The sequence below is a fragment of the Heptranchias perlo genome, unplaced genomic scaffold (genome assembly GCF_035084215.1).
Source record: "Heptranchias perlo isolate sHepPer1 unplaced genomic scaffold, sHepPer1.hap1 HAP1_SCAFFOLD_1102, whole genome shotgun sequence".
In the NCBI taxonomy this organism is placed as follows: Eukaryota; Metazoa; Chordata; class Chondrichthyes; order Hexanchiformes; family Hexanchidae; genus Heptranchias; species Heptranchias perlo.
In genome coordinates this window covers 1-58319 of record NW_027138323.1, presented here as the reverse complement: position 1 = coordinate 58319, position 58319 = coordinate 1, and the positions used below count along the sequence as shown (strand labels likewise).

Sequence of the window (58319 nt, the reverse complement as noted above, 5' to 3'; positions counted from 1 at the left end):
TCACTCCCCTTTGTGTGGAGAAATGCTTCCTGACATCACCCCTGAACGGCCGAGCTCCAATTTTGCAGGTTCTGCCCCCCCTCCCCTCCCCTCCCCTCCGATGCCAATCTATCCTTCCTGAGGTGCGGTCCCCAGAACTGAACCAGTTCTCCAGACGGACCTTCTGGAACTGGAGGATAACTTGCCTCCCCCCATCGTATTCCAGCCCCCTTCAGATCAAGGCCAACTTTCCATGAGCCTCAAGAATTATTTTCTTGCACCTTTCCCATTGGTTTTTTTTTAGTGATTTCTGTACGCGGGCCCCTGAATCTCCCCCACCCCTCCTCAGTTCCGAGCGTCCCACCATCAAGAGAAATGTTGAAAAGGGCTCGGGCTGTGCTACCGAGGCCCCCCCCGGGGGGGGTGGGGGGCACCTCTGGTCCCATCCTGCCAATGGGAGTATTTACCCGTGATCTCTGCTCTGTCTCCTGCCCCACAACTACATGCGTTCTCATTTCTGGTAATAATCTCTTGTGGAGTTTTGTCCAATGCCATCTGGAGATCGATCTGACGGCTCTCGCTTATATACCCCTCTCTCCCTCCCCCTCCGTACCCTTCCCTCTCTCCCTCCCCCTCTGTACCCTTCCCTCTCTCTCCATCCCCCTCTGTACCCTTCCTCTCTCTCCATCCCCTCTGTACCCTTCCCTCTCTCTCCCTCCCCCTCTGTACCCTTCCCTCTCTCTCCATCCCCCTCTGTACCCTTCCCTCTCTCTCCCTCCCCCTCCGTACCCTTCCCTCTCTCCCTCCCCCTCTGTACCCTTCCCTCTCTCTCCTCCCCTCCGTACCCTTCCCTCTCTCCCTCCCCCTCTGTACCCTTCCCTCTCTCTCCCGTCCCCCTCCGTACCCTTCCCTCTCTCTCCCTCCCCCTCTGTACCCTTCTCTCTCTCCCTCCCCCTCTGTACCTTCTCTCTCTCTCCCTCCCCCTCTGTACCCTTCTCTCTCTCTCCCTCCCCCTCTGTACCCTTCCCTCTCTCTCCCTCCCCCTCTGTACCCTTCTCTCTCTCTCCCTCCCCCTCCGTACCCTTCTCTCTCTCTCCCTCCCCCTCCGTACCCTTCCCTCTCTATCCCTCCCCCTCCGTACCTTCCCTCTCTCCCTCCCCCTCCGTACCCTTCCCTCTCTCCCTCCCCTCTGTACCCTTCCCTCTCTCTCCCTCCCCCTCTGTACCCTTCCCTCTCTCTCCCTCCCCCTCCGTACCCTTCCCTCTCTCTCCCTCCCCCTCTGTACACTTCCCTCTCTCTCCCTCCCCCTCTGTACCCTTCCCTCTCTCTCCCTCCCCCTCTGTACCCTTCTCTCTCTCTCCCTCCCCCTCTGTACCCTTCCCTCTCTCTCCCTCCCCCTCTGTACCCTTCCCTCTCTCTCCCTCCCCCTCCGTACCCTTCTCTCTCTCTCCCTCCCCCTCTGTACCCTTCTCTCTCTCTCCTCCCCCTCCGTACCCTTCCCTCTCTCTCCCTCCCCCTCCGTACCCTTCCTCTCTCTCCCTCCCCCTCCGTACCCTTCCCTCTCTCTCCCTCCCCCTCCCTACACCCTTCTCTCTCTCTCCCTCCCCCTCTGTACCCTTCCCTCTCTCTCCCTCCCCCTCCGTACCCTTCCCTCTCTCTCCCTCCCCCTCCCTACCCTCTCTCTCTCTCCCTCCCCCTCTGTACCCTTCCCTCTCTCTCCTCACCCCTCCGTACCCTTCCCTCTCTCTCCCTCCCCCTCTGTACCCTTCCCTCTCTCTCCCTCCCCCTCTGTACCCTTCCTCTCTCTCCCTCCCCCTCTGTACCCTTCTCTCTCTCTCCCTCCCCCTCTGTACCCTTCTCTCTCTCTCCCTCCCCCTCCGTACCCTTCCCTCTCTCTCCCTCCCCCTCCGTACCCTTCCCTCTCTCTCCCTCCCCCTCCGTACCCTTCCCTCTCTCTCCCTCCCCCTCGTACCCTCTCTCTCTCCCTCCCTCTGTACCCTTCCCTCTCTCTCCCTCCCCTCTGTACCCTTCCCTCTCTCTCCCTCCCCCTCCGTACCCTTCCCTCTCTCTCCCTCCCCCTCTGTACCCTTCCCCTCTCTCTCCCTCCCCCTCTGTACCCTTCCTCTCTCTCCCTCCCCCTCTGTACCCTTCCCTCTCTCTCCCTCCCCCTCCGTACCCTTCTCTCTCTCCCTCCCCCTCTGTACCCTTCCTCTCTCTCCCTCCCCTCTGTACCCTTCCTCTCTCTCCCTCCCCCTCTGTACCCTTCCCTCTCTCTCCCTCCCCCTCTGTACCTTCCCTCTCTCTCCCTCCCCCTCTGTACCCTTCTCTCTCTCTCCCTCCCCTCTGTACCCTTCCCTCTCTCTCCCTCCCCCTCCGTACCCTTCCCTCTCTCTCCTCCCCCTCCGTACCTTCCCTCTCTCTCCCTCCCCCTCCGTACCCTTCCCTCTCTCTCCCTCCCCCTCCCTACCCCTCTCTCTCTCTCCCTCCCCCTCCGTACCCTTCCCTCTCTCTCCCTCCCCCTCCGTACCCTTCTCTCTCTCTCCTCCCCCTCTGTACCCTTCCCTCTCTCTCCCTCTCCCCTCTGTACCCTTCCCTCTCTCTCCCTCCCCCTCTGTACCCTTCTCTCTCTCTCCCTCCCCCTCCGTACCCTTCCCTCTCTCTCCCTCCCCCTCCGTACCCTTCCTCTCTCTCCCTCCCCCTCCGTACCCTTCCCTCTCTCTCCCTCCCCCTCCGTACCCTTCCCTCTCTCTCCCTCCCCCTCCGCACCCTTCCCTCTCTCTCCCTCCCCCTCCGCACCCTTCCCTCTCTCTCCCTCCCCCTCCGTACCCTTCTCTCTCTCTCCCTCCCCCTCCGTACCCTTCTCTCTCTCTCCCTCCCCCTCTGTACCCTTCCTCTCTCTCCCTCCCCCTCTGTACCCTTCCCTCTCTCTCCCTCCCCCTCCGTACCCTTCCCTCTCTCTCTCCTCCCCCCTCCGTACCCCTTCCCTCTCTCTCCCTCCCCCTCCGTACCCTTCCCTCTCTCTCCTCCCCCTCCCTACACCCTTCTCTCTCTCTCCCTCCCCCTCTGTACCCTTCCCTCTCTCTCCCTCCCCCTCCGTACCCTTCCCTCTCTCTCCCTCCCCCTCCCTACCCCCTCTCTCTCTCTCCCTCCCCCTCTGTACCCTTCCCTCTCTCTCCCTCCCCCTCCGTACCCTTCCCTCTCTCTCCCTCCCCCTCCGTACCCTTCCCTCTCTCTCCCTCCCCCTCTGTACCCTTCCCTCTCTCTCCCTCCCCCTCTGTACCCTTCCCTCTCTCTCCCTCCCCCTCTGTACCCCTTCTCTCTCTCTCCCTCCCCCTCGGTACCCTTCTCTCTCTCTCCCTCCCCCTCCGTACCCTTCCCTCTCTCTCCCTCCCCTCCGTACCCTTCTCTCTCTCTCCTCCCCCTCCGTACCCTTCCCTCTCTCTCCCCTCCCCCTCCGTACCCTTCCCTCTCTCTCCCTCCCCCTCTGTACCCTCCCTCTCTCTCCCTCCCCCTCCTGTACCCTTCCCTCTCACTCCCTCCCCCTCTGTACCCTTCCTCTCTCTCCCTCCCCCTCTGTACCCTTCCCTCCCTCTCTCCCTCCCCCTCTGTACCCTTCTCTCTCTCTCCCTCCCCCTCCGTACCCTTCCCTCTCTCTCCCTCCCCCTCCGTACCCTTCTCCTCTCTCTCCCTCCCCCTCTGTACCCTTCTCTCTCTCTCCCTCCCCCTCTGTACCCTTCCCTCTCTCTCCTCCCCCTCCGTACCCTTCCCTCTCTCTCCCTCCCCCTCCGTACCCTTCTCTCTCTCTTGTACCCTTCTCTCTCTCTCCCTCCCCCTCCGTACCCTTCCCTCTCTCTCCCTCCCCCTCTGTACCCTTCCCTCTCTCTCCCTCCCCCTCCGTACCCTTCTCTCTCTCTCCCTCCCCCCTCTGTACCCTTCCCCTCTCTCCCTCCCCTCTGTACCCTTCCCTCTCTCTCCCTCCCCTCCGTACCCTTCTCTCTCTCTCCCTCCCCCTCTGTACCCTTCCCTCTCTCTCCCTCCCCCTCTGTACCCTTCCCTCTCTCTCCCTCCCCCTCTGTACCCTTCCTCTCTCTCTCCCTCCCCCTCCGTACCCTTCCCTCTCTCTCCCTCCCCCTCTGTACCCTTCCCTCTCTCTCCCTCCCCCTCCGTACCCTTCCCTCTCTCTCCCTCCCCCTCTGTACCCTTCTCTCTCTCTCCCTCCCCCTCCTGTACCCTTCCCTCTCTCTCCCTCCCCCTCTGTACCCTTCCCTCTCTCTCCCTCCCCTCCGTACCCTTCCCTCTCTCTCCCTCCCCCTCTGTACCCTTCTCCTCTCTCTCCCTCCCCCTCCGTACCCTTCCCTCTCTCTCCCTCCCCCTCCGTACCCTTCCCTCTCTCTCCCTCCCCCTCCGTACCCTTCTCTCTCTCTCCCTCCCCCTCCGTACCCTTCCTCTCTCTCTCCCTCCCCCTCCGTACCCTTCTCTCTCTCTCCCTCCCCCTCCGTACCCTTCCCTCTCTCTCCCTCCCCCTCCGTACCCTTCCCTCTCTCTCCCTCCCCCTCCGTACACCCTTCTCTCTCTCTCCCTCCCCCTCTGTACCCTTCCCTCTCTCTCCCTCCCCCTCCGTACCCTTCTCTCTCTCTCCCTCCCCCTCCGTACCCTTCCCTCTCTCTCCCTCCCCCTCCGTACCCTTCCCTCTCTCTCCCTCCCCCTCCCTACACCCTTCTCTCTCTCTCCCTCCCCCTCTGTACCCTTCCCTCTCTCTCCCTCCCCCTCCGTACCCTTCCCTCTCTCTCCCTCCCCCTCCCTACCCCCTCTCTCTCTCTCCCTCCCCCTCTGTACCCTTCCCTCTCTCTCCCTCCCCTCGTACCCTTCCCTCTCTCTCCCTCCCCCTCTGTACCCTTCCCTCTCTCTCCCTCCCCCTCTGTACCCTTCCCTCTCTCTCCCTCCCCCTCCGTACCCTTCCTCTCTCTCCCTCCCCCTCCGTACCCTTCTCTCTCTCTCCCTCCCCCTCCGTACCCTTCTCTCTCTCTCCCTCCCCCTCCGTACCCTTCCCTCTCTCTCCCTCCCCCTCCGTACCCTTCCCTCTCTCTCCCTCCCCCTCCGTACCCTTCCTCTCTCTCCCTCCCCCTCCGTACCCTTCTCTCTCTCTCCCTCCCCCTCTGTACCCTTCCCTCTCTCTCCCTCCCCCTCTGTACCCTTCCCTCTCTCTCCCTCCCCCTCCGTACCCTTCCCTCTCTCTCCCTCCCCCTCCGTACCCTTCCCCCTCTCTCTCCCTCCCCCTCTGTACCCTTCTCTCTCTCTCCCTCCCCCTCTGTACCCTTCCCTCTCTCTCCCTCCCCCTCCGTACCCTTCTCTCTCTCTCCCTCCCCCTCTGTACCCTTCCCTCTCTCTCCCTCCCCCTCCGTACCCTTCCCCCTCTCTCCCTCCCCCTCTGTACCCTTCTCTCTCTCTCCCTCCCCCTCCGTACACTTCTCTCTCTCTCCCTCCCCCTCCGTACCCTTCCCTCTCTCTCCCTCCCCCTCCGTACCCTTCTCTCTCTCTCCCTCCCCCTCCGTACCCTTCTCTCTCTCTCCCTCCCCCTCCGTACCCTTCCCTCTCTCTCCCTCCCCCTCTGTACCCTTCTCTCTCTCTCCCTCCCCCTCTGTACCCTTCCCTCTCTCTCTCCCTCCCCCTCTGTACCCTTCCTCTCTCTCCCTCCCCCTCCGTACCCTTCTCTCTCTCTCCCTCCCCCTCCGTACCCTTCCCTCTCTCTCCCTCCCCCTCTGTACCCTTCTCTCTCTCTCCCTCCCCCTCTGTACCCTTCTCTCTCTCTCCCTCCCCCTCCGTACCCTTCCCTCTCTCTCCCTCCCCCTCCGTACCCTTCCCTCTCTCTCCCTCCCCCTCCGCACCCTTCCCTCTCTCTCCCTCCCCCTCCGCACCCTTCCCTCTCTCTCCCTCCCCCTCCGTACCCTTCTCTCTCTCTCCCTCCCCCTCCGTACCCTTCTCTCTCTCTCCCTCCCCCTCCGTACCCTTCTCTCTCTCTCCCTCCCCCTCTGTACCCTTCCCTCTCTCTCCCTCCCCCTCTGTACCCTTCTCTCTCTCTCCCTCCCCCTCCGTACCCTTCCCTCTCTCTCCCTCCCCCTCCGTACCCTTCCCTCTCTCTCCCTCCCCCTCCGTACCCTTCTCTCTCTCTCCCTCCCCCTCCGTACCCTTCCCTCTCTCTCCCTCCCCCTCCGTACCCTTCCCTCTCTCTCCCTCCCCCTCTGTACCCTTCTCTCTCTCTCCCTCCCCCTCTGTACCCTTCCCTCTCTCTCCCTCCCCCTCCGTACCCTTCCCTCTCTCTCCCTCCCCCTCTGTACCCTTCTCTCTCTTTCCCTCCCCCTCCGTACCCTTCTCTCTCTCTCCCTCCCCCTCCGTACCCCTCTCTCTCTCTCCCTCCCCCTCTGTACCCTTCCCTCTCTCTCCCTCCCCCTCCGTACCCTTCCCTCTCTCTCCCTCCCCCTCTGTACCCTTCCCTCTCTCTCCCTCCCCCTCTGTACCCTTCCCTCTCTCTCCCTCCCCCTCCGTACCCTTCCCTCTCTCTCTCCCTCCCCCTCCGTACCCTTCCCTCTCTCTCCCTCCCCCTCTGTACCCTTCCCTCTCTCTCCCTCCCCCTCCGTACCCTTCCCTCTCTCTCCCCCTCCCCCTCCGTACCCTTCTCTCTCTCTCTCCCTCCCCCTCCGTACCCTTCTCTCTCTCTCCCTCCCCCTCTGTACCCTTCCCTCTCTCTCCCTCCCCCCTCTGTACCCTTCCCTCTCTCTCCCTCCCCCTCTGTACCCTTCCCTCCCTCTCTCCCTCCCCCTCTGTACCCTTCTCTCTCTCTCCCTCCCCCTCCGTACCCTTCCCTCTCTCTCCCTCCCCCTCCGTACCCTTCTCTCTCTCTCCCTCCCCCTCTGTACCCTTCTCTCTCTCTCCCTCCCCCTCTGTACCCTTCCCTCTCTCTCCCTCCCCCTCCGTACCCTTCCCTCTCTCTCCCTCCCCTCCGTACCCTTCTCTCTCTCTCCCTCCCCCTCCGTACCCTTCTCTCTCTCTCCCTCCCCCTCCGTACCCTTCCCTCTCTCTCCCTCCCCCTCCGTACCCTTCCCTCTCTCTCCCTCCCCCTCCGTACCCTTCCCTCTCTCTCCCTCCCCCTCCGTACCCTTCTCTCTCTCTCTCTCCCTCCCCCTCTGTACCCTTCCCCCTCTCTCCCTCCCCCTCTGTACCCTTCCCTCTGTCTCCCTCCCCCTCCGTACCCTTCTCTCTCTCTCCCTCCCCCTCTGTACCCTTCCCCCTCTCTCCCTCCCCCTCTGTACCCTTCCCTCTCTCTCCCTCCCCCTCTGTACCCTTCTCTCTCTCTCCCTCCCCCTCCGTACCCTTCCCTCTCTCTCCCTCCCCCTCTGTACCCTTCTCTCTCTCTCCCTCCCCCTCCGTACCCTTCCCTCTCTCTCCCTCCCCCTCTGTACCCTTCTCTCTCTCTCCCTCCCCCTCCGTACCCTTCTCTCTCTCTCCCTCCCCCTCTGTACCCTTCCCTCTCTCTCCCTCCCCCTCCGTACCCTTCCCTCTCTCTCCCTCCCCCTCTGTACCCTTCCCTCTCTCTCCCTCCCCCTCCGTACCCTTCCCTCTCTCTCCCTCCCCCTCTGTACCCTTCCCTCTCACTCCCTCCCACTCCGTACCCTTCTCTCTCTCTCCCTCCCCCTCCGTACCCTTCTCTCTCTCTCCCTCCCCCTCCGTACCCTTCTCTCTCTCTCCCTCCCCCTCCGTACCCTTCCCTCTCTCTCCCTCCCCCTCCGTACCCTTCCCTCTCTCTCCCTCCCCCTCCGTACCCTTCCCTCTCTCTCCCTCCCCCTCCGTACCCTTCCCTCTCTCTCCCTCCCCCTCCGTACCCTTCCCTCTCTCTCTCTCCCCCTCCCTACCCACTCTCTCTCCCCCTCCCTACCCACTCTCTCTCCCCCTCCCTACCCACTCTCTCTCCCCCTCCCTACCCACTCTCTCTCCCCCTCCCTACCCACTCTCTCTCCCCCCCTCCCTACCCCCCTCCCTCTCTCCCTCCACCTCCGTACCCCTCTCTCTCCCCCTCCCTACCCCTCTCTCTCTCCTTCCCCCTCTGTACCCCTCTCTCTCTCCCTCCCCCTCTGTACCCTTCTCTCTCTCTCCCTCCCCCTCTGTACCCTTCCCTCTCTCTCCCTCCCCCTCCGTACCCTTCCCTCTCTCTCCCTCCCCCTCCCTACCCCCTCTCTCTCTCTCCCTCCCCCTCTGTACCCCTCTCTCTCTCCCTCCCCCTCTGTACCCCTCTCTCTCTCTCTCTCTCCCCCTCCCTACCCACTCTATCTCCCCCTCCCTACCCACTCTCTCTCCCCCTCCCTACCCACTCTCTCTCCCCCTCCCTACCCACTCTATCTCCCCCTCCCTACCCACTCTCTCTCCCCCTCCCTACCCACTCTCTCTCCCCCTCCCTACCCACTCTCTCTCCCCCCCTCCCTACCCCCCCTCCCTCTCTCCCTCCACCTCCGTACCCCTCTCTCTCCCCCTCCCTACCCCTCTCTCTCTCCTTCCCCCTCTGTACCCCTCTCTCTCTCCCTCCCCCTCTGTACCCTTCTCTCTCTCTCCCTCCCCCTCTGTACCCTTCCCTCTCTCTCCCTCCCCCTCCGTACCCTTCCCTCTCTCTCCCTCCCCCTCCGTACCCTTCCCTCTCTCTCCCTCCCCCTCCCTACCCCCTCTCTCTCTCTCCCTCCCCCTCTGTACCCCTCTCTCTCTCCCTCCCCCTCTGTACCCCTCTCTCTCTCTCTCTCTCCCCCTCCCTACCCACTCTATCTCCCCCTCCCTACCCACTCTCTCTCCCCCTCCCTACCCACTCTCTCTCCCCCTCCCTACCCACTCTATCTCCCCCTCCCTACCCACTCTCTCTCCCCCTCCCTACCCACTCTCTCTCCCCCTCCCTACCCACTCTCTCTCCCCCCCTCCCTACCCCCCTCCCTCTCTCCCTCCACCTCCGTACCCCTCTCTCTCCCCCTCCCTACCCCTCTCTCTCTCCTTCCCCCTCTGTACCCCTCTCTCTCTCCCTCCCCCTCTGTACCCCTCTCTCTCTCTCTCTCTCCCCCTCCCTACCCACTCTCTCTCCCCCTCCCTACCCACTCTCTCTCCCCCTCTCTCTCTCCCCCTCCCTCCGTACCCCTCTCTCTCTCCTTCCCCCTCTGTACCCCTCTCTCTCTCCCTCCACCTCCGTACCCCTCTCTCTCCCCCTCCCCCTCCCTACCCCTCTCTCTCCCTCCCCCTCTGTACCCCTCTCTCTCTCTCCCCCTCCGTACCCCTCTCTCTCCCCTACCCCTCTCTCTCTCCCTCCCCCTCTGTACCCCTCTCTCTCTCTCTCCCCCTCCGTACCCCTCTCTCTCTCTCCCCCTCCGTACCCCCTCTCTCTCTCCCCCTCCGCTCCCCACAGATTGCTAGTCAGTGCCTCTCAGGATGGGAAGCTGATCGTATGGGACACCTACTCGACGAATAAGGTAAGAGGAGCACTGGCCATCACCCAGAGTGTCCGGGGGGGGGGGTGGGGCATTGGAGCAGTGCTGGGGGGAGGGCTTCGACTGACGCCCAGTGTCCAACCCAGTCATTGGTTCCCCTCCATCGAGACCTGCCTGAAAACGATGCTGCCCTCTGACTCCTCTCCTCGATGAGCGAAGGAACTCACTCACCCCCCTCCCCTCCACCTCCTGTCAATCCCGCGACCCTCAGCTCCCGCCCTTTCTTGGCCTGAATACTCGCGGCACAAGACGAGATGAATGGGTTTGACCGGGTAACCATTACAGAGAGTGGAAAAGGAGGGGGCAGGGGTGTAGCCCGAAGAAGAAAAGAAGACATGGGGACAGGAGTGAGGAAGGATCGTGTCTCAGAGGTTCAGGGAATAGAATCAGTCTGGGTGGAGACAAGAAATAACAAGGGGGCAGAGAACACTGGGGGAGGGGAGTAGTTTACAGGCCCCCTGACAGCAGTTACACTGTTGGACAGAACATTAATCAAGAATTAAGAGCTTGTAACGAGGGTAATGCAGTAAGCGTGAGGGACTTTAATCTTTATGTCGACTGGGCACATCAAATCGGAAAAGGTCGTTTGGAGGACGAGTTTGTGAAACGTTCGCGAGCCGGTTTCATAGAGCAACACATCGTGGAACCAACTAGGGAACAGGCCATTTTAGATCTTGTCTGGTGTAAGGAGACAGGGTTAATTAGTGATCTCGTAGTAAGGGATCCCCTGGGGAAGAGCGATCATAATATGGTAGAATTTCACATCGAGTTCGAGAGCTGACGCACTGAAGTCCGAAACTAGCACCGTAAACGCAAACTCAAGACGGTTGTGGATCTTTGGAATTCTCGCAGCTGATGAAGCTTTGGTCCCTTCTGCAGGTCCACGCCATCCCGCTGAGATCCTCCTGGGTCATGACCTGCTGCTACGCCCCCTCGGGAAACTGCGTGGCCTGCGGGGGATTGGACAACATGTGTTCCATCTACAACCTGAAGACCCGAGAGGGCAACGTTAAAGTGAGCCGTGAGCTCGTGGGGCACAACGGTGAGGACCGAGTCCCACACCGAGGGCAGGAAAGATCCAGGCTCCGCTCCGGCCTCTGCTGCGATGGCTGGTCGAGCCCGGAGCAGGCGGTCGGGGCGGGGCGGGAAGGGGAGGAGGGGTTTGGGGGCTACAATTGCCCTCAGCTGCTGGAGAGTGTGTGTCAGTGCCCGTGTCCGTGTCCGTGTGTGTGTCTGTCAGTGTGTGAGTGTCCGTGTGTGTGTCAGTCAGTGTGTGAGTGTCCGTGTGTGTGTCTGTCAGTGTGTGAGTGTCCGTGTGTGTGTGTGTGAGTGTGAGTGTGACTGTGTGTCCCCGCGTGAGTGTGTCCGAGTGTGTCAGTGTCTGTCAGTGTGTGAGTGTCCGTGTGTGTGTCAGTCAGTGTGTGAGTGTCCGTGTGTGTGTCAGTCAGTGTGTGAGTGTCCGTGTGTGTGTGTGTCCGTGTGTGTGTCCGTGTGTGTGTCTGTCAGTGTGTGTCTGTGAGTGTCCGTGTCCGTCAGTGTGTGAGTGTCCGTCAGTGTGTGAGTGTCCGTCAGTGTGTGAGTGTCCGTCAGTGTGTGAGTGTCCGTCAGTGTGTGAGTGTCCGTCAGTGTGTGTGCGTCTGTCAGTGTGTGAGTGTCCGTGTGTGTGTCTGTCAGTGTGTGAGTGTCCGTGTGTGTGTCTGTCAGTGTGTGAGTGTCCGTGTGTGTGTCTGTCAGTGTGTGAGTGTCCGTGTGTGTGTCTGTCAGTGTGTGAGTGTCCGTGTGTGTGTCTGTCAGTGTGTGAGTGTCAGTCAGTGTGAGTGTGTCCGTGTGTGTGTCCGTCAGTGTGTGAGTGTCCGTGTGTGTGTCAGTCAGTGTGTGAGTGTCCGTGTGTGTGTCTGTCAGTGTGTGAGTGTCCGTGTGTGTGTCTGTCAGTGTGTGAGTGTCCGTGTGTGTGTGTGTGAGTGTGAGTGTGACTGTGTGTCCCCGCGTGAGTGTGTCCGAGTGTGTCAGTGTCTGTCAGTGTGTGAGTGTCCGTGTGTGTGTCAGTCAGTGTGTGAGTGTCCGTGTGTGTGTCAGTCAGTGTGTGAGTGTCCGTGTGTGTGTGTGTCCGTGTGTGTGTCCGTGTGTGTGTCTGTCAGTGTGTGTCTGTGAGTGTCCGTGTCCGTCAGTGTGTGAGTGTCCGTCAGTGTGTGAGTGTCCGTCAGTGTGTGAGTGTCCGTCAGTGTGTGAGTGTCCGTCAGTGTGTGAGTGTCCGTCAGTGTGTGAGTGTCCGTCAGTGTGTGAGTGTCCGTCAGTGTGTGAGTGTCCGTCAGTGTGTGAGTGTCCGTCAGTGTGTGTGCGTCTGTCAGTGTGTGAGTGTCCGTGTGTGTGTCTGTCAGTGTGTGAGTGTCCGTGTGTGTGTCTGTCAGTGTGTGAGTGTCCGTGTGTGTGTCTGTCAGTGTGTGAGTGTCCGTGTGTGTGTCTGTCAGTGTGTGAGTGTCCGTGTGTGTGTCTGTCAGTGTGTGAGTGTCAGTCAGTGTGAGTGTGTCCGTGTGTGTGTCTGTCAGTGTGAGTGTGTCCGTGTGTGTGTCTGTCAGTGTGTGAGTGTCCGTGTGTGTGTCTGTCAGTGTGTGAGTGTCCGTGTGTGTGTCAGTCAGTGTGTGAGTGTCCGTGTGTGTGTCAGTCAGTGTGTGAGTGTCCGTGTGTGTGTCTGTCAGTGTGTGTGTCCGTGTGTGTGTCTGTCAGTGTGTGTCTGTGAGTGTCCGTGTCTGTCAGTGTGTGAGTGTCCGTCAGTGTGTGAGTGTCCGTCAGTGTGTGAGTGTCCGTCAGTGTGTGAGTGTCCGTCAGTGTGTGAGTGTCCGTCAGTGTGTGAGTGTCCGTCAGTGTGTGAGTGTCCGTCAGTGTGTGAGTGTCCGTGTGTGTGAGTGTCCGTGTGTGTGAGTGTCCGTGTGTGTGAGTGTCCGTCAGTGTGTGAGTGTCCGTGTCAGTCAGTGTGTGAGTGTCCGTCAGTGTGTGAGTGTCCGTGTGTGTGTCTGTCAGTGTGTGAGTGTCCGTGTGTGCGTCTGTCAGTGTGTGAGTGTCCGTGTGTGTGTCTGTCAGTGTGTGAGTGTCCGTGTGTGTGTCTGTCAGTGTGTGAGTGTCCGTGTGTGTGTCTGTCAGTGTGTGAGTGTCCGTGTGTGTGTCTGTCAGTGTGTGAGTGTCCGTGTGTGTGTCTGTCAGTGTGTGAGTGTCCGTCAGTGTGTGAGTGTCCGTCAGTGTGTGAGTGTCCGTGTGTGTGTCTGTCAGTGTGTGAGTGTCCGTCAGTGTGTGAGTGTCCGTCAGTGTGTGTCTGTCAGTGTGTGAGTGTCTGTGTGTGTGTCCGTCAGTGTGTGAGTGTCCGTGTGTGTGTCTGTCAGTGTGTGAGTGTCCGTGTGTGTGTCCGTCAGTGTGTGAGTGTCCGTGTGTGTGTCTGTCAGTGTGAGTGTCCGTGTGTGTGTCTGCCAGTCAGTGTGAGTGTCCGTGTGTGTGTCTGTCAGTGTGTGAGTGTCCGTGCGTGTGTCTGTCAGTGTGTGAGTGTCCGTGCGTGTGTCTGTCAGTGTGAGTGTCCGTGTGTGTGTCTGCCAGTCAGTGTGAGTGTCCGTGTGTGTGTCTGTCAGTCAGTGTGAGTGTCCGTGTGTGTGTCTGTCAGTGTGTGAGTGTCCGTGTGTGTGTGTCTGTCAGTCAGTGTGAGTGTCCGTGTGTGTGTCTGTCAGTGTGTGAGTGTCCGTGTGTGTGTCTGTCAGTGTGTGAGTGTCCGTGTGTGTGTCTGTCAGTGTGTGAGTGTCCGTGTGTGTGTCTGTCAGTGTGTGAGTGTCCGTGTGTGTGTCTGTCAGTGTGTGAGTGTCCGTGTGTGTTTGTCAGTGTGTGAGTGTCCGTGTGTGTGTCTGTCAGTGTGTGAGTGTCCGTGTGTGTGTCAGTCAGTGTGTGAGTGTCCGTGTGTGTGTCTGTCAGTGTGTCTGTCAGTGTGTGAGTGTCCGTGTGTGTGTCTGTCAGTGTGTGAGTGTCCGTGCGTGTGTCTGTCAGTGTGTGAGTGTCCGTGCGTGTGTCTGTCAGTGTGAGTGTCCGTGTGTGTGTCTGCCAGTCAGTGTGAGTGTCCGTGTGTGTGTGTCTGTCAGTCAGTGTGAGTGTCCGTGTGTGTGTCTGTCAGTGTGTGAGTATCCGTGTGTGTGTCTGTCAGTGTGTGAGTGTCCGTGTGTGTGTCTGTCAGTGTGTGAGTGTCCGTGTGTGTTTGTCAGTGTGTGAGTGTCCGTGTGTGTGTCTGTCAGTGTGTGAGTGTCCGTGTGTGTGTCAGTCAGTGTGTGAGTGTCCGTGTGTGTGTCTGTCAGTGTGTCTGTCAGTGTGTGAGTGTCCGTGTGTGTGTCTGTCAGTGTGTGAGTGTCCGTGTGTGTTTGTCAGTGTGTGAGTGTCCGTGTGTGTGTCTGTCAGTGTGTGAGTGTCCGTGTGTGTGTCAGTCAGTGTGTGAGTGTCCGTGTGTGTGTCTGTCAGTGTGTGAGTGTCCGTGCGTGTGTCTGTCAGTGTGTGAGTGTCCGTGCGTGTGTCTGTCAGTGTGAGTGTCCGTGTGTGTGTCTGCCAGTCAGTGTGAGTGTCCGTGTGTGTGTGTCTGTCAGTCAGTGTGAGTGTCCGTGTGTGTGTCTGTCAGTGTGTGAGTGTCCGTGTGTGTGTCTGTCAGTGTGTGAGTGTCCGTCAGTGTGTGTCTGTCAGTGTGTGAGTGTCTGTGTGTGTGTCTGTCAGTGTGTGAGTGTCCGTGTGTGTGTCTGTCAGTGTGTGAGTGTCCGTGTGTGTGTCCGTCAGTGTGTGAGTGTCCGTGTGTGTGTCTGTCAGTGTGTGAGTGTCCGTGCGTGTGTCTGTCAGTGTGTGAGTGTCCGTGTGTGTGTCTGTCAGTGTGTGAGTGTCCGTGCGTGTGTCTGTCAGTGTGTGAGTGTCCGTGCGTGTGTCTGTCAGTGTGTGAGTGTCCGTGCGTGTGTCTGTCAGTGTGAGTGTCCGTGTGTGTGTCTGTCAGTCAGTGTGAGTGTCCGTGTGTGTGTCTGTCAGTGTGTGAGTGTCCGTGTGTGTGTCTGTCAGTGTGTGAGTGTCCGTGTGTGTGTGTCTGTCAGTCAGTGTGAGTGTCCGTGTGTGTGTCTGTCAGTGTGTGAGTGTCCGTGTGTGTGTCTGTCAGTGTGTGAGTGTCCGTGTGTGTGTCTGTCAGTGTGTGAGTGTCCGTGTGTGTGTCAGTCAGTGTGTGAGTGTCCGTGTGTGTGTCAGTCAGTGTGTGAGTGTCCGTGTGTGTGTCTGTCAGTGTGTGAGTGTCCGTGTGTGTGTCTGTCAGTGTGTGAGTGTCAGTCAGTGTGAGTGTCCGTGTGTGTGTCTGTCAGTGTGTGAGTGTCCGTGTGTGTGTCTGTCAGTGTGTGAGTGTCCGTGTGTGTGTCTGTCAGTGTGTGAGTGTCCGTGTGTGTGTCTGTCAGTGTGTGAGTGTCCGTGTGTGTGTCAGTCAGTGTGAGTGTCCGTGTGTGTGTCTGTCAGTGTGTGAGTGTCCGTGTGTGTGTCAGTCAGTGTGTGAGTGTCCGTGTGTGTGTCTGTCAGTGTGTGAGTGTCCGTGTGTGTGTCTGTCAGTGTGTGAGTGTCAGTCAGTGTGAGTGTCCGTGTGTGTGTCTGTCAGTGTGTGAGTGTCCGTGTGTGTGTCTGTCAGTGTGTGAGTGTCCGTGTGTGTGTCTGTCAGTGTGTGAGTGTCCGTGTGTGTGTCAGTCAGTGTGTGAGTGTCCGTGTGTGTGTCAGTCAGTGTGTGAGTGTCCGTGTGTGTGTCTGTCAGTGTGTGAGTGTCCGTGTGTGTGTCTGTCAGTGTGTGAGTGTCCGTGTGTGTGTCTGTCAGTGTGTGAGTGTCCGTGTGTGTGTCTGTCAGTGTGTGAGTGTCCGTGTGTGTGTCTGTCAGTGTGTGAGTGTCAGTCAGTGTGAGTGTCCGTGTGTGTGTCTGTCAGTGTGTGAGTGTCCGTGTGTGTGTCAGTCAGTGTGAGTGTCCGTGTGTGTGTCTGTCAGTGTGTGAGTGTCCGTGTGTGTGTCTGTCAGTGTGTGAGTGTCCGTGTGTGTGTCTGTCAGTGTGTGAGTGTCCGTGTGTGAGTGTCCGTGTGTGTTTGTCAGTGTGTGAGTGTCCGTGTGTGTGTCTGTCAGTGTGTGAGTGTCCGTGTGTGTGTCAGTCAGTGTGTGAGTGTCCGTGTGTGTGTCTGTCAGTGTGTCTGTCAGTGTGTGAGTGTCCGTGTGTGTGTCTGTCAGTGTGTGAGTGTCCGTGCGTGTGTCTGTCAGTGTGTGAGTGTCCGTGCGTGTGTCTGTCAGTGTGAGTGTCCGTGTGTGTGTCTGCCAGTCAGTGTGAGTGTCCGTGTGTGTGTGTCTGTCAGTCAGTGTGAGTGTCCGTGTGTGTGTCTGTCAGTGTGTGTGTCCGTGTGTGTGTCAGTCAGTGTGTGTCAGTCAGTGTGTGAGTGTCCGTGTGTGAGTGTCCGTGTGTGAGTGTCCGTGTGTGAGTGTCCGTGTGTGAGTGTCCGTGTGTGAGTGTCCGTGTGTGAGTGTCCGTGTGTGAGTGTCCGTGTGTGTGTCCGTCAGTGTGTGAGTGTCCGTGTGTGAGTGTCCGTGTGTGAGTGTCCGTGTGTGAGTGTCCGTGTGTGTGAGTGTCCGTGTGTGTGAGTGTCCGTGTGTGTGAGTGTCCGTGTGTGTGAGTGTCCGTGTGTGTGAGTGTCCGTGTGTGAGTGTCCGTGTGTGAGTGTCCGTGTGTGTCTGTCAGTGTGCGAGTGTCCGTGTGTGTGTCTGTCAGTGTGCGAGTGTCCGTGTGTGTCTGTCAGTGTGCGAGTGTCCGTGTGTGTGTCTGTCCGTGTGTGAGTGTCCGTGTGTGAGTGTCCGTGTGTGAGTGTCCGTGTGTGAGTGTCCGTGTGTGAGTGTCCGTGTGTGAGTGTCCGTGTGTGAGTGTCCGTGTGTGAGTGTCCGTGTGTGAGTGTCCGTGTGTGAGTGTCCGTGTGTGAGTGTCCGTGTGTGTGAGTGTCCGTGTGTGTGAGTGTCCGTGTGTGTGAGTGTCCGTGTGTGTGAGTGTCCGTGTGTGTGTGTGTCCGTGTGTGTGAGTGTCCGTGTGTGTGTGTGTCCGTGTGTGAGTGTCCGTGTGTGAGTGTCCGTGTGTGAGTGTCCGTGTGTGTGTGTCCGTGTGTGTGTGTCAGTCAGTGTGTGAGTGTCCGTGTGTGTGTCAGTCAGTGTGTGTCAGTCAGTGTGTGAGTGTCCGTGTGTGTGTCAGTCAGTGTGTGAGTGTCCGTGTGTGTGTCAGTCAGTGTGTGAGTGTCCGTGTGTGTGTCAGTCAGTGTGTGAGTGTCCGTGTGTGAGTGTCCGTGTGTGTGTCCGTCAGTGTGTGTGTCCGTGTGTGTGTCAGTCAGTGTGTGAGTGTCCGTGTGTGTGTCCGTCAGTGTGTGTGTCCGTGTGTGTGTCAGTCAGTGTGTGAGTGTCCGTGTGTGTGTCAGTCAGTGTGTGAGTGTCCGTGTGTGTGTCAGTCAGTGTGTGAGTGTCCGTGTGTGAGTGTCCGTGTGTGAGTGTCAGTGTGTGAGTGTCCGTGTGTGAGTGTCCGTGTGTGAGTGTCCGTGTGTGAGTGTCCGTGTGTGAGTGTCCGTGTGTGAGTGTCCGTGTGTGAGTGTCCGTGTGTGAGTGTCCGTGTGTGAGTGTCCGTGTGTGAGTGTCCGTGTGTGAGTGTCCGTGTGTGAGTGTCCGTGTGTGAGTGTCCGTGTGTGAGTGTCCGTGTGTGAGTGTCCGTGTGTGAGTGTCCGTGTGTGAGTGTCAGTGTGTGAGTGTCAGTGTGTGAGTGTCCGTGTGTGTGTCCGTCAGTGTGTGAGTGTCCGTGTGTGAGTGTCCGTGTGTGAGTGTCAGTGTGTGAGTGTCCGTGTGTGAGTGTCCGTGTGTGAGTGTCAGTGTGTGAGTGTCCGTGTGTGTGTCCGTCAGTGTGTGAGTGTCCGTGTGTGTGTCCGTCAGTGTGTGAGTGTCCGTGTGTGTGTCAGTCAGTGTGTGAGTGTCCGTGTGTGTGTCAGTCAGTGTGTGAGTGTCCGTGTGTGTGTCAGTCAGTGTGTGAGTGTCCGTGTGTGAGTGTCCGTGTGTGAGTGTCCGTGTGTGAGTGTCCGTGTGTGAGTGTCCGTGTGTGAGTGTCAGTGTGTGAGTGTCAGTGTGTGAGTGTCAGTGTGTGAGTGTCAGTGTGTGAGTGTCAGTGTGTGAGTGTCCGTGTGTGTGTCCGTCAGTGTGTGAGTGTCCGTGTGTGAGTGTCCGTGTGTGAGTGTCCGTGTGTGAGTGTCAGTGTGTGAGTGTCCGTGTGTGAGTGTCAGTGTGTGAGTGTCCGTGTGTGTGTCCGTGTGTGAGTGTCCGTGTGTGAGTGTCCGTGTGTGTGTCCGTCAGTGTGTGAGTGTCCGTGTGTGAGTCCGTCAGTGTGTGAGTGTCCGTGTGTGAGTGTCCGTGTGTGTGTCAGTCAGTGTGTGAGTGTCCGTGTGTGTGTCCGTCAGTGTGTGTGTCCGTGTGTGTGTCAGTCAGTGTGTGAGTGTCCGTGTGTGTGTCAGTCAGTGTGTGAGTGTCCGTGTGTGTGTCAGTCAGTGTGTGAGTGTCCGTGTGTGAGTGTCCGTGTGTGAGTGTCAGTGTGTGAGTGTCAGTGTGTGAGTGTCCGTGTGTGAGTGTCCGTGTGTGAGTGTCCGTGTGTGAGTGTCCGTGTGTGAGTGTCCGTGTGTGAGTGTCCGTGTGTGAGTGTCCGTGTGTGAGTGTCCGTGTGTGAGTGTCCGTGTGTGAGTGTCCGTGTGTGAGTGTCCGTGTGTGAGTGTCCGTGTGTGAGTGTCCGTGTGTGAGTGTCCGTGTGTGTGTCCGTCAGTGTGTGAGTGTCCGTGTGTGAGTGTCCGTGTGTGAGTGTCCGTGTGTGAGTGTCCGTGTGTGAGTGTCCGTGTGTGTGTCAGTCAGTGTGTGAGTGTCCGTGTGTGTGTCAGTCAGTGTGTGAGTGTCCGTGTGTGTGTCAGTCAGTGTGTGAGTGTCCGTGTGAGTGTCCGTCAGTGTGTGAGTGTCAGTCAGTGTGAGTGTGTCCGTGTGTGTGTCTGTCAGTGTGAGTGTGTCCGTGTGTGTGTCCGTCCGTGTGTGAGTGTCCGTGTGTGTGTCCGTCAGTGTGTGAGTGTCCGTCTGTGTGTCCGTCAGTGTGTGAGTGTCCGTGTGTGAGTGTCCGTGTGTGAGTGTCCGTGTGTGAGTGTCCGTGTGTGAGTGTCCGTGTGTGAGTGTCCGTGTGTGAGTGTCCGTGTGTGAGTGTCCGTGTGTGAGTGTCCGTGTGTGAGTGTCCGTGTGTGAGTGTCCGTGTGTGAGTGTCCGTGTGTGAGTGTCCGTGTGTGAGTGTCCGTGTGTGAGTGTCCGTGTGTGAGTGTCCGTGTGTGAGTGTCCGTGTGTGAGTGTCCGTGTGTGAGTGTCCGTGTGTGAGTGTCCGTGTGTGAGTGTCCGTGTGTGAGTGTCCGTGTGTGAGTGTCCGTGTGTGAGTGTCCGAGTGTGAGTGTCCGAGTGTGAGTGTCCGAGTGTGAGTGTCCGTGTGTGAGTGTCCGTGTGTGAGTGTCCGTGTGTGAGTGTCCGTGTGTGAGTGTCCGTGTGTGAGTGTCCGTGTGTGAGTGTCCGTGTGTGAGTGTCCGTGTGTGAGTGTCCGTGTGTGAGTGTCCGTGTGTGAGTGTCCGTGTGTGAGTGTCCGTGTGTGAGTGTCCGTGTGTGTGTCAGTCAGTGTGTGAGTATCAGTGTGTGTGAGTGTCCGTGTGTGAGTGTCCGTGTGTGAGTGTCCGTGTGTGTGTCTGTCCGTGTGTGAGTGTCCGTGTGTGTGTCTGTCCGTGTGTGAGTGTCCGTGTGTGTGTCTGTCCGTGTGTGAGTGTCCGTGTGTGTGTCCGTCAGTGTGTGAGTGTCCGTGTGTGTGTCCGTCAGTGTGTGTGTCCGTGTGTGTGTCAGTGTGTGAGTGTCCGTGTGTGAGTGTCCGTGTGTGAGTGTCCGTGTGTGAGTGTCCGTGTGTGTGAGTGTCCGTGTGTGTGAGTGTCCGTGTGTGTGTCCGTCAGTGTGTGAGTGTCCGTGTGTGAGTGTCCGTGTGTGAGTGTCCGTGTGTGTGTCCGTCAGTGTGTGAGTGTCCGTGTGTGAGTGTCAGTGTGTGAGTGTCCGTGTGTGTGTCCGTCAGTGTGTGAGTGTCCGTGTGTGTGTCCGTCAGTGTGTGAGTGTCCGTGTGTGTGTCCGTGTGTGTGTCCGTCAGTGTGTGAGTGTCCGTGTGTGTGTCCGTCAGTGTGTGAGTGTCCGTGTGTGTGTCCGTCAGTGTGTGAGTGTCCGTGTGTGTGTCTGTCAGTGTGTGAGTGTCCGTCTGTGTGTCCGTCCGTGTGTGAGTGTCCGCGTGTGTGTCCGTCAGTGTGTGAGTGTCCGCGTGTGTGAGTGTCCGTGTGTGAGTGTCCGTGTGTGAGTGTCCGTGTGTGTGTCTGTCCGTGTGTGAGTGTCCGTCAGTGTGTGAGTGTCCGTGTGTGTGTCCGTCAGTGTGTGAGTGTCCGTGTGTGTGTCCGTCAGTGTGTGAGTGTCCGTGTGTGTGAGTGTCCGTGTGTGAGTGTCCGTGTGTGAGTGTCCGTGTGTGAGTGTCCGTGTGTGTGTCTGTCCGTGTGTGTGTCTGTCCGTGTGTGTGTCCGTCAGTGTGTGAGTGTCCGTGTGTGTGTCCGTCAGTGTGTGAGTGTCTGTGTGTGTGTCCGTCAGTGTGTGTGTCCGTGTGTGTGTCCGTCCGTGTGTGAGTGTCCGTGTGTGAGTGTCCGTGTGTGAGTGTCCGTGTGTGAGTGTCCGTGTGTGAGTGTCCGTGTGTGAGTGTCCGTGTGTGAGTGTCCGTGTGTGAGTGTCCGTGTGTGAGTGTCCGTGTGTGTGTCAGTCAGTGTGTGAGTGTCCGTGTGTGTGTCCGTCAGTGTGTGAGTGTCCGTGTGTGTGTCAGTCAGTGTGTGAGTGTCCGTGTGTGTGTCTGTCAGTGTGTGAGTGTCCGTCTGTGTGTCCGTCCGTGTGTGTGTCCGTGTGTGTGTCCGTCAGTGTGTGAGTGTCCGTGTGTGTGTCCGTGTGTGTGTCCGTCAGTGTGTGAGTGTCCGTGTGTGTGTCTGTCAGTGTGTGTGTGTCCGTGTGTGTGTCCGTCAGTGTGTGAGTGTCCGTGTGTGTGTCCGTGTGTGTGTCCGTCAGTGTGTGAGTGTCCGTGTGTGTGTCCGTCAGTGTGTGAGTGTCCGTGTGTGTGTCCGTCAGTGTGTGAGTGTCCGTGTGTGTGTCTGTCAGTGTGTGAGTGTCCGTCTGTGTGTCCGTCCGTGTGTGAGTGTCCGCGTGTGTGTCCGTCAGTGTGTGAGTGTCCGCGTGTGTGAGTGTCCGTGTGTGAGTGTCCGTGTGTGAGTGTCCGTGTGTGTGTCTGTCCGTGTGTGAGTGTCCGTCAGTGTGTGAGTGTCCGTGTGTGTGTCCGTCAGTGTGTGAGTGTCCGTGTGTGTGTCCGTCAGTGTGTGAGTGTCCGTGTGTGTGAGTGTCCGTGTGTGAGTGTCCGTGTGTGAGTGTCCGTGTGTGAGTGTCCGTGTGTGTGTCTGTCCGTGTGTGTGTCTGTCCGTGTGTGTGTCCGTCAGTGTGTGAGTGTCCGTGTGTGTGTCCGTCAGTGTGTGAGTGTCCGTGTGTGTGTCCGTCCGTGTGTGAGTGTCCGTGTGTGAGTGTCCGTGTGTGAGTGTCCGTGTGTGAGTGTCCGTGTGTGAGTGTCCGTGTGTGAGTGTCCGTGTGTGAGTGTCCGTGTGTGAGTGTCCGTGTGTGTGTCAGTCAGTGTGTGAGTGTCCGTGTGTGTGTCAGTCAGTGTGTGAGTGTCCGTGTGTGTGTCCGTCAGTGTGTGAGTGTCCGTGTGTGTGTCCGTCAGTGTGTGAGTGTCCGTGTGTGTGTCAGTCAGTGTGTGAGTGTCCGTGTGTGTGTCCGTCAGTGTGTGAGTGTCCGTGTGTGTGTCTGTCAGTGTGTGACTGTCCGTGTGTGTGTCTGTCAGTGTGTGAGTGTCCGTGTGTGTCTGTCAGTGTGTGAGTGTCCGTGTGTGTGTCAGTCAGTGTGTGAGTGTCCGTGTGTGTGAGTGTCCGAGTGTGAGTGTCCGAGTGTGAGTGTCCGTGTGTGAGTGTCCGTGTGTGAGTGTCCGTGTGTGAGTGTCCGTGTGTGAGTCAGTCAGTGTGTGAGTGTCCGTGTGTGAGTGTCCGTGTGTGAGTGTCCGTGTGTGAGTGTCCGTGTGTGAGTGTCCGTGTGTGAGTGTCCGTGTATGAGTGTCCGTGTGTGAGTGTCCGTGTGTGAGTGTCCGTGTGTGAGTGTCCGTGTGTGAGTGTCCGTGTGTGTGAGTGTCCGTGTGTGTGTCAGTCAGTGTGTGAGTATCAGTGTGTGTGAGTGTCCGTGTGTGAGTGTCCGTGTGTGTGTCTGTCCGTGTGTGAGTGTCCGTGTGTGTGTCCGTCAGTGTGTGAGTGTCCGTGTGTGTGTCCGTCAGTGTGTGTGTCCGTGTGTGTGTCAGTCAGTGTGTGAGTGTCCGTGTGTGAGTGTCCGTGTGTGAGTGTCCGTGTGTGAGTGTCCGTGTGTGTGAGTGTCCGTGTGTGTGAGTGTCCGTGTGTGTGTCAGTCAGTGTGTGAGTGTCCGTGTGTGTGAGTGTCCATGTGTGTGAGTGTCCGTGTGTGAGTGTCCGTGTGTGAGTGTCCGTGTGTGAGTGTCCGTGTGTGAGTGTCCGTGTGTGTGTCCGTCAGTGTGTGAGTGTCCGTGTGTGTCAGTCAGTGTGTGTGTCAGTCAGTGTGTGAGTGTTCGTGTGTGTGTCAGTCAGTGTGTGTGTCCGTGTGTGTGTCCGTCCGTGTGTGAGTGTCTGTGTGTGTGTCCGTCAGTGTGTGAGTGTCCGTGTGTGTGTCCGTCAGTGTGTGAGTGTCCGTCTGTGTGTCCGTCCGTGTGTGAGTGTCCGTGTGTGTGTCCGTCAGTGTGTGAGTGTCCGTCTGTGTGTCCGTCCGTGTGTGAGTGTCCGTGTGTGTGTCCGTCAGTGTGTGAGTGTCCGTCTGTGTGTCCGTCAGTGTGTGAGTGTCCGTGTGTGTCCGTCAGTGTGTGAGTGTCCGTGTGTGTGTCCGTCAGTGTGTGAGTGTCTGTGTGTGTGTCCGTCAGTGTGTGAGTGTCCGTGTGTGTGTCTGTCAGTGTGTGAGTGTCCGTCTGTGTGTCCGTCCGTGTGTGAGTGTCCGCGTGTGTGTCCGTCAGTGTGTGAGTGTCCGTGTGTGTGTGTCCGTGTGTGAGTGTCCGTGTGTGAGTGTCCGTGTGTGTGTCTGTCCGTGTGTGAGTGTCCGTGTGTGTGTCCGTCAGTGTGTGAGTGTCCGTGTGTGTGTCCGTCAGTGTGTGAGTGTCTGTGTGTGTGTCCGTCAGTGTGTGAGTGTCCGTGTGTGTGTCCGTCAGTGTGTGAGTGTCCGTGTGTGTGTCCGTCAGTGTGTGAGTGTCTGTGTGTGTGTCCGTCAGTGTGTGAGTGTCCGTGTGTGTGTCCGTCAGTGTGTGAGTGTCCGTGTGTGTGTCTGTCAGTGTGTGAGTGTCCGTGTGTGTGTCCGTCAGTGTGTGAGTGTCCGTCTGTGTGTCCGTCCGTGTGTGAGTGTCCGCGTGTGTGTCCGTCAGTGTGTGAGTGTCCGTGTGTGAGTGTCCGTGTGTGAGTGTCCGTGTGTGAGTGTCCGTGTGTGAGTGTCCGTGTGTGAGTGTCCGTGTGTGAGTGTCCGTGTGTGAGTGTCCGTGTGTGAGTGTCCGTGTGTGAGTGTCCGTCAGCGTGTGTGTCCGTCAGCGTGTGTGTCCGTCAGTGTGTGTGTCCGTGTGTGTGTCCGTCAGTGTGTGAGTGTCCGTGTGTGTGTCCGTCAGTGTGTGAGTGTCTGTGTGTGTGTCCGTCAGTGTGTGAGTGTCCGTGTGTGTGTCCGTCAGTGTGTGAGTGTCCGTCTGTGTGTCCGTCAGTGTGTGAGTGTCCGTGTGTGTGTCCGTCAGTGTGTGAGTGTCCGTCTGTGTGTCCGTCAGTGTGTGAGTGTCCGTGTGTGTGTCCGTCAGTGTGTGAGTGTCTGTGTGTGTGTCCGTCAGTGTGTGAGTGTCTGTGTGTGTGTCCGTCAGTGTGTGAGTGTCCGTGTGTGTGTCCGTCAGTGTGTGAGTGTCCGTCTGTGTGTCCGTCCGTGTGTGAGTGTCCGTGTGTGTGTCCGTCAGTGTGTGAGTGTCCGTCTGTGTGTCCGTCAGTGTGTGAGTGTCCGTCTGTGTGTCCGTCAGTGTGTGAGTGTCCGTGTGTGTGTCCGTCAGTGTGTGAGTGTCCGTCTGTGTGTCCGTCAGTGTGTGAGTGTCCGTGTGTGTGTCCGTCAGTGTGTGAGTGTCCGTGTGTGTGTCCGTCAGTGTGTGAGTGTCCGTGTGTGTGTCCGTCAGTGTGTGAGTGTCCGTCTGTGTGTCCGTCAGTGTGTGAGTGTCCGTCTGTGTGTCCGTCAGTGTGTGAGTGTCCGTGTGTGTGTCCGTCAGTGTGTGAGTGTCCGTGTGTGTGTCCGTCAGTGTGTGAGTGTCCGTGTGTGTGTCCGTCAGTGTGTGAGTGTCCGTCTGTGTGTCCGTCAGTGTGTGAGTGTCCGTCTGTGTGTCCGTCAGTGTGTGAGTGTCCGTGTGTGTGTCCGTCAGTGTGTGAGTGTCCGTGTGTGTGTCCGTCAGTGTGTGAGTGTCCGTCTGTGTGTCCGTCAGTGTGTGAGTGTCCGTGTGTGTGTCCGTCAGTGTGTGTGTCCGTGTGTGTGTCCGTCAGTGTGTGAGTGTCCGTGTGTGTGTCCGTCAGTGTGTGAGTGTCCGTGTGTGTGTCCGTCAGTGTGTGTGTCCGTGTGTGTGTCCGTCAGTGTGTGAGTGTCCGTGTGAGTGTCCGCGTGCGAGTGTCCGCGTGCGAGTGTCCGCGTGCGAGTGTCCGCGTGCGAGTGTCCGTCAGTGTATCTTGACCCCCTATCCCCGCCCCCACGAGTCGTGACCCTCCACCTCCAACGATACCCCATCACTCCGTTAACGAGGCACTTTCGCTGTTGCTAAGGACCCTCTCTTCCCGTTGCCTAGGTTACCTCTCCAGTTGCCGTTTCCTCAGCGACAGTGAGATCATCACCAGTTCCGGAGACACCACCTGGTGAGTATAGACCCCACCCATTGGAGCGAGAGGCCCCCACCCCTGCAAAAAAAATGGTAGGGTAGGGGGGGGGCCTCATTAATAATAATTCGCCCGGTCACGGCCTCCGGCACAGAGCAGGGAAAGGCCCAGGCTGCGTTATGGGCCTGCTCCCAGCTGGAGGGGGGGCGCTGGTGGGGGGGGGGGCGGGGGGGGAGGAGGGCGAGCGAGACCACCAACGCCTCTCTCCTCCCCCCGCCACGCAGCATCCTCTGGGACATCGAGACGGGCCAGGAGAACTGCTCCTTCCAGGGCCACAGCGGAGACGTGATGAGCCTGGCCGTCTCTCCCGACTTCTCCCTCTTCATCTCGGGCGCCTGCGATGCCACGGCCAAACTCTGGGACATCCGCCAGCGGGAGTGCCGACAGACGTTCCTGGGACACGATTCGGACATCAACGCAATCTGTGTGAGTATCAGGGACGGACCCCCTCCCCCCGAACCCCTCGATTAGATTCCAGTCTGTAACTCACTCCCGGGTATCTGTTATTCTATATATAAACCCCCCGAACCCCTCGATTAGATTCCAGTCTGTAACTCACTCCCGGGTATCTGTTATTCTATATATAAACCCCCTGAACCCCTCGATTAGATTCCAGTCTGTAACTCACTCCCGGGTATCTGTTATTCTATATATAAACCCCCCCGAACCCCTCGATTAGATTCCAGTCTGTAACTCACTCCCGGGTATCTGTTATTCTATATATAAACCCCCCGAACCCCTCGATTAGATTCCAGTCTGTAACACACTCCCGGGTATCTGTTATTCTATATATAAACCCCCCGAACCCCTCGATTCGATTCCAGTCTGTAACTCACTCCCGGGTATCTGTTATTCTATATATAAACCCCCCGAACCCCTCGATTAGATTCCAGTCTGTAACTCACTCCCGGGTATCTGTTATTCTATATATAAACCCCCCGAACCCCTCGATTAGATTCCAGTCTGTAACTCACTCCCGGGTATCTGTTATTCTATATATAAACCCTCCCGAACCCCTCGATTAGATTCCAGTCTGTAACTCACTCCCGGGTATCTGTTATTCTATATATAAACCCCCCGAACCCCTCGATTAGATTCCAGTCTGTAACTCACTCCCGGGTATCTGTTATTCTATATATAAACCCCACCGAACCCCTCGATTAGATTCCAGTCTGTAACTCACTCCCGGGTATCTGTTATTCTATATATAAACCCCCCCGAACCCCTCGATTAGATTCCAGTCTGTAACTCACTCCCCGGTATCTGTTATTCTATATATAAACCCCCCGAACCCCTCGATTAAATTCCAGCCTGTAACTCACTCCCGGGTATCTGTTATTCTATATATAAACCCCCCGAACCCCTCGATTAGATTCCAGTCTGTAACTCACTCCCGGGTATCTGTTATTCTATATATAAACCCCCCCGAACCCCTCGATTAGATTCCAGTCTGTAACTCACTCCCGGGTATCTGTTATTCTATATATAAACCCCCCCGAACCCCTCGATTAGATTCCAGTCTGGAACTCACTCCCGGGTACCTGTTATTCTATATATAAACCCCCCGAACCCCTCGATTAGATTCCAGTCTGTAACTCACTCCCGGGTATCTGTTATTCTATATATAAACCCCCCGAACCCCTCGATTAGATTCCAGTCTGTAACTCACTCCCGGGTATCTGTTATTCTATATATAAACCCCCCGAACCCCTCGATTAGATTCCAGTCTGTAACTCACTCCCGGGTATCTGTTATTCTATATATAAACCCCCCGAACCCCTCGATTAGATTCCAGTCTGTAACTCACTCCCGGGTATCTGTTATTCTATATATAAACCCCCGAACCCCTCGATTAGATTCCAGTCTGTAACTCACTCCCGGGTATCTGTTATTCTATATATAAACCCCCTGAACCCCTCGATTAGATTCCAGTCTGTAACTCACTCCCAGGTATCTGTTATTCTATATATAAACCCCCCGAACCCCTCGATTAGATTCCAGTCTGTAACTCACTCCCCGGGGGATCTGTTATTCTATATATAAACCCCCCGAACCCCTCGATTAGATTCCAGTCTGTAACTCACTCCCGGGTATCTGTTATTCTGTATATAAACCCCCCCGAACCCCTCGATTAGATTCCAGTCTGTAACTCACTCCCGGGTATCTGTTATTCTATATATAAACCCCCCCGAACCCCTCGATTAGATTCCAGTCTGGAACTCACTCCCGGGTACCTGTTATTCTATATATAAACCCCCCAAACCCCTCGATTAGATTCCAGTCTGTAACTCACTCCCGGGTATCTGTTATTCTATATATAAATCCCCCGAACCCCTCGATTAGATTCCAGTCTGTAACTCACTCCCGGGTATCTGTTATTCTATATATAAACCCCCCCGAACCCCTCGATTAGATTCCAGCCTGCAACTCACTCCCGGGTATCTGTTATTCTATATATAAACCCCCCGAACCCCTCGATTAGATTCCAGTCTGTAACTCACTCCCGGGTATCTGTTATTCTATATATAAACCCCCCGAACCCCTCGATTAGATTCCAGTCTGTAACTCACTCCCGGGTATCTGTTATTCTATATATAAACCCCCCGAACCCCTCGATTAGATTCCAGTCTGTAACTCACTCCCGGCTATCTGTTATTCTATATATAAACCCCCCGAACCCCTCGATTAGATTCCAGTCTGGAACTCACTCCCGGGTACCTGTTATTCTATATATAAACCCCCCGAACCCCTCGATTAGATTCCAGTCTGTAACTCACTCCCGGGTATCTGTTATTCTATATATAAACCCCCCGAACCCCTCGATTAGATTCCAGTCTGTAACTCACTCCCGGGTATCTGTCATTCTATATATAAACCCCCCCCCGAACCCCTCGATTAGATTCCAGTCTGTAACTCACTCCCGGGTATCTGTCATTCTATATATAAACCCCCCCCCGAACCCCTCAATTAGATTCCAGTCTGTAACTCACTCCCGGGTATCTGTCATTCTATATATAAACCCCCCGAACCCCTCGATTAGATTCCGGTCTATAACTCACTCCCGGATATGTTATTCTATATATAAACCCCCCCAAACCCCTCGATTAGATTCCAGTCTGTAACTCACTCCCAGGTATCTGTTATTCTTTTTATAAACCCCCCGAACCCCTCGATTAGATTCCAGTCTGTAACTCACTCCCGGGTATCTGTTATTCTATATATAAACCCCCCCGAACCCCTCGATTCGATTCCAGTCTGTAACTCACTCCCGGGTATCTGTTATTCTACATGTAAACCCCCCCCCCGAACCCCTCGATTAGATTCCGACCGCGAGGGAGCGGGGGGAGACCGTGAGGGGGCAGGCGTCCTTCTCCCAATGGCTCTGATGCTCCCTCCTTCACTGTGTGTTCTCCAGTTTTTTCCCAATGGAAATGCCATCTGCACTGCCTCGGACGACGCCACCTGCCGAATGTTCGACCTGCGGGCTGACCAGGAGCTGATCTGCTACTCCTGCGACAGTATCATCTGCGGGATCACCTCGGTCGCTTTCTCCAAGAGTGGGCGGCTCCTGCTCGCCGGCTACGACGACTTCAACTGCAACATCTGGGACAGCCTGAAAGGGCAGTGCTGCGGTGAGGCCCTGACTCCCTTCGGGGCGGGGGCGGGCGGGCGCGTGGAGTTCGGCCGGTATTTAACGGAGGACCGAGCGAGGCTGAGGCCCCGCACTGAGCAGGAAAGGCCCAGGCCCCGTCCCTGGGGGAGCTGATCCCACCAGACGTGGGACTGAGCTTCGCGGGGAGGGGGGACGAGCCCCAGACCCCGTTTTGCCCCACGGGAGATCTTACCCCTGCCTCCGACCTGAGAAACCTCTTGTTCTCAGTCTATCGGACAAACCGCGTCAGTGACGTGTCAGTATTGGGTTGTGTGCACTGGAACTTTATACAGGAACAGGAGGAGGCCATTCAGCCCCTCGAGCCTGTCCCGCCATTCAATTCGATCATCTCTGATCTGTATCTTAACTCCATCTACCCACCTTGGTTCTATATCCCTTAATCCCCTAACCCAACAAAAATCTCCCAATCTCAGTTTTGACTTTTTCAATTGACCCCCGGCCTCGACAGCTTTTTGGGGGAAGAGTTTTCCAGATTCCCACTCCCCTTTGTGTGGAGAAATGCTTCCTGACATCACCCCTGAACGGCCGAGCTCTGATTTTAAGGTTCTGCCTCCCCCCTTGTTCTGGACTCCACCGTCCCCCCACCAGAGGAAATAGTTTCTCTCCATCCACCCCATCTAATCCTTTAATCATCTCAAACCCCTCGATTAGATCACCCCTTAATTTTGTCCGAGATGGTGGCCGCCATTTTGTCCTTAACCTTCTACACTCGAGGGAATACAAGCCTCGTCTGTGCAGCCTGTCCTCGTAATTTAACCCTTTCAGCCCCGGTATCAGTCTGGTGAATCTGGGCTGCACCCCCTCCGAGGCCAATCTATCCGTCCTGAGGTGCCCAGAACTGAACGTGGTTCTCCAGTTGAGCTCTGACCGTTCCGAGTGTCTGCAACCTTGGCCGTCAGCTGAGAGTCTGACCGCACCTCAGCTCCGTCATCAAGACCGCCTCCTCCCACCTCGGTAACGTTGCCCGTCTCCGCCCCCCCTGCCTCAGCTCGTCTGCTCCTGCAAACCTCACCCGTGCCCTTTGTCACTTCCATCGTTCCAACGCTCTCCTGGCCGGCCTCCCATCTTCCACCCTCCCTAACCATCAACTGATCCGAAACTCCCCCGTATCCTAACTCGCACCAAGTCCCGTTCACCCATCGCCCCCCCACCCACCCACTGCGCTCACCGGTCCGGGAACGCCTCGAATTTAAAATTCTCATCCTCCTGTTCAAATCCCTCCATGGCCCTCGCTCTGCTCACTATCTCTGTAACCTCCTCCGGCCCCTACAACCCTCCGATATCTCTGTATGGCCCTCGCCCCCCCCTCCCTATCTCTGTAACCTCCTCCGGCCCCTACAACCCTCCGATATCTCTGCATGGCCCTCGCCCCCCCCTCCCTATCTCTGTAACCTCCTCCGGCCCCCTACAACCCTCCGATATCTCTGCATGGCCCTCGCCCCCCCCTCCCTATCTCTGCAACCTCCTCCAGCCCCCTACAACCCTCCGATATCTCTGCATGGCCCTCGCCCCCCCCTCCCTATCTCTGCAACCTCCTCCAGCCCCTACGACCCTCCGAGATATCTGCGCTCCTCCAATTCTGGCCTCTTGTGCGTTTTCCCCCCCCCCCAATTCCCATCGCTCCACCATTGGCGGCCGTGCCTTCAACTGCCTCGGCCCTGAGCTCTGGAATTCCCTCCCTAAACCTCTCCGGCTCTCTGCCTCTCTCTCTCCTCCTTTAAAAGACGCCCCTTAAAACCTCTCCCTTTGACCGAGCTTTTGGTCACCTGTCCCAATATCTCCTTCCGAGGCTCGGTGTCCGACCTGTGTCTGACTTGCGCTCCCGGGAAGCGCCTTGGGACGTTTTACTACGTTAAAAGGTGCTGTACGAACGCACGCTGTTGTAGACCGGTGCTCTGTACAACTGAAGCATCGCTTGTGTCCCGTGGTATCGGGCGATGGTGGGACCAGGACACTTGTTGATTTTGTTCCTCGTGCTTCCCTCCCTCCCTCTCAGGGACCCTCTCTGGGCACGACAATCGCGTGAGCTGCCTGGGAGTGCCGGATAACGGGATGGCTGTGGCCACGGGATCCTGGGACAGTTTCCTGAAGATCTGGAACTAGAACGTGGGCTGGGGGGAAAAAAAAAATCAATCAACGACGTTCATCGTCTCCGTAAATATTCCGAGGATGTTTTTAAAACCGGGTTTAAGGCACTGGATCACTGGCAGTTGTTCTAATAATAATAATAAACGCCTTCACCCACTCTGCCTGGGCTTCAGTTATTCTCAGACGCTCGTGCACAGCCTGAGCTTTGCATTAAATCGATCAATGAACCCTGCGCTCCTTTTCACTCTCTTACAGGCCAACTTTATTAACACTTTCAATATTGCAAAAACAGCCATAATATCAACACACAAAGGCAGGGTGGCTCTGATTATCATAGCTCAGACAAAGATAGAGAGAGACAGAGACAGAGACAAAGATAGAGAGAGAGAGAGACAAAGATAGAGAGAGACAGAGACAGAGACAAAGATAGAGAGAGAGAGACAAAGATAGAGAGAGACAGAGACAAAGATAGAGAGAGACAGAGACAAAGATAGAGAGAGACAGAGACAGAGACAAAGATAGAGAGAGACAGAGACAGAGACAGAGACAAAGATAGAGAGACAGAGACAAAGATAGAGAGAGACAGAGACAAAGATAGAGAGAGACAGAGACAAAGATAGAGAGAGACAGAGACAAAGATAGAGAGAGACAGAGACAAAGATAGAGAGAGACAGAGACAAAGATAGAGAGACAGAGACAGAGACAAAGATGGAGAGAGACAGAGACAAAGATAGAGAGAGACAGAGACAAAGATAGAGAGAGACAGAGACAAAGATAGAGAGAGACAGAGACAAAGATAGAGAGAGACAGAGACAAAGATAGAGAGAGACAGAGACAAAGATAGAGAGAGACAGAGACAAAGATAGAGAGACAGAGACAGAGACAAAGATGGAGAGACAGAGAAAGAGACAGAGACAAAGATAGAGAGACAGAGACAGAGACAGAGACAAAGATAGAGAGACAGAGACAAAGATAGAGACAGAGACAGAGACAGAGACAAAGATAGAGAGACAGAGACAGAGACAAAGATAGAGAGACAGAGACAAAGATAGAGAGACAGAGACAGAGCAAGAGAGAAAGAGACAGAGACAAAGAGAGAAAGAGACACGGACAAAGATAGAGAGAGAGAAAGAGACAGACAGAGACACAGAGTCAGAACACGTGAGAGACCGTGGACACAGGGCAGTGTACGCCCACCATTCCCCTACACACCCACCCCACCTTCCCATCCTTTATCACGCCCACAGACGGGCAGTGGGCGGGTACAGCTCACTGCCGACATTGTTGTCTGAGTGCAAGTGTGGGACGGACAGGAGTGGGAGTGAGTACTGGGGAGTGGGCGGGCTAGAGGGAATCGACTCACAGATATTGGGAGGGGGGGGAAAAAAGAGAGTAATAAAACCAGAGAGGGAGGAAGATGGGGGCTACAAACCAGGGGAAGGGGAGAGGACCACAAGGCCTGGATTCTCATTAACGGGGGAGATCAACGGGGGACGGGAGAGCTGCAATAATCGGGACTCTGATTAGTGTTTTACACCTCCTCCAGACAGGGACCCTCAGAAATAACGGGGTATCAGTGGTGCAAGATAATTACAAACTGTATATATCAGAGACTGGGGGGCGGGGGGTGATCACAGACTCTGTATATCAGAGACCGGACGAGGAGGGAGGGAGGTGATCACAGACTCTGTATATCAGAGACTGGTACGAGGAGGAGGAGGAGGGAGGGGGGTGATCACAGACTCTGTATATCAGAGACTGGTACGAGGAGGAGGAGGGAGGGGGGTGATCACAGACTCTGTATATCAGAGACTGGTACGAGGAGGAGGAGGGAGGGGGGTGATCACAGACTCTGTATATCAGAGACTGGTACGAGGAGGGGGAGGGAGGGGGGTGATCACAGACTCTGTATATCAGAGACCGGTACGAGGAGGAGGAGGGAGGGGGGTGATCACAGACTCTGTATATCAGAGACCGGTACGAGGAGGAGGAGGAGGGAGGGGGGTGATCACAGACTCTGTATATCAGAGACTGGTACGAGGAGGAGGAGGAGGGAGGGGGGTGATCACAGACTCTGTATATCAGAGACCGGTACGAGGAGGGGGAGGGAGGGGGGTGATCACAGACTCTGTATATCAGAGACTGGTACGAGGAGGAGGAGGGAGGGGGGTGATCACAGACTCTGTATATCAGAGACTGGTACGAGGAGGGGGAGGGAGGGGGGTGATCACAGACTCTGTATATCAGAGACCGGTACGAGGAGGGGGAGGGAGGGGGGTGATCACAGACTCTGTATATCAGAGACCGGTACGAGGAGGAGGAGGGAGGGGGGTGATCACAGACTCTGTATATCAGAGACTGGTACGAGGAGGAGGAGGAGGGAGGGAGGTGATCACAGACTCTGTATATCAGAGACCGGTACGAGGAGGAGGGAGGGGGGTGATCACAGACTCTGTATATCAGAGACCGGTACGAGGAGGAGGAGGGAGGGAGGTGATCACAGACTCTGTATATCAGAGACCGGTACGAGGAGGAGGAGGGAGGGAGGTGATCACAGACTCTGTATATCAGAGACTGGTACGAGGAGGAGGGAGGGGGGTGATCACAGACTCTGTATATCAGAGACCGGTACGAGGAGGAGGAGGGAGGGAGGTGATCACAGACTCTGTATATCAGAGACTGGTACGAGGAGGAGGAGGGAGGGGGGTGATCACAGACTCTGTATATCAGAGACCGGTACGAGGAGGAGGGGGAGGGAGGGGGGTGATCACAGACTCTGTATATCAGAGACTGGTACGAGGAGGAGGAGGGAGGGGGGTGATCACAGACTCTGTATATCAGAGACTGGTACGAGGAGGGGGAGGAGGGAGGGGGGTGATCACAGACTCTGTATATCAGAGACTGGTACGAGGAGGGGGAGGAGGGAGGGGGGTGATCACAGACTCTGTATATCAGAGACCGGTACGAGGAGGAGGAGGAGGAGGAGGAGGGAGGGGGGTGATCACAGACACACATGATCAGGGTGGGGACACAGTCAGTTCCCCAGTCAGCAATCGGTAACTCTCGTTCTCCTTATCCTGGACGCACTGTCTGCCTCTGCCCATTTTCAGCAGGTTCCGGGGGCTGGGGTCACTCAGGTTCTGCGACAGTCCCAGAGTCGTCTTAACCTGTGTGGGGGAAGGGGGGGAAAGGAGAGAAACAGAACCCAGGTAAAGAGCAGGAAGTGGATAGGGGGCTCCATTCATTACATTAAAAATTACAGCACAGAAACAGGCCATTCGGCCCCACAGGTCTATCCCGGTGTTTCTGCTCCACACGAGCCTCCTCCCTCCCCTACTCCCTCTCCCCCTCCCACCCTATCCTTCTATCCCTTTCTCCCTCATGTGTTTATCCAGCTTCCCCCCTTAAATCCATCTCCACTATTCCCCTCGACTACTCCTTGTGGGAGCGAGTTCCACATTCCCACCGCTCTCTGGGGAAAGAAGTTTCTCCTGAATTCCCCGATTGGATTTATTAGTGACTCTCTTATATTTATGGCCCCCCCCTAGTTCTGGTCTCTCCCCCACAAGTGGAAACATCTTCTCTACGTCTACCCTATCGAACCCTTTCATAATCTTAAAGACCTCCATCAGGTCACCCCTCAGTCTTCTCTTTTCTAGAGAAAAGAGCCCCAGTCTGTTCAGTCTTTCCTGATAGTTATAAACCTCTCAGTTCTGGTATCATCCTTGTGAATCTTTTTTTGCACCTTCTCTGGTGCCTCGATATCCTTTTTATAATATGGAGACCAGAACTGTGCACAGTGCTCCAAGTGTGGTCTAACCAAGGTATATAGAGACCAGAACTGTGCACAGTGCTCCAAGTGTGGTCTAACCAAGGTATGTGGAGACCAGAACTGTGCACGGTGCTCCGAGTGTGGTCTAACCAAGGTATACGGAGACCAGAACTGTGCACAGTACTCCGAGTGTGGTCTAACCAAGGTATACGGAGACCAGAACTGTGCACAGTACTCCGAGTGTGGTCTAACCAAGGTATATGGAGACCAGAACTGTGCACGGTGCTCCGAGTGTGGTCTAACCAAGGTATATGGAGACCAGAACTGTGCACAGTGCTCCAAGTGTGGTCTAACCAAGGTATATGGAGACCAGAACTGTGCACAGTGCTCCAAGTGTGGTCTAACCAAGGTATATGGAGACCAGAACTGTGCACAGTGCTCCAAGTGTGGTCTAACCAAGGTATATGGAGACCAGAACTGTGCACAGTGCTCCAAGTGTGGTCTAACCCAGGTATATGGAGACCAGAACTGTGCACAGTGCTCCAAGTGTGTTCTAACCAAGGTATATGGAGACAAGAACTGTGCACGGTGCTCCAAGTGTGGTCTAACCAAGGTATATGGAGACCAGAACTGTGCACAGTGCTCCAAGTGTGGTCTAACCAAGGTTCTATACAGGTTTATCATAACTCCTCTGCTTTCCAATTCTATCCCTCTAGGAATGAACCCCAGAGCTTGATTTGCCTTTTTTATGGCCGTATTAACCTGTGTTGCTACTTTCAGTGGTGTATATCTGCACCCCTTGATCCCTCTGCCCTATTTGGACTCTTATTATCCAAGCACTATGTGGCCTCCTCATTCCTCCTGCCAACATGTACCACCTCCCACTTATCTATATTGAAATTCATTTGCCAATTAAACCCCCATTCTGCAAGTTTATTAAAGTCTTCCTGTATTTTGTCGCTGTCCTCCTCGGGATTAACTGCATCCCCCTCCCTAACCCAGAGGTCACGCAGGGCAATAGTTCAGCCCCGATTCCTGTACACCGACTGGGATCAGCTATCTCAGTCCAGGCCGAGTTGTACCCGGGCCTCTCCTGTAACCAGTGTTATTGGGTACCTGTCTCCGGGCCAGGGTGGAGGTCGGAGAGTTATCGTCCCGCAGGACCTGTAGGGGTGAGCGCCCGTTCTCCAGCACCATCAGCGTCTTACCCGCCTGCTTCACCCGTTTACGTTTCATCACGCCGGGAGCTGCAGACAAGCGGGTGTTAGAGAGAGTGGAAAGGTCGGGTCAGCCCCCTCCCCCAAAATATATCCCCCAGCCCTTGTCAACAGCCCCCTCCGTCGCCCCCCCTCCCCCCCGGTCAACACCCCCCTCCCCCAGGCGATGCACCCCCTCTCCCCCAGTCAATACCCACCTCCATCGCCCCCCTCGCCCAGTCAACACCCCCCTCCGTCGCCCCCCCTCCCCCAGGTCAACACCCCCCTCCCCCAGGTGATGCACCCCCTCCCCCAGGTGATGCACCCCCTCCATCGCCCCCCTCCCCCAGTCAATACCCCCCTCCGTCGTCCCCCCTCCCCCCATCAATACCCCCCTCGAGTCAATACCTCCCTCCATCGTCCGCCCTCCGTCACCCCCCCTCCCCCAGTCAATACCCTCCTCCGTCGTCCCCCCTCCCCCAGTCAATACACCCCTCCGTCGTCCCCCCTCCCCCAGTCAATGCCCCCCTCCATCGCCCCCTCCCCCAGTCAATACCCCCCTCCCGCAGTCAATACCCCCCCCGTCACCCCCCCTCCCCCAGTCAATGCCCCCCTCCCCCAGTCAATGCCCCCCTCCCCCAGTCAATGCCCCCCCTCCATCACCCCCCTCCCCCAGTCAATGCCCCCCTCCCCCAGTCAATGCCCCCCCTCCCCCAGTCAATGCCCCCCCTCCATCAGTCAATGCCCCCCTCCCCCAGTCAATGCCCCCCTCCCCCAGTCAATGCCCCCCTCCCCCAGTCAATGCCCCCCTCCGTCACCCCCACCTCCCCCAGTCAATGCCCCCCCTCCATCGCCCCCCTCCCCCAGTCAATGCCCCCCTCCCCCAGTCAATACCCACCGCCGTCGTCCCCCTCCCCCGAGTCAATACCCCCCTCCGTCTTCCCCCCTCCCCCGGTCAATACCAGCCTCCCCCAGCCAATACCCCCCTCCGTCATCCCCCCTCCCCCAGCCAATACCCCCCTCCGTCGTCCCCCCTCCCCCAGCCAATACCCACCTCCGTCGTCCCCCCTCCCCCAGCCAATACCTCCCTCCATCCCCCCCCTCCCCCAGCCAATACCCCCCTCAGTCATCCCCCCTCCCCCAGCCAATACCCCCCTCCTTTATCCCCCCTCCCCCAGCCAATACCCCCCTCTGTCGTCCCCCCTCCCCCAGCCAATACCTCCCTCCCCCAGTCAATAACTTCCCTCCATCGCCCCCTCCCCCAGTCAATACCCCCCTTCGTCTTCCCCCCTCCCCCAGTCAATACCCCCCTCCGTCTTCCCCCCTCCCGCAGTCAATACAACCCTCCCACAGTCAATACCCCCCCCGTCACCCCCCCTCCCCCAGTCAATGCCCCCCTCCCCCAGTCAATGCCCCCCCTCCCCCAGTCAATGCCCCCCCTCCCCCAGTCAATGCCCCCCTCCGTCACCCCCCCCCTCCCCCAGTCAATGCCCCCCCTTCATCGCCCCCCTCCCCCAGTCAATGCCCCCCTCCCCCGAGTCAATACCCCCCTCCGTCTTCCCCCCTCCCCAGAGTCAATACCCCCCTCCCCCGGTCAATACCAGCCTCCCCCAGCCAATACCCCCCTCCGTCGTCCCCCCTCCCCCAGCCAATACCCCCCTCCGTCGTCCCCCCTCCCCCAGCCAATACCCCCCTCCGTCGTCCCCCCTCCCCCAGCCAATACCCCCCTCCGTCGTCCCCCCTCCCCCAGCCAATACCCCCCTCCGTCGTCCCCCCTCCCCCAGCCAATACCCCCCTCCGTCGTCCCCCCTCCCCCAGCCAATACCCCCCTCCGTCGTCCCCCCTCCCCCAGCCAATAACTTCCCTCTATCGCCCCCTCCCCCAGTCAATAACTTCCCTCCATCGCCCCCTCCCCCAGTCAATAACTTCCCTCCATCGCCCCCTCCCCCAGTCAATAACTTTCCTCCATCGCCCCCTCCCCCAGTCAATAACTTCCCTCCATCGCCCCCTCCCCCAGTCAATAACTTCCCTCCATCGCCCCCTCCCCCAGTCAATAACCTCCCTCCATCGCCCCCTCCCCCAGTCAATAACCTCCCTCCATCGCCCCCTCCCCCAGTCAATAACTTCCCTCCATCGCCCCCTCCCACAGACAATAACTTCCCTCCATCGCCCCCTCCCCCAGTCAATAACCTCCCTCCATCGCCCCCTCGCCCAGTCAATAACTTCCCTCCATCGCCCCCTCCCCCAGTCAATAACTTCCCTCCATCGCCCCCTCCCCCAGTCAATAACTTCCCTCCATCGCCCCCTCGCCCAGTCAATAACTTCCCTCCATCACCCCCTCCCCCAGACAATAACCTCCCTCCATCGCCCCCTCCCCCAGTCAATAACCTCCCTCCATCGCCCCCTCCCCCAGTCAATAACCTCCCTCCATCGCCCCCTCCCCCAGTCAATAACTTCCCTCCATCGCCCCCTCGCCCAGTCAATAACTTCGCTCCATCGCCCCCTCCCCCAGTCAATAACTTCCCTCCATCGCCCCCTCGCCCAGTCAATAACTTCCCTCCATCGCCCCCTCCCCCAGTCAATAACCTCCCTCCATCGCCCCCTCCCCCAGTCAATAACCTCCCTCCATCGCCCCCTCCCCCAGTCAATAACTTCCCTCCATCGCCCCCTCCCCCAGTCAATAACTTCCCTCCATCGCCCCCTCCCCCAGTCAATAACTTCCCTCCATCGCCCCCCTCCCCCAGTCAATAACCTCCCTCCATCGCCCCCTCCCCCAGTCAATAACCTCCCTCCATCGCCCCCTCCCCCAGTCAATAACCTCCCTCCATCGCCCCCTCCCCCAGTCAATAACCTCCCTCCATCGCCCCCTCGCCCAGTCAATAACCTCCCTCCATCGCCCCCTCCCCCAGTCAATAACCTCCCTCCATCGCCCCCTCCCCCAGTCAATAACCTCCCTCCATCGCCCCCTCCCCCAGTCAATAACCTCCCTCCATCGCCCCCTCCCCCAGTCAATAACCTCCCTCCATCGCCCCCTCGCCCAGTCAATAACCTCCCTCCATCGCCCCCTCCCCCAGTCAATAACCTCCCTCCATCGCCCCCTCCCCCAGTCAATAACTTCCCTCCATCGCCCCCTCCCCCAGTCAATAACTTCCCTCCATCACCCCCTCCCCCAGACAATAACCTCCCTCCATCGCCCCCTCCCCCAGTCAATAACCTCCCTCCATCGCCCCCTCCCCCAGTCAATAACCTCCCTCCATCGCCCCCTCCCCCAGTCAATAACTTCCGTCCATCGCCCCCTCCCCCAGTCAATAACCTCCCTCCATCGCCCCCTCCCCCAGTCAATAACCTCCCTCCATCGCCCCCTCCCCAGACAATAACTTCCCTCCATCGCCCCCTCCCCCAGTCAATAACTTCCCTCCATCGCCCCCTCCCCCAGTCAATAACCTCCCTCCATCGCCCCCTCCCCCAGTCAATAACTTCCCTCCATCGCCCCCTCCCCCAGTCAATAACTTCCCTCCATCGCCCCCTCCCCCAGTCAATAACTTCCCTCCATCACCCCCTCCCCCAGTCAATAACCTCCCTCCATCGTCCCCTCCCCCAGTCAATAACCTCCCTCCATCACCCCCTCCCCAGACAATAACCTCCCTCCATCGCCCCCTCCCCCAGTCAATAACCTCCCTCCATCGCCCCCTCCCCAGTCAATAACTTCCCTCCATCGCCCCCTCCCCCAGTCAATAACCTCCCTCCATCGCCCCCTCCCCCAGTCAATAACCTCCCTCCATCGCCCCCTCCCCCAGTCAATAACCTCCCTCCATCGCCCCCTCCCCCAGTCAATAACCTCCCTCCATCGCCCCCTCCCCCAGTCAATAACCTCCCTCCATCGCCCCCTCCCCCAGACAATAACTTCCCTCCATCGCCCCCTCCCCCAGTCAATAACTTCCCTCCATCGCCCCCTCCCCCAGTCAATAACTTCCCTCCATCGCCCCCTCCCCCAGTCAATAACTTCCCTCCATCGCCCCCTCCCCCAGTCAATAACCTCCCTCCATCGCCCCCTCCCCCAGTCAATAACCTCCCTCCATCGCCCCCTCCCCCAGTCAATAACTTCCCTCCATCACCCCCTCCCCCAGACAATAACTTCCCTCCATCGCCCCCTCCCCCAGTCAATAACTTCCCTCCATCACCCCCTCCCCCAGACAATAACCTCCCTCCATCGCCCCCTCCCCCAGTCAATAACTTCCCTCCATCGCCCCCTCCCCCAGTCAATAACCTCCCTCCATCGCCCCCTCCCCCAGTCAATAACCTCCCTCCATCGCCCCCTCCCCCAGTCAATAACTTCCCTCCATCGCCCCCCTCCCCCAGACAATAACCTCCCTCCATCACCCCCTCCCCCAGACAATAACCTCCCTCCATCGCCCCCTCCCCCAGTCAATAACCTCCCTCCATCGCCCCCTCCCCCAGTCAATAACCTCCCTCCATCGCCCCCTCCCCCAGTCAATAACTTCCCTCCATCGCCCCCTCCCCCAGTCAATAACTTCCCTCCATCACCCCCTCGCCCAGTCAATAACCTCCCTCCATCGCCCCCTCCCCCAGTCAATAACTTCCCTCCATCACCCCCTCCCCCAGTCAATAACTTCCCTCCATCGCCCCCTCCCCCAGTCAATAACCTCCCTCCATCGCCCCCTCCCCCAGTCAATAACCTCCCTCCATCGCCCCCTCCCCCAGTCAATAACTTCCCTCCATCGCCCCCTCCCCAGTCAATAACTTCCCTCCATCGCCCCCTCCCCCAGTCAAAAACTTCCCTCCATCGCCCCCTCCCCCAGTCAATAACCTCCCTCCATCGCCCCCTCCCCCAGTCAATAACTTCCCTCCATCACCCCCTCGCCCAGTCAATAACTTCCCTCCATCGCCCCCTCCCCCAGTCAATAACCTCCCTCCATCGCCCCCTCCCCCAGTCAATAACTTCCCTCCATCACCCCCTCGCCCAGTCAATAACTTCCCTCCATCGCCCCCTCCCCCAGACAATAACTTCCCTCCATCGCCCCCTCCCCCAGTCAATAACCTCCCTCCATCGCCCCCTCCCCCAGTCAATAACCTCCCTCCATCGCCCCCTCGCCCAGTCAATAACCTCCCTCCATCGCCCCCTCCCCCAGTCAATAACCTCCCTCCATCGCCCCCTCGCCCAGTCAATAACCTCCCTCCATCGCCCCCTCCCCCAGTCAATAACCTCCCTCCATCGCCCCCTCGCCCAGTCAATAACTTCCCTCCATCGCCCCCTCCCCCAGTCAATAACCTCCCTCCATCGCCCCCTCCCCCAGTCAATAACCTCCCTCCATCGTCCCCTCCCCCAGTCAATAACCTCCCTCCATCGCCCCCTCCCCCAGACAATAACCTCCCTCCATCGCCCCCTCGCCCAGTCAATAACTTCCCTCCATCGCCCCCTCCCCCAGTCAATAACCTCCCTCCATCGCCCCCTCGCCCAGTCAATAACCTCCCTCCATCGCCCCCTCCCCCAGTCAATAACCTCCCTCCATCGCCCCCTCCCCCAGACAATAACCTCCCTCCATCGCCCCCTCGCCCAGTCAATAACTTCCCTCCATCGCCCCCTCCCCCAGTCAATAACCTCCCTCCATCGCCCCCTCGCCCAGACAATAACCTCCCTCCATCACCCCCTCCCCCAGTCAATAACCTCCCTCCATCGCCCCCTCCCCCAGTCAATAACTTCCCTCCATCGCCCCCTCCCCCAGTCAATAACTTCCCTCCATCGCCCCCTCCCCCAGTCAATAACCTCCCTCCATCGCCCCCTCGCCCAGTCAATAACCTCCCTCCATCGCCCCCTCCCCCAGTCAATAACTTCCCTCCATCGCCCCCTCCCCCAGTCAATAACCTCCCTCCATCGCCCCCTCCCCCAGTCAATAACTTCCCTCCATCACCCCCTCGCCCAGTCAATAACCTCCCTCCATCGCCCCCTCCCCCAGTCAATAACCTCCCTCCATCGCCCCCTCCCCCAGTCAATAACCTCCCTCCATCGCCCCCTCCCCCAGTCAATAACCTCCCTCCATCACCCCCTCGCCCAGTCAATAACCTCCCTCCATCGCCCCCTCCCCCAGTCAATAACCTCCCTCCATCACCCCCTCGCCCAGTCAATAACCTCCCTCCATCGCCCCCTCCCCCAGTCAATAACCTCCCTCCATCGCCCCCTCGCCCAGTCAATAACCTCCCTCCATCACCCCCTCCCCCAGTCAATAACCTCCCTCCATCGCCCCCTCCCCCAGTCAATAACCTCCCTCCATCGTCCCCTCCCCCAGACAATAACCTCCCTCCATCGCCCCCTCCCCCAGTCAATAACCTCCCTCCATCACCCCCTCCCCCAGTCAATAACCTCCCTCCATCGCCCCCTCGCCCAGTCAATAACTTCCCTCCATCGCCCCCTCCCCCAGTCAATAACTTCCCTCCATCGCCCCCTCCCCCAGACAATAACCTCCCTCCATCGCCCCCTCCCCCAGTCAATAACCTCCCTCCATCACCCCCTCCCCCAGACAATAACCTCCCTCCATCGCCCCCTCCCCCAGTCAATAACCTCCCTCCATCGCCCCCTCCCCCAGACAATAACCTCCCTCCATCGCCCCCTCCCCCAGTCAATAACTTCCCTCCATCGCCCCCTCCCCCAGTCAATAACCTCCCTCCATCGCCCCCTCCCCCAGTCAATAACCTCCCTCCATCGCCCCCTCCCCCAGTCAATAACCTCCCTCCATCGCCCCCTCCCCCAGTCAATAACTTCCCTCCATCGCCCCCTCCCCCAGACAATAACTTCCCTCCATCGCCCCCTCCCCCAGTCAATAACCTCCCTCCATCGCCCCCTCCCCCAGTCAATAACCTCCCTCCATCGCCCCCTCCCCCAGTCAATAACTTCCCTCCATCGCCCCCTCCCCCAGTCAATAACCTCCCTCCATCGCCCCCTCCCCCAGTCAATAACCTCCCTCCATCGCCCCCTCCCCCAGTCAATAACCTCCCTCCATCGCCCCCTCCCCCAGTCAATAACTTCCCTCCATCGCCCCCTCCCCCAGTCAATAACTTCCCTCCATCGCCCCCTCCCCCAGTCAATAACCTCCCTCCATCGCCCCCTCCCCCAGTCAATAACTTCCCTCCATCGCCCCCTCCCCCAGTCAATAACCTCCCTCCATCGCCCCCTCCCCCAGTCAATAACCTCCCTCCATCACCCCCTCCCCCAGTCAATAACTTCCCTCCATCGCCCCCGTCCCCCAGTCAATAACTTCCCTCCATCGCCCCCTCCCCCAGTCAATAACCTCCCTCTATCGCCCCCTCCCCCAGTCAATAACCTCCCTCCATCACCCCCTCGCCCAGTCAATAACTTCCCTCCATCGCCCCCTCCCCCAGTCAATAACCTCCCTCCATCGCCCCCTCGCCCAGTCAATAACCTCCCTCCATCGCCCCCTCCCCCAGTCAATAACCTCCCTCCATCGCCCCCTCCCCCGGTCAATAACCTCCCTCCATCGCCCCCTCCCCCAGTCAATAACCTCCCTCCATCGCCCCCTCCCCCAGACAATAACTTCCCTCCATCGCCCCCTCCCCCAGTCAATAACCTCCCTCCATCGCCCCCTCCCCCAGTCAATAACCTCCCTCCATCACCCCCTCCCCCAGTCAATAACTTCCCTCCATCGCCCCCTCCCCCAGTCAATAACCTCCCTCCATCGCCCCCTCCCCCAGACAATAACCTCCCTCCATCGCCCCCTCCCCCAGTCAATAACCTCCCTCCATCACCCCCTCCCCCAGTCAATAACTTCCCTCCATCGCCCCCTCCCCCAGTCAATAACCTCCCTCCATCGCCCCCTCCCCCAGACAATAACCTCCCTCCATCGCCCCCTCCCCCAGTCAATAACCTCCCTCCATCGCCCCCTCCCCCAGTCAATAACCTCCCTCCATCGCCCCCTCCCCCAGTCAATAACCTCCCTCCATCGCCCCCTCCCCCAGTCAATAACCTCCCTCCATCGCCCCCTCCCCCAGTCAATAACTTCCCTCCATCGCCCCCTCCCCCAGTCAATAACCTCCCTCCATCGCCCCCTCCCCCAGTCAATAACCTCCCTCCATCGCCCCCTCCCCCAGTCAATAACTTCCCTCCATCGCCCCCTCCCCCAGTCAATAACCTCCCTCCATCGCCCCCTCCCCCAGTCAATAACCTCCCTCCATCGCCCCCTCCCCCAGTCAATAACTTCCCTCCATCGCCCCCTCCCCCAGTCAATAACCTCCCTCCATCGCCCCCTCACCCAGTCAATAACTTCCCTCCATCGCCCCCTCCCCCAGTCAATAACTTCCCTCCATCGCCCCCTCCCCCAGTCAATAACTTCCCTCCATCGCCCCCTCCCCCAGTCAATAACTTCCCTCCATCGCCCCCTCCCCCAGTCAATAACCTCCCTCCATCGCCCCCTCCCCCAGTCAATAACTTCCCTCCATCGCCCCCTCCCCCAGTCAATAACCTCCCTCCATCGCCCCCTCCCCCAGTCAATAACCTCCCTCCATCGCCCCCTCCCCCAGTCAATAACTTCCCTCCATCGCCCCCTCCCCCAGTCAATAACCTCCCTCCATCGCCCCCTCCCCCAGTCAATAACCTCCCTCCATCGCCCCCTCCCCCAGTCAATAACCTCCCTCCATCGCCCCCTCCCCCAGTCAATAACTTCCCTCCATCGCCCCCTCGCCCAGTCAATAACCTCCCTCCATCGCCCCCTCCCCCAGACAATAACCTCCATCCATCGCCCCCTCCCCCAGTCAATAACCTCCCTCCATCGCCCCCTCCCCAGTCAATAACTTCCCTCCATCGCCCCCTCGCCCAGTCAATAACTTCCCTCCATCGCCCCCTCCCCCAGTCAATAACCTCCCTCCATCGCCCCCTCGCCCAGTCAATAACTTCCCTCCATCGCCCCCTCCCCCAGTCAATAACCTCCCTCCATCGCCCCCTCCCCCAGTCAATAACTTCCCTCCATCGCCCCCTCCCCCAGTCAATAACCTCCCTCCATCGCCCCCTCGCCCAGTCAATAACTTCCCTCCATCGCCCCCTCCCCCAGTCAATAACTTCCCTCCATCGCCCCCTCCCCCAGTCAATAACCTCCCTCCATCGCCCCCTCCCCCAGTCAATAACTTCCCTCCATCGCCCCCTCCCCCAGACAATAACCTCCCTCCATCGCCCCCTCCCCCAGTCAATAACCTCCCTCCATCGCCCCCTCCCCCAGTCAATAACCTCCCTCCATCGCCCCCTCGCCCAGTCAATAACTTCCCTCCATCGCCCCCTCCCCCAGTCAATAACTTCCCTCCATCGCCCCCTCGCCCAGTCAATAACCTCCCTCCATCACCCCCTCCCCCAGTCAATAACCTCCCTCCATCGCCCCCTCCCCCAGTCAATAACTTCCCTCCATCGCCCCCTCCCCCAGTCAATAACCTCCCTCCATCGCCCCCTCCCCCAGTCAATAACCTCCCTCCATCGCCCCCTCCCCCAGTCAATAACCTCCCTCCATCGCCCCCTCCCCCAGTCAATAACCTCCCTCCATCACCCCCTCCCCCAGTCAATAACCTCCCTCCATCGTCCCCTCCCCCAGACAATAACTTCCCTCCATCGCCCCCTCCCCCAGACAATAACCTCCCTCCATCGCCCCCTCCCCCAGACAATAACCTCCCTCCATCGCCCCCTCCCCCAGTCAATAACTTCCCTCCATCGTCCCCTCCCCCAGTCAATAACCTCCCTCCATCGCCCCCTCCCCCAGTCAATAACCTCCCTCCATCGTCCCCTCCCCCAGACAATAACTTCCCTCCATCGCCCCCTCCCCCAGACAATAACCTCCCTCCATCACCCCCTCCCCCAGTCAATAACCTCCCTCCATCGCCCCCTCCCCCAGTCAATAACCTCCCTCCATCGCCCCCTCCCCCAGTCAATAACTTCCCTCCATCGCCCCCTCCCCCAGTCAATAACCTCCCTCCATCGCCCCCTCCCCCAGTCAATAACCTCCCTCCATCGCCCCCTCCCCCAGTCAATAACCTCCCTCCATCGTCCCCTCCCCCAGACAATAACTTCCCTCCATCGCCCCCTCCCCCAGACAATAACCTCCCTCCATCGCCCCCTCCCCCAGTCAATAACTTCCCTCCATCGCCCCCTCCCCCAGTCAATAACTTCCCTCCATCGCCCCCTCCCCCAGTCAATAACTTCCCTCCATCGCCCCTCTCCCCCAGTCAATAACCCCCCTCCATCGCCCCCTCCCCCAGTCAATAACCTCCCTCCATCGCCCCCTCCCCCAGTCAATAACCTCCCTCCATCACCCCCTCCCCCAGTCAATAACCTCCCTCCATCGCCCCCTCCCCCAGTCAATAACCCCCCTCCATCGCCCCCTCCCCCAGTCAATAACCTCCCTCCATCACCCCCTCCCCCAGTCAATAACCTCCCTCCATCGCCCCCTCCCCCAGACAATAACTTCCCTCCATCGCCCCCTCCCCCAGACAATAACTTCCCTCCATCGCCCCCTCCCCCAGACAATAACTTCCCTCCATCGCCCCCTCCCCCAGTCAATAACCTCCCTCCATCGCCCCCTCCCCCAGACAATAACTTCCCTCCATCGCCCCCTCCCCCAGACAATAACCTCCCTCCATCGCCCCCTCCCCCAGTCAATAACTTCCCTCCATCGCCCCCTCCCCCAGTCAATAACTTCCCTCCATCGCCCCCTCCCCCAGTCAATAACTTCCCTCCATCGCCCCCTCCCCCAGACAATAACCTCCCTCCATCGCCCCCTCCCCCAGTCAATAACCTCCCTCCATCGCCCCCTCCCCCAGTCAATAACCTCCCTCTATCGCCCCCTCCCCCAGTCAATAACCTCCCTCCGTCGTCCCCCTCCCCCAGACAATAACTTCCCTCCATCGCCCCCTCCCCCAGCCAATAACTTCCCTCCATCGCCCCCTCCCCCAGTCAATAACTTCCCTCCATCGCCCCCTCGCCCAGTCAATAACTTCCCTCCATCGCCCCCTCCCCCAGTCAATAACCTCCCTCCGTCGTCCCCCTCCCCCAGACAATAACTTCCCTCCATCGCCCCCTCCCCCAGCCAATAACTTCCCTCCATCGCCCCCTCCCCCAGTCAATAACCTCCCTCCATCGCCCCCTCCCCCAGTCAATAACTTCCCTCCATCGCCCCCTCCCCCAGTCAATAACTTCCCTCCATCGCCCCCTCCCCCAGACAATAACCTCCCTCCATCGCCCCCTCCCCCAGTCAATAACCTCCCTCCATCGCCCCCTCCCCCAGTCAATAACTTCCCTCCATCGCCCCCTCCCCCAGTCAATAACTTCCCTCCATCGCCCCCTCCCCCAGTCAATAACCTCCCTCCATCGCCCCCTCCCCCAGTCAATAACCTCCCTCCATCACCCCCTCCCCCAGTCAATAACCTCCCTCCATCACCCCCTCCCCCAGTCAATAACCTCCCTCCATCGCCCCCTCCCCCAGTCAATAACTTCCCTCCATCGCCCCCTCGCCCAGTCAATAACTTCCCTCCATCGCCCCCTCCCCCAGTCAATAACTTCCCTCCATCGCCCCCTCCCCCAGTCAATAACTTCCCTCCATCGCCCCCTCCCCCAGACAATAACTTCCCTCCATCGCCCCCTCCCCCAGTCAATAACTTCCCTCCATCGCCCCCTCCCCCAGACAATAACCTCCCTCCATCGCCCCCTCCCCCAGTCAATAACTTCCCTCCATCGCCCCCTCCCCCAGTCAATAACCTCCCTCCATCGCCCCCTCCCCCAGTCAATAACTTCCCTCCATCGCCCCCTCCCCCAGACAATAACTTCCCTCCATCGCCCCCTCCCCCAGTCAATAACTTCCCTCCATCGCCCCCTCCCCCAGTCAATAACTTCCCTCCATCGCCCCCTCCCCCAGACAATAACTTCCCTCCATCGCCCCCTCCCCCAGTCAATAACTTCCCTCCATCGCCCCCTCCCCCAGACAATAACTTCCCTCCATCGCCCCCTCCCCCAGACAATAACTTCCCTCCATCGCCCCCTCCCCCAGTCAATAACTTCCCTCCATCGCCCCCTCCCCCAGACAATAACCTCCCTCCATCGCCCCCTCCCCCAGTCAATAACTTCCCTCCATCGCCCCCTCCCCCAGTCAATAACCTCCCTCCATCACCCCCTCGCCCAGTCAATAACTTCCCTCCATCGCCCCCTCCCCCAGTCAATAACTTCCCTCCATCGCCCCCTCCCCCAGTCAATAACCTCCCTCCATCACCCCCTCGCCCAGTCAATAACTTCCCTCCATCGCCCCCTCCCCCAGTCAATAACCTCCCTCCATCGCCCCCTCCCCCAGACAATAACTTCCCTCCATCGCCCCCTCCCCCAGACAATAACTTCCCTCCATCGCCCCCTCCCCCAGTCAATAACCTCCCTCCATCGCCCCCTCCCCCAGTCAATAACCTCCCTCCATCGCCCCCTCCCCCAGTCAATAACTTCCCTCCATCGCCCCCTCCCCCAGTCAATAACCTCCCTCCATCACCCCCTCGCCCAGTCAATAACTTCCCTCCATCGCCCCCTCCCCCAGTCAATAACTTCCCTCCATCGCCCCCTCCCCCAGTCAATAACCTCCCTCCATCGCCCCCTCCCCCAGTCAATAACCTCCCTCCATCGCCCCCTCCCCCAGTCAATAACCTCCCTCCATCGCCCCCTCCCCCAGTCAATAACTTCCCTCCATCGCCCCCTCCCCCAGTCAATAACCTCCCTCCATCACCCCCTCGCCCAGTCAATAACTTCCCTCCATCGCCCCCTCCCCCAGTCAATAACCTCCCTCCATCGCCCCCTCGCCCAGACAATAACTTCCCTCCATCGCCCCCTCCCCCAGTCAATAACCTCCCTCCATCGCCCCCTCCCCCAGTCAATAACTTCCCTCCATCGCCCCCTCCCCCAGTCAATAACTTCCCTCCATCGCCCCCTCCCCCAGTCAATAACTTCCCTCCATCGCCCCCTCCCCCAGTCAATAACCTCCCTCCATCGCCCCCTCCCCCAGTCAATAACCTCCCTCCATCGCCCCCTCCCCCAGTCAATAACCTCCCTCCATCGCCCCCTCCCCCAGTCAATAACTTCCCTCCATCGCCCCCTCCCCCAGTCAATAACCTCCCTCCATCGCCCCCTCCCCCAGTCAATAACTTCCCTCCATCGCCCCCTCCCCCAGTCAATAACTTCCCTCCATCGCCCCCTCCCCCAGTCAATAACTTCCCTCCATCGCCCCCTCCCCCAGTCAATAACCTCCCTCCATCACCCCCTCGCCCAGTCAATAACTTCCCTCTATCGCCCCCTCCCCCAGTCAATAACCTCCCTCCATCGCCCCCTCCCCCAGACAATAACTTCCCTCCATCGCCCCCTCCCCCAGACAATAACTTCCCTCCATCGCCCCCTCCCCCAGTCAATAACTTCCCTCCATCGCCCCCTCCCCCAGTCAATAACTTCCCTCCATCACCCCCTCCCCCAGTCAATAACTTCCCTCCATCGCCCCCTCCCCCAGTCAATAACCTCCCTCCATCGCCCCCTCCCCCAGTCAATAACTTCCCTCCATCGCCCCCTCCCCCAGTCAATAACCTCCCTCCATCACCCCCTCGCCCAGTCAATAACTTCCCTCCATCACCCCCTCGCCCAGTCAATAACTTCCCTCTATCGCCCCCTCCCCCAGTCAATAACTTCCCTCCATCGCCCCCTCCCCCAGTCAATAACTTCCCTCCATCACCCCCTCCCCCAGTCAATAACTTCCCTCCATCGCCCCCTCCCCCAGTCAATAACCTCCCTCCATCGCCCCCTCCCCCAGTCAATAACTTCCCTCCATCGCCCCCTCCCCCAGTCAATAACCTCCCTCCATCACCCCCTCCCCCAGTCAATAACTTCCCTCCATCGCCCCCTCCCCCAGTCAATAACTTCCCTCCATCGCCCCCTCCCCCAGTCAATAACCTCCCTCCATCACCCCCTCCCCCAGTCAATAACTTCCCTCCATCACCCCCTCGCCCAGTCAATAACCTCCCTCCATCACCCCCTCCCCCAGTCAATAACTTCCCTCCATCGCCCCCTCCCCCAGTCAATAACTTCCCTCCATCGCCCCCTCCCCCAGTCAATAACCTCCCTCCATCACCCCCTCCCCCAGTCAATAACTTCCCTCCATCACCCCCTCGCCCAGTCAATAACTTCCCTCCATCACCCCCTCGCCCAGTCAATAACTTCCCTCTATCGCCCCCCTCCCCCAGTCAATACCCCCCCCCCCCACAACTGACCTCCCTCGAGCGTCCGGCTGCGCGGCGGGGCCTGCGTCTCGAGCTGAGGTCCCTCCGTCGCGTCCCCGACGGAGGGGCCCTGGGCCTGGGCCTGGGCCGGGCCGGGACGGGCCTCCTCTCCCACCGGGTCCCGGCCCGCCCTCCCGTCCCCCGCCGGCTCCTCCTCGCACTCCAGCAGCTGGTCGACGGGCTCCTCGGGGCCGGCCTCCGCTCCCTCGCCGGGGGCCACCAGCACCTCGCTCTCGGGCTCCTCGCCCACGAAAACCCCGCTCAGCTGCTTCACCAGCTTGCTGATCTTGTCTGGAGAGAGAGAGAGAGAAGACAGAAGGGGAAGAGCAGAGGTCAGGACAAGGAAGGCACGGAGAGAGTAGGAAAGGCCCAGGCTCCGGCCCAGGCCTGTGCCGAGCGAGCGGGCCTCGAAGGAAGTGCTCCCCCCCCCCGGTCTCTGCCCCCTTCCCCCCATACCTACCGGTCATCGTGGGTTTGAGAGGCGTGCGGTTAACGCCAGGAGTTGGCGACCGAGGGTCCCGTGGGTCGCAGATATCCTCCTGCTCCTTCTCCTCCTCCTCCTCTTCCTTCTCCTCTCCCAATTCAGCTTCCCCGGGGCTTGGACTCGGGCTGGACAGAACCTGGAGTCACACACAAACACGGGGAGTTAAGATAGAAATCAGACAGGGTGGAATCGAATGGCGGAACAGGCTCGAGGGGCTGAATGGCCTCCTGTTCCTGTGCAACGGGCTCGAGGGGCTGAATGGCCTCCTGTTCCTGTGCAACGGGCTCGAGGGGCTGAATGGGCCTCCTCCTGTTCCTGTGCAACGGGCTCGAGGGGCTGGTTGGCCTCCTGTTCCTGTGCAACGGGCTCGAGGGGCTGAATGGGCCTCCTTCTCCCCGAGCTGCAGCAAAGGCGCAGGGCAGGGCGACGTACCTCGATGGGGGTCCGTAGGATGCCGCTGGTGGGGGACCGGGGATCCAGTACGTTGCCGAGGTGTTTGTTGTAGACGACTTTGACCGGGGTCTCCATACAGGTGCTGCCCGAGGACCCCATCCTCCGGACTCAATTCCCTCTCCCAGTGACGGACCTGGGAAACAAGCATACGGTCAAAGGGTCAGTGTCCGGGACTCCGAGCGACAATCTGGGTCCCCCATCACCCTCCAATCCCCACTGCCCCATCATCTCCAGGGTCCCCCATCACCCTCCAATCCCCACTGCCCCATCATCTCCAGGGTCCCCCATCACCCTCCAATCTCCACTGCCCCATCATCTCCAGGGTCCCCCATCACCCTGCAATCCCCACTGCCCCATCATCTCCAGGGTCCCCCATCACCCTCCAATCCCCACTGCCCCATCATCTCCAGGGTCCCCCAGGGACCCTCCAATCCCCACTGCCCCATCATCTCCAGGGTCCCCCAGGGACCCTCCAATCTCCACTGCCCATCATCTCCAGAGTCCCCCAGGGACCCTCCAATCCCCACTGCCCATCATCTCCAGGGTCCCCCATCACCCTCCAATCCCCACTGCTCCATCATCTCCAGGGTCCCCCATCACCCTCCAATCTCCACTGCCCCATCATCTCCAGGGTCCCCCATCACCCTCCAATCCCCACTGCTCCATCATCTCCAGGGTCCCCCATCACCCTCCAATCCCCACTGCCCCATCATCTCCAGGGTCCCCCATCACCCTCCAATCTCCACTGCCCCATCATCTCCAGGGTCCCCCATCACCCTCCAATCCCCACTGCTCCATCATCTCCAGGGTCCCCCAGGGACCCTCCAATCCCCACTGCCCCATCATCTCCAGGGTCCCCCATCACCCTCCAATCCCCACTGCTCCATCATCTCCAGGGTCCCCCATCACCCTCCAATCTCCACTGCCCCATCATCTCCAGGGTCCCCCATCACCCTCCAATCCCCACTGCTCCATCATCTCCAGGGTCCCCCATCACCCTCCAATCTCCACTGCCCCATCATCTCCAGGGACCCCATCACCCTCCAATCCCCACTGCCCCATCATCTCCAGGGTCCCCCATCACCCTCCAATCCCCACTGCCCCATCATCTCCAGGGTCCCCCAGGGACCCTCCAATCCCCACTGCCCCATCATCTCCAGGGTCCCCCAGGGACCCTCCAATCCCCACTGCTCCATCATCTCCAGGGTCCCCCAGGGACCCTCCAATCCCCACTGCCCATCATCTCCAGGGTCCCCCATCACCCTCCAATCCCCACTGCCCCATCATCTCCAGGGTCCCCCATCACCCTCCAATCCCCACTGCCCCATCATCTCCAGGGTCCCCCAGGGACCCTCCAATCCCCACTGCCCCATCATCTCCAGGGTCCCCCAGGGACCCTCCAATCCCCACTGCTCCATCATCTCCAGGGTCCCCCAGGGACCCTCCAATCTCCACTGCCCCATCATCTCCAGGGTCCCCCATCACCCTCCAATCCCCACTGCTCCATCATCTCCAGGGTCCCCCAGGGACCCTCCAATCTCCACTGCCCCATCATCTCCAGGGTCCCCCATCACCCTCCAATCCCCACTGCCCCATCATCTCCAGGGTCCCCCCATCACCCTCCAATCCCCACTGCCCCATCATCTCCAGGGTCCCCCATCACCCTCCAATCCCCACTGCCCCATCATCTCCAGGGTCCCCCATCACCCTCCAATCCCCACTGCCCCATCATCTCCAGGGTCCCCCATCACCCTCCAATCTCCACTGCCCCATCATCTCCAGGGTCCCTCATCACCCTCCAATCCCCACTGCCCCATCATCTCCAGGGTCCCCCAGGGACCCTCCAATCTCCACTGCCCCATCATCTCCAGGGTCCCTCATCACCCTCCAATCCCCAATGCCCCATCATCTCCAGGGTCCCCCAGGGACCCTCCAATCTCCACTGCCCCATCATCTCCAGGGTCCCCCATCACCCTCCAATCCCCACTGCCCCATCATCTCCAGGGTCCCCCACCCACCCTCCAATCTCCACTGCCCCATCATCTCCAGGGTCCCCCATCACCCTCCAATCTCCACTGCCCCATCATCTCCAGGGTCCCCAACCCACCCTCCAATCTCCACTGCCCCATCATCTCCAGGGTCCCTCATCACCCTCCAATCCCCACTGCCCCATCATCTCCAGGGTCCCCCATCACCCTCCAATCCCCACTGCCCCATCATCTCCAGGGTCCCCCACCCACCCTCCAATCCCCACTGCCCATCATCTCCAGGGTCCCTCATCACCCTCCAATCCCCACTGCCCCATCATCTCCAGGGTCCCCCAGGGACCCTCCAATCTCCACTGCCCCATCATCTCCAGGGTCCCCCAGGGACCCTCCAATCTCCACTGCCCCATCATCTCCAGGGTCCCCCAGGGACCCTCCAATCTCCACTGCCCCATCATCTCCAGGGTCCCCCATCACCCTCCAATCTCCACTGCCCCATCATCTCCAGGGTCCCCCATCACCCTCCAATCTCCACTGCCCCATCATCTCCAGGGTCCCCCACCCACCCTCCAATCCCCACTGCTCCATCATCTCCAGGGTCCTCCATCACCCTCCAATCCCCACTGCCCCATCATCTCCAGGGTCCCCCATCACCCTCCAATCCCCACTGCCCCATCATCTCCAGGGTCCCCCACCCACCCTCCAATCCCCACTGCCCCATCATCTCCAGGGTCCCCCAGGGACCCTCCAATCCCCACTGCCCCATCATCTCCAGGGTCCCCCATCACCCTCCAATCCCCACTGCCCCATCATCTCCAGGGTCCCCCATCACCCTCCAATCCCCACTGCCCCATCATCTCCAGGGTCCCCCACCCACCCTCCAATCCCCACTGCCCCATCATCTCCAGGGTCCCCCATCACCCTCCAATCTCCACTGCCCCATCATCTCCAGGGTCCCCCATCACCCTCCAATCCCCACTGCCCCATCATCTCCAGGGTCCCCCACCCACCCTCCAATCCCCACTGCCCCATCATCTCCAGGGTCCCCCATCACCCTCCAATCTCCACTGCCCCATCATCTCCAGGGTCCCCCAGGGACCCTCCAATCCCCACTGCCCCATCATCTCCAGGGTCCCCCAGGGACCCTCCAATCCCCACTGCTCCATCATCTCCAGGGTCCCCCAGGGACCCTCCAATCCCCACTGCCCCATCATCTCCAGGGTCCCCCATCACCCTCCAATCCCCACTGCCCCATCATCTCCAGGGTCCCCCATCACCCTCCAATCTCCACTGCCCCATCATCTCCAGGGTCCCCCATCACCCTCCAATCCCCACTGCCCCATCATCTCCAGAGTCCCGCAGGGACCCTCCAATCTCCACTGCCCCATCATCTCCAGGGTCCCCCATCACCCTCCAATCCCCACTGCCCCATCATCTCCAGGGTCCCCCATCACCCTCCAATCCCCACTGCCCATCATCTCCAGGGTCCCCCATCACCCTCCAATCCCCACTGCCCCATCATCTCCAGGGTCCCCCATCACCCTCCAATCTCCACTGCCCCATCATCTCCAGGGTCCCCCATCACCCTCCAATCTCCACTGCTCCATCATCTCCAGGGTCCCCCAGGGACCCTCCAATCTCCACTGCCCCATCATCTCCAGGGTCCCCCATCACCCTCCAATCCCCACTGCCCCATCATCTCCAGGGTCCCCCAGGGACCCTCCAATCTCCACTGCCCCATCATCTCCAGGATCCCCCATCACCCTCCAATCCCCACTGCCCCATCATCTCCAGGGTCCCCCAGGGACCCTCCAATCCCCACTGCCCCATCATCTCCAGGGTCCCCCATCACCCTCCAATCTCCACTGCTCCATCATCTCCAGGGTCCCCCAGGGACCCTCCAATCTCCACTGCTCCATCATCTCCATGGTCCCCCATCACCCTCCAATCTCCACTGCCCATCATCTCCAGGGTCCCCCACCCACCCTCCAATCTCCACTGCCCCATCATCTCCAGGGTCCCCCACCCACCCTCCAATCTCCACTGCCCCCCTCCTATCTCCACGGCCCCCCATCACCCTCCAATCTCCACGGCCAACCCCCTCATCAGCCTCCAATCTCCGCACCCCCCCCCCCGCCAATCTCCAGAGAGTTTGGGGTACGGGGATTTCCCCTCCCCCCTCACCCAGGACTGGATGTGGGACAAGCAGTGAGAGAAACGGGAGAGGGCGGAGGGGGTCGAGGGAGGTGGTGGTGGCGAGGTAGAGCTGGGTGGCCGTTAGTGTGCGTGCGGAACCTGACGTCATGTTTTCGGATCACGGGGCAGCGTGCAGGTGAGAAATAGGAGGGGCGGGGGGCTCCAGGGGTAAAGGTGCGGGGGGAGGGAAGAGAAACCGTTGCAGGACATTCTCTGGGAGTGGAACCAGGCGAGCGCTGTCCCTCACCCCCCTCAATCCTCTCCCCTCCCTCACCCCCCTCAATCCTCTCCCCTCCCTCACCCCCCTCAATCCTCTCCCCTCCCTCACCCCCCTCAATCCTCTCCCCTCCCTCACCCCCCTCAATCCTCTCCCCTCCCTCACCCCCCTCAATCCTCTCCCCTCCCTCACCCCCCTCAATCCTCTCCCCTCCCTCACCTCCCTCAATCCTCTCCCCTCCCTCACCCCCCTCAATCCTCTCCCCTCCCTCACCCCCCTCAATCCTCTCCCCTCCCTCACCCCCCTCAATCCTCTCCCCTCCCTCACCTCCCTCAATCCTCTCCCCTCCCTCACCCCCCTCAATCCTCTCCCCTCCCTCACCCCCCTCAATCCTCTCCCCTCCCTCACCCCCCCTCAATCCTCTCCCCTCCCTCACCCCCCTCAATCCTCCCCTCCTGTCCCCCCCCTCAATCCTCTCCCCTCCCTCACGCCCCTCAATTCCCTCCACTCCCTCAATCCTCTCCCTCCCCTCCATCAATCCCCTCCCCTCCCTCAATCCCCTCCCCTCCTCAATCCCCTCCCCTCCCCTCCCTCAATCCCCTCCCCTCCCCTCCCTCAATCCCCTCACTCACCCCCCCTCAATCCCCTCCCTCAATCCCCTCCCTCACCCCCCAATCCTCCACTCCCTCCCTCACCCCCTATCCTCTCCCCTCCCTCCCCCTCCCTCAATCCTCTCCCCTCCATTCCCCTCCCTCACCCTCCCCCTCCATTCCACACCCCCTCCCTCACCCCCACTCCATTCCCCCCTCCTTCACCCTCCCTCCATTCCCCCCCTCCACACCCCCCCTCCCTCACCCCCCTCCATTCCACCCCCCTCCCTCACCCCCCCTCCATTCCACCCACCTCCCTCACCCCCCCCTCCATTCCCTCCCCTCCCTCACCCCCCTCCATTCCCTCCCCCCTCAATTCCCTCCCCTCCCTCACCCCCCTCAATTCACTCCCCTCCCTCACCCCCCTCAATTCCCTCCCCTCCCTCACCCCCCTCAATTCCCTCCCCTCCCTCATCCCCCCTCAATTCCCTCCCCTCCCTCATCCCCCCTCAAATCCCTCCCCCTCAATTCCCTCCCCTCCCTCACCCCCCCTCAATTCCCTCCCCTCCCTCAATTCCCTCCCCTCCCTCAATTCCCTCCCCTCCCTCAATTCCCTCCCCTCCATTCCACCCACCTCCCTCACCCCCCCTCCATTCCACCCCCCCTCCATTCCCTCCCCTCCCTCACCCCCCTCCATTCCCTCCCCTCCCTCACCCCCCTCAATTCCCTCCCCTCCCTCATCCCCCCTCAAATCCCTCCCCCTCAATTCCCTCCCCTCCCTCACCCCCCCTCAATTCCCTCCCCTCCCTCACCCCCCTCAATTCCCTCCCCTCCCTCATCCCCCCTCAAATCCCTCCCCCTCAATTCCCTCCCCTCCCTCATCCCCCCTCAAATCCCTCCCCCTCAATTCCCTCCCCTCCCTCACCCCCCCTCAATTCCCTCCCCTCCCTCAATTCCCTCCCCTCCCTCAATTCCCTCCCCTCCATTCCACCCCCCTCCCTCACCCCCCCTCCATTCCACCCACCTCCCTCACCCCCCCCTCCATTCCACCCCCCCTCCATTCCCTCCCCTCCCTCACCCCCCTCCATTCCCTCCCTCCCTCACCCCCCTCAATTCTCTCCCCTCCCTCATCCCCCCTCAAATCCCTCCCCCTCAATTCCCTCCCCTCCCTCACCCCCCCTCAATTCCCTCCCCTCCCTCAATTCCCTCCCCTCAATTCCCTCCCCTCCCTCAATTCCCTCCCCTCAATTCCCTCCCCTCAATTCCCTCCCCTCCCTCATCCCCCCTCACAATTCCCTCCCCTCCCTCATCCCCCCTCAATTCCCTCCCCTCCCTCATCCCCCCTCAATTCCCTCCCCTCCCTCATCCCCCCTCAATTCCCTCCCCTCCCTCATCCCCCCTCAATTCCCTCCCCTCAATTCCCTGCCCTCCCTCAATTCCCTGCCCTCCCTCACCCCCCCCCTCAATTCCCTCCCCTCCCTCAATTCCCTCCCTCACCCCCCTCAATTCCCTCCCCTCCCTCAATTCCCTCCCCTCCCTCAATTCCCTCCTCACCCCCCCTCAATTCCCTCCCCTCCCTCACCCCCCTCAATTCCCTCCCCTCCCTCACCCCCCTCAATTCCCTCCCCTCCCTCAATTCCCTCCCCTCCCTCACCCCCCTCAATTCCCTCCCCTCCCTCACCCCCCTCAATTCCCTCCCCTCCCTCACCCCCCTCAATTCCTCCCCTCCCTCACCCCCTTCAATTCCCTCCCCTCCCTCAATTCCCTCCCCTCCCTCAATTCCCTCCCCTCCCTCATCCCCCCTCAATTCCCTCCCCTCCCTCATCCCCCCACAATTCCCTCCCCTCCCTCATCCCCCCTCAATTCCCTCCCCTCCCTCACCCCCCTCAATTCCCTCCCCTCCCTCACCCCCCTCAATTCCCTCCCCTCCCTCACCCCCTTCAATTCCCTCCCCTCCCTCAATTCCCTCCCCTCCCTCAATTCACTCCCCTCCCTCATCCCCCCTCAATTCCCTCCCCTCCCTCATCCCCCCACAATTCCCTCCCCTCCCTCATCCCCCCTCAATTCCCTCCCCTCCCTCACCCCCCCTCAAATCCCTCCCCTCAATTCCCTGCCCTCCCTCAATTCCCTCCCCTCCCTCAATTCCCTTGCCTCCCTCACCCCCCCTCGCCCCCCCTCAATTCCCTCCCCTCCCTCACCCCCCCTCAATTCCCTCCCCTCCCTCAATTCCCTTCAATTCCCTCCCCCCCTCAATTCCCCTTCAATTCCCTCCCCCCCTCAATTCCCCTTCAATTCCCTCCCCCCCTCAATTCCCCTTCAATTCCCTCCCCCCCCTCAATTCCCATTCAATTCCCTCACCCCCCTTCAATTCCCTCCCCTCCTTCACCCCCCTTCAATTCCCTCCCCTCCCTCACCCCCCTTCAATTCCCTCCCCTCCCTCACCCCCCTTCAATTCCCTCCCCTCCCTCACCCCCCTTCAATTCCCTCCCCTCCCTCACCCCCCTTCAATTCCATCCCCTCCCTCAACCCCTTCAATTCGTCCCCTCCCTCACCCCCCTTCAATTCCCTCCCCTCCCTCACCCCCCTTCAATTCCCTCACCCCCTTCAATTCCCTCCCCCTCCTTCCCCCCCACCCCCTTTCAATTCCCTCCCCCCCCTCACCCCCTTTCAATTCCCTCCCCTCCCTCACCCCCCTTCAATTCCCTCACCCCCCTTCAATTCCCTCCCCCTCCTTCCCCCCCCACCCCCTTTA

At 59.2% G+C, this 58319-nt stretch overlaps 2 protein-coding genes across 2 annotated transcripts; one reads left to right on the top strand and one right to left on the bottom strand.

Moving 5' to 3' along the window:
- Nucleotides 1-9414: 9414 nt before the first annotated feature.
- On the top strand, nt 9415-30530 carry LOC137307770 (guanine nucleotide-binding protein G(I)/G(S)/G(T) subunit beta-3-like). The gene is made up of 6 exons (XM_067976909.1): nt 9415-9473; nt 10371-10533; nt 24528-24594; nt 24840-25041; nt 28031-28247; nt 30285-30530. The coding sequence occupies exons 2-6, from the start codon at nt 10404-10406 to the stop codon at nt 30389-30391; spliced, it is 723 nt and encodes a 240-aa protein (XP_067833010.1). The 5' UTR covers nt 9415-9473; nt 10371-10403; the 3' UTR covers nt 30392-30530.
- Nucleotides 30531-31746: 1216 nt separating this feature from the next.
- On the bottom strand, nt 31747-50707 carry cdca3 (cell division cycle associated 3). Its single transcript, XM_067976908.1, has 5 exons — nt 50559-50707; nt 50103-50262; nt 49634-49933; nt 35265-35395; nt 31747-33543 (listed from the first exon to the last, which is right to left on the bottom strand). The coding sequence occupies exons 1-5, from the start codon at nt 50676-50678 to the stop codon at nt 33394-33396; spliced, it is 861 nt and encodes a 286-aa protein (XP_067833009.1). The 5' UTR covers nt 50679-50707; the 3' UTR covers nt 31747-33393.
- Between the last annotated feature and the right edge of the window lie 7612 nt (nt 50708-58319).

What these genes read in the sequence shown, in the direction of transcription:
- LOC137307770 (XM_067976909.1), top strand. Translation starts at nt 10,404, where the DNA reads ATGACCTGCTGCTACGCCCCCTCGGGAAACTGCGTGGCCTGCGGGGGA. An exon ending in TGAGCTCGTGGGGCACAACG is followed by an intron (nt 10,534 to 24,527) that starts GTGAGGACCGAG and finishes CCCGTTGCCTAG; the next exon opens with GTTACCTCTCCAGTTGCCGT. An exon ending in CGGACATCAACGCAATCTGT is followed by an intron (nt 25,042 to 28,030) that starts GTGAGTATCAGG and finishes TGTGTTCTCCAG; the next exon opens with TTTTTTCCCAATGGAAATGC.
- cdca3 (XM_067976908.1), bottom strand. Translation starts at nt 50,678, where the DNA reads ATGGGGTCCTCGGGCAGCACCTGTATGGAGACCCCGGTCAAAGTCGTC. An exon ending in TCTCAAACCCACGATGACCG is followed by an intron (nt 49,934 to 50,102) that starts GTAGGTATGGGG and finishes CTCTCTCTCCAG; the next exon opens with ACAAGATCAGCAAGCTGGTG. An exon ending in CAGCCGGACGCTCGAGGGAG is followed by an intron (nt 35,396 to 49,633) that starts GTCAGTTGTGGG and finishes GCTTGTCTGCAG; the next exon opens with CTCCCGGCGTGATGAAACGT.